Genomic DNA, 57,078 nt, shown 5'->3' on the forward strand with positions numbered 1-57,078 from the left:
TAGCTCTAGTTAGGAAGAAATTTCACCATCCTATAGGCGGACCATGTAGCTATGCGACCATGCGCTCACACACAGAGAGTTGTCTGTTTGGAACACGCACTCAAACTCACCTGATAGGCTAATTGTCTATGATGCCGTACGCAGATAGTCGGGCAAAGAACTCCCTCCAAATTAGGGCAGTGTACCCATGTATAATTGGAAGTCAACTTTGAGAGTACTACTGTTAGCAAAAATAATACATACAATTAGTAAGTAATCACATGAAGCTAATTAATAAGAAAACAAATGTATGTTAAAGTGTCGCATTATTTTATGTTGAGATCACGCGGTTTGTGGGACAATGGAATCGAAAAGCATACCAAAAACCGCGTAGTGCTGGAAGATGTAATTTGGAAGATTTTACCAAAGACTTTGATAAGACGACAAAGTCAGTTCTTCTCCTTGCTCTTTGCCTCCTCGTCTTCTTTCTTCTTCTTCTTCTCCTTCTTCTTCCTTATCATTTTCTTCTCCTTAGTAGCTGAAAAAAAAAAAAAAAAAAAAACAGAAAAAATGGCGGTAACCACTATACTTTTATTAGCAGTCTTATTCATAGCTGGCCTTGTCAATATTTTCTTTCGTTTTCCCACCACCAAGCTCCTTGCTTGGTTTCAATCTTTGTCCAATCCCTACTCCACTCCTACTACCACTCCAAGCAAGGACAAAGATAATCTTGTTGTGAATAGTATTAATCCGCAACCAAAAGTAGCAGATCAGGCGGCGGAGCTGAAGCAAATGTTTGCCACATTCGACAAGAACAGTGACGGGTTCATCACAAAGCAGGAGCTCAAGGAGTCACTGAAGAATATCAGGATTTTTATGAGTGATGCGGAGGTGGAAGAAATGGTGAAGAAGGTGGATGCTAATGGAGATGGGTTGATTGACTTTGATGAGTTTTGCATGCTGTGCGGGTCCATGCGCCGTCGGGATGATGGGGGAGTGGAGGGCGGGGATGGGGGAGGAGCGGAGGAGGAGCAGGAGTTGAAGGAGGCGTTTGGTGTGTTTGATAAGGATAAAGATGGGTTGATTTCGGTGGAGGAGTTGGCGATGGTGTTGTGTTCTTTGGGATTGAGAGAGGGGAATAAGGTGGAGGATTGTAAGGAGATGGTGAAAAAAGTTGATAGGGATGGAGATGGTATGGTTAATTTTGATGAGTTCAAGAGGATGATGAAAGGTGGAGGACTTCTATTAGCCCACTAATTAGGTATTGATCTCTAATTAAGCTCCTACTTCCAAAGCTAGTAAGATTTAATTACCATCATCAACTTCTTGCATTAAATGGTATGCATAATTGGCTTGAGACATCGTTTCTCAAGTTTAGGTACTCTTACCTCCAAAGATCCAATAAGTTTCATCACCCTTCATCAACTTGTTACCGAAACAACTTCATACTATCTGATTGGATTGAGATGCCGTTTCTCAGGTTTAGGTAGGTATTCCTCGTGTCCAAACACATGCACCAAGTTGTATGGGAAACAAGAAAAACCAGACATTGATTAATTTGCAGCTTCATCTTCAACTCACAACCACCCTGTGTCATGGCATAGGATGCCATTCCTCCCTAACCAACCTTCTTTGCTGTCTCTCTCTAAAGTAGTAGCCTTCATTGCTGTCTCTCTCTAAATTAGTTTATTTTAACTTTTCATTGGCAGACAGACCATCATGGTCAATGCCCTTATGGGTTTTCAATAGACATTTACCTTTTACCCCCTCTTGCTGTGTGATATTATTATCTGTAATATTTCTCCAACCTTGATGAGTTCAACAGCATATGATGTATTGCAATTCTTTTCTATACAAGCAATATCGGGAAGAATGAAATTGAACTCGAAATCAAAATCTTGAGACAAAAGGTGAATATTCTTAACCAACTGAGCAACAAACCGCTTGTTGAATGCTCTTAACTAATTGAGTTATTAGCCGCTTACCATGTTTTGTTTTCTGTGTTATAGTTTCACACAACTGTTGTCAGCTTGAGGCCAAAAAGAAAAACAGATGTTGTCAGCAATTTAAATATTTTTTAAGCCTGTGAAGTTTCCAAAAACTCATCACTAGGCCATGTTTGTAGTTTTCTGTCTAGACATGTGCCCAATTGAAAATTTCATGGCTGGCTGAAAGCATATTGTGAATAAATCAATACAGCCTAGGATCTTCGTTGGCATTTGCATTAAAAAAGGAACAAAAGCAAAAGCCAAAAGAAAAAGTTGAAAGGGATCATTATATATATTTCTAAACGATTAAGATTGTATATAAAATATTTGAATAATTGTAAAAATAAAATTTCTCAGCTAAAACAATTGTGGCATTGAAGCGACATCCGTATTTCTGCTGCTATATCAAAATTTTCTGCAACATAGAATAGTGCCGTCTTCATGAAGCAATTTCCCTGTCCATCGAGTAATCAAAGTGATTCAGAGAAAGTCAAATTTATGGTGCTAAAGAGATCCCTTGCATGTACGAAACGGCAAATTCATATGGAGGAGGATTATCTACCTTTCTATTCTCATCCCCTTCCATCTCCTTATCTCATACATTATTTTTTGTCTTATTATCTATATAAAAAAAATTAATATAAGATGTTAACGTGACTTAACCGTGACCGTTCAAATAGAAGATCATGAAAGGGTAGGGAGATAAAAGGGTAGATAATCCTCCTCCAATTCATATTCCTACTTACTTATTTTTGGTAATCAATTCCCACTTACTTTTTATATACAGAAATTCAAACGATTTTGAGAAAATAAATTTCGGGAACAAGACCTCAAGTTGAGTGCAGCGATAAACACTCTTAATTACTTAAGTTACAAGTCTCTTACAAACCACACAACTTGTTCACATCCACCTGCGAACAACCCGGGATAGATAGAGGTAGAATACCAGAGAGATCGTACCTTTCAAAGTTTATCTTTCATCTTTCAATACCTCACGAAACCCCGGCAAAAACCACACATGCGAGTTTCACTGCCCATCGAAATGGCATTTGGAAGTGTTGCTGGCTTAACGCTTGGGTTTCTGCATAGAGCAAAAATCGGGGAAAAGACAAAGGAATGAGCGATGCCCACGGAAGCAAAGATGCCATTCACAGATGATAACTGACATCAAATTTTGGATCTGTACGGTCACTTGGTGGACACAAAAAATTGTAGAGGATGCATGGAATGTACAAGAATTCAGCCGACGAATTCGATTGAATAAAAGGGTTTAAAGCATAAACCATCTTTAATTTAAGTATAAAGATACAATTAAATCACTAAATGTTTCTTCCTATAAAACCTACATAACATCATTGTGCCTCCAAATAATTCCGAATTACAGACATCGGCCAAATGGCAACCAGAACATATCCCTGACTTCGTGTTTCAACGAAACTGAGTTGTGATTTCCCAATCAACACAAATACAGTTTGAAGTCCCTTCATGTCATTAAAACTTACACACGAAAGCACGTGATCCATCCACAAAGCCGAAGAAACGTTTATCTGTATACAAATTCTTTAGAAAACATCCGGATGAAAATGCCCTGGGATGGAGCTGCTTTGTTGTGCCTGCTTTAGGTGCATTGTAAGTGCATAGTTGTTCACCTGAAAAGGTATAAAAGAAGTAATCAAACGATAGTGATCAGCAACGAAGAATTTAGAAAACTTAAGCAAGCAATGACCAGGATGAAGAACAACTTAAAAAGGAACGGTAACAGGCTAGCAAGGAGATCATGTAATGAGCTGTTTGTATAAAGCAAACAAGACCATGTTCTGCTCCCAAACTTCCATCGAAATATAAGGTTGTATAGTGATTAGGTTCCTGAGCTCAACCTCGAGGGTTCTCAATTGTTCCTGGTACTGGGCCACCAGTTGCTTCAGATGCTGCAATTCCTGGCCTCTATCTTCAAACTCCTTCTGCCGTTCATGCTGAGTGGATACAGCCCGCTTTAAAATTGTATTTTCCTGAATAATAGCTTCCAATTGTTCCTTCAGCATCATATTTTCCTACAACAAGGAAAAACATAAGTACAGCTAAGCCATTATGAAAAGAAAAACATTCCCCCGGTTTTCAACTAACTGCCAAGGGAAGAAAAAAACAAGAAGTAACTAGACAAAGAGACATATATTGGACATGCAATATATGTAATTAAGAGGTCGTACCTGGCGAAAGCTTTGGGCTACCTCTGTGGTTGCACGAGCACTAATAGACTTCTCCAAAGCCTCAAGCACTCTTGAAGCACGAGCTTTAGCATCATCCATGTTAGAGGCACTCATCATCTCTCTGACAACGAGCTCCACCCACTCCGCTCCATCCTTGGGAAGGTTATTTTGCACTGATGGATCATCGGTAATTGCAACCTCTCCATTTGTTGCTACCGCACCTGAAACAAAATATTGATCCACCCCACTTAATGTCTACACTACTAGCAAGATTACCAAAAAACTTATAGATTCACTTCTTGAAAGACTATCACAGTGTTAAGCCCTGTGGAAGGTGAGACAACGATATAACTTTCTAGGTAAAGCAAGAAAGTATCTGCTCATACTTTGTGATTGGAGTTGCACATTTGCTTCTGACGCTATATCAGATTTTCCTGCTGCACAACCTAAACGTAGCTCATTCAAACTTTTGATAGCCGAATCCAAATCACCACCACATTCTTCAAGTGCTCCCTCCAGAAGCTAGGATAATAATTTCAAAATGCTTAGTAACTTGTCATCTTAATTAACTAGATATGATGCACGTCCTCCAAAGTTGAAGGATATTAAGAACCTATGACAAGAAAAAAAATAGTGCGCATACACATGTGGAGTTTCAATTACGGGAGGTCACCAATCACGTTGGGTTGTTGATCGAGTTGCACAACGAAGTCAATGCAACCAACCACATTATAGGGGCAGCGTGCATCCGTGTCACACATGTTTAACTCCCTTGTATAGTGTGTGTGTGTACACACGCACGCACACATACGTATATGTATGTAAACATACACTTCTTGGCAGTCGGATAATCAGAAATGCAACAAAGCAAATATGCCAGAGAACGAAGATTTAATATAAAAAAATGATAGAGAAACATGTAATATGCCACGAAATGATCAACTAGACTCAAACCAATTATCATAAAAACACCCCGAACACACGAAAATGCAAGAGGAATTCCATTTGTAGTTTCACAATTGAACTAAACAATTCACGATAATCATGGCATACGAAATTCGGGTACGCCGAAAACTAAGAAGATGCATTCCCTTTAATACTGGGCATTTAAATTAGGCTCGCTAACCCAATCCAGTCCTATCCTATCCAATCCAATCCAAGCAATCAAATTCATCCCTTCGAATGATGCATATAACAATAAAAATGAACAATTCCAACATAATTACACAGAATTGATTAAATAATGAAAAAAAAAGGAGAAAAATGAATGAAATGTGAACCTGGTTGTCCATGTCCGGGAAAACGGCCCTGAGGTGTTCGATCAAATGCGAGGCAGCAAACGACGTCGTGGAGGGATGAGAGAAGCGAACAGGGGAGGAAGAAGAAGAGCAGCGGATTCTCTTGGAAGCGGAGGAGACGGGAGGGGAAGTCGACGGCAGCGAGTTGTCTTCGAAAATCGATGATCTCTTCCCGCACACTACGGCAGACATGTTTTGCCTTCTCTCACTCTTTCTCTTCTTCCTCCTGCCTCTCCCCCGCCGTCGGCTTCCTTATCATGCAGCGCACCGTTTCGATCTCAGTTTTCCCCCAATTTCCAACCCTAATTTCCGATCCAGATCGCAACCCCCTCCAATTCCAACCCCTAATGTCCCCAAATTTGGCAACAATTACAATTTCAAGGTTTTATGGGCAGAGAAATATAATATCGGGAAAGAATTTAATCGGACATTGAGTCTTTGGTGCTTCTGTGTTGCTTTCTCCCATGGTGCTTTTGGCTTTTGGAGTTTCCCTCCAGAGCGGATCACCGGTAAGGAGATTGGTGATAGAATAACGCCTGGTTCACGAGGGCCACGAATCAGATGACGACACGTCAGAGAAGAATGGATGTTAAGTTTGTTGGTGGGGTACGTGGATGGTCTCTATTGGGCAGTACTTGAGAGTGTATGGGAAGTTGGAGGTCTCGTGTGTGACGTTATCATGTCGTGAGGTTTCTTATTATCTTTTGCTTTGTTTGACGTTGCTCGGTCGTTTGGTTCAAGGAGCCGGCGCCGCCCTGGATTGCAAGTCAATTAAATCCTCTCTCTCTCTCTACGTTTTCCATTTTTTAATGATTTTTTATGGGCTGGGTAAGAGGCCCAACCCAAAGTCAAGCCTACGTATACTTGCAATTGCACATTATTTTACAGTTTTATTGATAGTGATATTTATCAGACGGTCGATCTGATTGTATTTTTTTATAACATCGATATTTTGCATTAAAGAGATGGAAGTTCGGCTAAATCACATAATGGACAGCTTACTTTGATATCGAATTCGTCATCCACAAGATTTGAGCCTAAAACCTCTCACTTCCAAGTGAAGAGGAATACCATCAAACCGTAGTACTGAGTGGCAAGCACAACTGTATTTGAATGTGTTATTTAAAATGCTATATTCTATGGGTAGAAGAGATTTTTCAATGTGCTTGAAACACATGGTACATTATATGTTATTATACAAATAGAATGAAGTTTTTTTCTTTCAAATGTTCATCCACTTGTATAATGACATATGACGTATTTTCCCGTATTCGGGCAGACTAAAAATTATCTCCTATGGTGGAAGTGTGATTTTAAATTGACTCACCCCCTTCACAATCCGACTGTTCTGAATCCTTCAAATATTTAGGGTTTCCATTCCATGTTTTTTCCCTGAGTTCCGGAGGCAAGATTAGCATCATTGGAAGTTGGAACCAAAAAAGTGCTCCAGCAATAAAAATTGGATGTAAATTAATAGACTGGAGAGTGTGACCCAAAGAATGACAACGACCAACCTCCACTGAGTTGAAGGTGATGATGGAATGGGGCTTCGTGTTCTGATGCACAACCTTGGCTTTTCAGATGGTGGAGTGAAAACTAGTAAAAAGAAGCATATAAACCCTAGCATCAAATCACATACTCTTTAGGATTATTATCCCCAAACCCCAGCATGATACCATATTTGATGCATGAAATTCTCCGAATTTGGTGGCGTTGGTTCTGACCATTCATGCTTGTATGACTCACAAAGTCAGAATAGTTAAAATCTTAATTGAAACGCATGTACGACTAATCTTAACACTTTTGTAAAAGCTTTACTCGTATTAAATATGATAGAGCTTGATAATATGTATGATTTGAGTTGGATGTTGTTCATCCAGATAATTCATGCTTACAAGACGCACAAGCAGAAAACGACCATAATCAGCCCGGTGCTATCACGATTGATCCCATCACTGGGCTTCATCATACGCATGATCTAATTCGGGGTCCTACATGTTGGCCAATATATGGCTCCTTGTTACCAAGTAAGTCCCAACTTGAAAAGGGTTTTGGTATATTTGCTATGCAGGGCATATGTGGTTTTCACAATTCAATTCATTACACATCCTCCATCTTTCGCCTCCTATTGTCCTACAATGCAAAGCTTTCAGATTTTGGTTTGGCGAAATCCCGGTTGAGGGAGACAATACGCATGTTTCTACTAGGGTTGTTGGAACATAAGGCTGTGCTACTCCAGAGTATGTTAAGGAAGATCATAACAGATGGTTCAAATTTTTCGAGACATTCGAAATTGATACAGTACAATCCTTATGTAATACTTAGAAGTTTAAGAAGACTGATAGCTATCATGTATGTTTTACGGACAAGGATTGTCTGCCCTTCCGTGCCGTCCTGTTTTGTGTGGTCACAGTTAAGCCACGTCAACATTTTATATTATTTTTTTTTATAGAGATAATAAGATAAAAATGAATAGTAATATAAAATGTTAACGTGATTTAACCGTGACCATACAAACAGGAGGGCACAGGAGGGCACCAGAAGTGGGAGGGCATCCAATCATTGTCCATGTTTTATATGTATTACATTCAAAGAAAAGAGAGTCAAACCTTAAGAGCAAAGCACTCGAGAAATATGAATGTCCAAATGAGCTTAGCTATGTGAACTTATTTTTTAATCCTATTGGTTCAGAACATAATTAACTCAAAGATCTCTGTATGAGTTTCTTGTTTCATAAGAAATTGGAGGTCTAACCGGTACAATTTGTGTTCCCTTCGTTTTCGCAGGACACTTGACATCTAAAACTGATGTGCATACTCAGGAGAAAATAAAGCCTTGGTGTAGTTTTAGTTAAGATTTTAACAGGAAGAAGATCCAAGGACAAGAAATGCCCAACCTTGGGGCATGGGCTCGGCCACATTTAGCTGACAAGCGAAAGCTTTCCTTTCTAGTGGATCCACGCTTGGAATTGAACTACTCCATTAAAGGGGTCCTGAAGGTCTCACAATTGGCTTACAGCTGCCTTAGTAGGGACCAAAATCCCACCCTACAATGGATAAAGTCGAGAGGGTTCTTACTCCGTTGCAGGATGTCAATGACCTCGCCATTTTATCTCATAATTCTCGTTTATCTCAACAAGGAAGGCGAATGAAGAAACCTGACGGAACTCAACAGCTCACCTACAGCCAGTCTAAGAGCATCAGAGACTCTCCGTTAAATACTGGCAAGCAGCAACGCAGATGATTGTTGCGCTTAGTCAATCCCTTTCCTGGACTGCAGACTTGACACACGATTGAATGAAACAAAGGTCGCCTTTTGTTAACGGTTGTATATGAAATCTTCGAGCCAAAGTGACAAGTGGAAGAGGCTAGGAGAGCTCACATCTGATATTTTGGAATCATCATTCATCACGCCTACGTCTCATTTGAGATATATATTTGCAGCTAATTAATGTCAGCCACTTTGATCGAAATTTTGCAGTGTTATAAAACATATAGGCGAACGATCAACGTGATTTATATGAGTGATGGAAGTAAGGTATAATATTAAGGGTGGTGCTATATATCCACACACCCTTTTTTACCTTCCACATACATCTCTCAATTTTCGGCCATCAAATCAAATGATTTGAAGAGAATCAAAGAACATAAATTAAGATGAGTGTATATGACGTAAAAGAGACGTACATGAATAACATCACCCTATTAAGAAATAGATTTATGTTTTGTACCATGAACAGATTTGTAATACCACATGGCATTACAATAAAAAACTTCTGGAAATTTCAACTTTTTTATTCTCTCTTACATTAAAATTTATTGAAACTTGCTGTAAACATACAGATGAAGACAGATATAATCCTCTTATGATCTACCATTTCGATACATAAAGCCCTGGCCTTCATCTGCATCCTCTCCTCTCTTAGTCATGCTGCACCTTCCTATAAGTGTGTATATATGCTCTCTGCAGAGTCGGATTTCAAACTGAAGCTGATCATCTGGAGATCTAGTAACCTCGATTTCAGTTTTCGTAATCGATCCATGAAATATTTCAACAATTTACCATTCTCTGCTGGCTGTTCATTGGACTGTACACATGATTTTAACTAACAAGTTCCCTGTGATTCTTGCTATATACAACTATAAAAAACGTACATGCCTTAAGAAAAAAAATGAAAGAATCGGATTTCTCAAGTGGAAGCATTCGTCTACAAACCCTAATATTGCATGCATGCATGCATACAAATTATTCATGTGTGATTGTCATTCATCATCATCACAACTTTACCAGCTGTTCATAAGTAGAGATGTCACATATCCTTTTCCTCCACAACCCTATCCGCCGCTTTTCTCGCTCATACTTAATTATTGAAGCATGTCGAACAAAAAATATCTGCACATTTTAAACCAAAATTACAATATATCATTAAATCTTGGAAGTCAAGAAAAATTAGATGAAAATTCAAGGAAATTTAGTAAAATAATCAAAAATGAAATCTCAATTGTTGAATTGATCAAAATCAAATATTGAAGACAATACTGATCAAATATTGATAACATAACAATAGAATATTTGATGATATATTGAAAACTGATCATTTCAGCAATTGAGATTTAAAAATTAAATCATTTGTTCTAAATTCTCAAAATTCAAAGCAGAAGTTTAAAGGTGACAATAATATATAGCTAGACAACCTTATCGCCATCTTTGATTCCAAAAGGTCGGATTAATGCTTTGTAATCGAGTAGCTTCTGACCTTCATAGCATAAGCAAAAATTACCCCACACATGTGACCTATTCGGAAATTTCAATAGTTACTTGAATCACTTTTTTCTTGTATAAATATATTAAAGAAATTGTACAAAATATATACCTTCTAGTTACTTTAAAACAAACCAAATCCATGCCGAGATTGTATTCATACGTACCATGAAATCATTTCATCTATCGACGACTGACTAAAAACATCTTTCACTGCCTCGTTCAGTTCGGCCACGGTCGCCGTCTTCGAAACTTGAATCTCTGCCTCCATTGAGAAGAAGAAAATCAATTAATCACAACACACACGATGCATGTACGTACGTAAAAAGCATGATCAGCGCATGATATTAAATTTATGTACCAAAGCTAGAACCATCCAATTTGATGACGAAGAGCGTAAGCGGCTCCTGGGGCAGCTTTTGGTAAGCATGGTTCTTCCGACCGCTGCTGCTGAGCAGTCTCCGCGGAGATAGAGATGCCGGAAACAGGCTGCAAGCGGCGGCATTCGTGGCCAACTCTTGTTCACAAATATCCACCTCCATTTTCATGCACAAAAACCAACTCAAGAAACTAAATTTCCTCAGCCTCAACGAGACGTGCCCTAAAATTTAATTACAAAATAAAAGTTTGTTGGGAGTGTTTGATGGAGTTAATTACCTAATGGAAATATATCAGAAACAGGACGTGTTTTCAACGCGTCAACTTAACTGCTCTGAGGGGAAACTCAAGATTTTAGGTCCATGACTATGTCATAACCATGAATTAAGCAAATAGGTGGTACATCCATCAATTTCTAAACCCTACATGCTCGGCTGTATTTTTGGGCCGGGGCAGAATTTAGATTAATGGTCAGAATTTAGTCTAAAAACTAAAAATATGGGTGGCGGTGGTTGCATATGTGCCTCTAACTCAAATGGTTGACCTAATTAAAGAACGAAAAGAGATATTCTACGGAGATTATCTTAAAATAAAAAAAATTTATGGACCTTTTGACACTTCACAAGTTAATGTGAATTTTCGTGCTAATATTTTAAAATATTGGACAAAAAAATATGAGGTGGTAGAGAATTTATAAAGAGTCTCAAGTCTCCATTTCACAACAAAATAAAAAAAATACAGAAAGAAAACGTTAGGTTAGTGTGAACGTGTATAACTAACCAGGGTCAAGAAGAACAAGTATCGTGAGGGTACAAAGAGAACTTAATTTGAAAGGAAAATTAGTTATATTGACATACAATGCTCAAGCAATATATATAATTTGAAAAACAAAAGTTCATCATGCTATTTTAACATTAAATTTGATGATTCCATTACTTTCCTATATTGGCCTATACGGTTATTTTTCTAGAGAAAGAATGAGAATAATAATATGTTTCTCCAAATTTAGGAAGGTAATTAGCTCTTCTGTCTTAAAAAAAAAAAAGTAGGGAAATGCTAGGAAGATTACGTTTTAAAATCATATTTTGTAAATCATGTGATGCGGTAGTTGATGGTTAGATTATTTCTTTGATGATTCAGAGAAGAAATTCAATCATCAGTCGCCACATAATATGGTTCAAGTAGATGATCTTTTAGCATCACCCAAAACAGTATTGTTCTACATATGACATTAGTTACCATGGGAATTTTTCACTTTAATGAACTCTAAAAAAAATTACTTCTATGACTATAGTTAATTTTTGTTCAAAGAATGTAAGTTACAAAAATGTGCATGAAAGGACTATGATAGTATAAACTCTCATTAAGTATAGATGATAAGGGAATACTACATTTGAAGTTGAACGTACGTTACTATGTGCAGAAAGTTGAGGTTCCATCATAAAACTAATTGACAATATGGAGAGTAGCTTAACTTACTTACTAGCTCATACAATGTCCCTCCTCCCATCGATATGAGATTCATTTTCAACACACCCCCTCAAATGTGACAAATTTTCAAGTCTAACACCTGAACAACCCAAATGGGGTGACGTGGAGCACGTGTGGCCATTTGCCTTCACACATGGAACAACCTGCTATGATACCATGAAGAAAGTTGAGTTCCACCATAAAATCAATTGCCAATAATATGGGGGGAGTAACTCAACTTACTTATAAACCCGTGCAAAGTCCCTTCTCCAAGTGAGATTCATTCTCAATACTATGTTAATCAATCAAAAGTAAAACCAGATATTCGAACCATAAACCAACAATCACAAGAGAGAGGGAGGAAGATTGCATATCTGTGATCGATCTCTCTAGATCGAAGACTGCTTGGAATCAGAATTATGAACTAGTAGATGACCCATCGATTAGCTCTCCTGCTTCAAGTTCGAATTTCCACTCTTATTTTGTTGATAAAGAAAGACTAATAACTAACAAATAGAAGTATAAATTCGGTCAGGAATAACATTAAACCATGCGATATCTTGCAACAAGTCACATAAATTAGTCCAGCTAGTCCAGAAACCCTAAATCAGTTAATAAAAACCTGATGAAGTTAGAGAGGAAAAGCAATTGATTTAGTTATGAATAAGCAACAAATAATTAAGAAAGTGATATTGGCGCGGCTCAATCTGAGATCAATTTACGCCAGCGGGGATGTGTAAATCTGTCTTCGGATTGAACCTCACCAACATCGCTTTCTCTCTGCTGCTTCTCAAACATGCATATCCATGCCATAAAAATGAAGATAAAACAAGCTACCATAAAAGAGCAGATGTTCTTTCACCATGAACCCGAAAGCACGTCAAGTCGTTGAAGGAATGTGGACAAATCTAAAGAGTTTGTAGCGGTCTTTTTGCCTTTTGAGCAGGGCTAGCTGCCTACCCTTGACCTAATAAAAGGGGCAAAAGACTTGAATTAAAGAATACCAAATATGGTCCCATGTCGGCTCCATCAAACCAAATTTATTTTCTTTTACAAAGCGATTTTTAATTCATTCTAAACTACGAGATGAGAGATTCGATCTTAAATGTAAAAGAAGGAGTACATATTGCTCTAACCAACATAACTACACATTTACGACCAAATTATAGAACAACGGTTAGAGACTAATTAAACTAATTAAGGTGGCTGCTAGCTTAGTGGGGTGGAAGGGTCAAAGGTATATAGTGGATTGTAGGGTGTCGAATTGGGGCCAGTATTTGTTGAAGTGGGTTTGTGGGATCCATAAAATATTAATAACTTGCATCTAATTAGCACCATCGAGTCAAATGCTTTGGGCAATAACATTTTATATTCCACACCATAAAAAATAATGCAGACACAAAAATATCGATAGCTATTGAAGTGGGATTTTAAAATCATGCATGATACAAACATTACATGCAGCAATAAGAAACATATACAAGAGAACAAAAATCTGAATACAATTATAGCACAGATGGGATATCTTCTAGAAACAGCCGTACATGGTATCTTAGCTATATAGATATATTTACATATAGACTTATATATGTAGATATCTATATACACACACTATGGTTATGGATTTAGGTTAACAGTTGCCAAAACAAACAAATGCAGAGTTTTTGAGCTAGTTAACAAGTGTGCCATATATATAACAAAAGAAACAGCTATCTGCAGGATGAGAGAGAGAGAGAGAGAGAGAGAGAGAGAGAGAGAGAGATGAGGGAGAGGTGAAGAGGGAAGGGATGGAGAGGGATGAGAATGTATACTGGTAGGTTTTACCTCGGGATGAGAGGATATGGGAAGGGGGAGAAGAAGAAGAAGGTGAGTGGAATGATGTGAATGGGGAGCAACACTACTTTAGGGTTTGTCATGCTTAGTTTGTACTCAAATAAATCAACCAACTTCCCCTGCGCATGCACCTGAAATATTCTCCCACCAAAAAACCAAAACAACTCCTTTAATGCACCTCTCTTTCTACAATATTTTATCAATATTTCAGACCCCCACCCTTTTCAATTTAATTAGTATGTCATGCTTTTCTTCGATGATTAATTATTTAATCTAAGAATAAGATGCTTGGCTTATCTGTAATACATACACAACTGTATTGCATTTAGTCATTTTTTAAAGTTGTTTGATCAATTTTGATAGAACACTCATACCAAATTTAATCTAAACTACATGAAATTTTAAAATTCTTCATCCAAACATGGCATAACGGATAATTTGCAACTTTGCATGATACACAATTGGTATATCATTATCATATACTGAAACAGTAACAGAAAGTGAGATGAAAATATAGCTCGCAGCATATTTAGGCCTTCTACTATTATGCAAACTGTAAGTAAGACCTAAGTGGCACTTGGTACGTGGTGCCCAAATAAGTATAAAGAATGTACAGGTATAGAAACTAAAATGATGGGTCAAAAGAGAAGATGCATGCAGTCTCATGTGTGTGCAGTAGTACTCTTGAGAGAGAGAGATTGGGAACAGGAGTGCAGAATGTCAGCGAAGTGATTTAGTCTAAAAAGAATAAAGACTTTCGGAATGGAAGGAGAAGGAGTAGTACGTACAAAGTTGCTATCTTTCACACACACACAAACTGAGAGAGAGAGAGAGAGAGAGAGAGAGAGAGAGAGAGAAGGAGACTCACGTAAACAAAAACAAAGACAGACACACAAGTTTCAGTTAATCTGTTTAATTAATTAATTAGCATGCAAATGCAACAATACACTTGCACACACTCAGAGTGATGAGTGATGAATTTAATTCAGCAATTAGGAGGAATATGCAGCAAACCAGAGCGGGGACACCGGCGCTAAAGAAGCCCTGCCTTGGGCCTCCACTGCCCGACACTTTCCTTGGTTTTGTCTTCCCTTTTCCCTTCACCATCCACATTTTCCCTTTATTTTAAGGGCCACCTGCCTTCCCCCTCCCTCTTCTTCTCTTTGAAGCTTTTGGGAAGTGCAAAAGATCCCCCACCCCTCCTCACTCTTTTATTTAACAAATATATATTTGTTAAAAATTCTCTCTCAAAATTATAAATTAGCTTACTAGAAAGTCGTTCTCTCTCTCACACTCTCATTATTTGGGGCGATAAGTTCGCGTGCCACTAACCAAGCAGATTCCCCCACGCCTTAAACCATTCCAATCCCCTTTCTCATCTTACTACATACACCAGATCCTAGGTCTTTCTTTTTGTTAGACGACTAAGACTGAGAGGAGGTCAAAAGCAATGGATTTTTACGCCTGCTCTCCCTCCAAACACCACATGTATTAACAACGTACGATCACGTATTAAGTATGTATAAATACGTATTAAGTACGAACAGATAGTGTAAGATATCCAAGAAATGGTGCCAAACACAAGGGGGTGCGACCAAAATACAGTAGAATATGCAGACCATAGGGTGTTTTGTGTGTAGTTGGACGGTCAAGTAGTCTAGTCGTCCACACTTAAGAATTTCTATATATCACTCAATAACTCATGATAGTGTTGGTATCTCCAAGTGTGTATATGAAATACGTGTTCCAAATGTATCCAGAGTATGTACTTACAAAATTTTGGTATGACCATGTAATGCATAGTTGAAACAGTATTAATGAACAATAAACAGTTTACAAGGAATAAACTCCAGCAGTGTCAGAAGTCAGCTGAATATTTCTGGTCTAAAAATGGTCATCATCCTTTCGCTGTTGAGAGCCTTTGATTAAAGAGGTAGACAAAGAGACACCTATGGTCGACTCATAAGTGAGATTTATTTCAGGCTAAGCAGAGGGGGCCGATACCATGTTGGCGTTTTTATATTCATCAAGAAAGCAAACATACTTTCTTCAAACAGTAGTTTTTTCTTCTTCCTTCTTTTCCTTCAAACACAGAATATTTGAACCTACTTTTCTTTTCTTTTCTTTTTTTATAATTTCTTGCCTCCCACACGTCACTACAACTTTCTTTTCTTTTTGCTTTAATCTAGTTGTTTCAGCAGCAGCTGTTTGCCTTCTGGTCTATCGATCGATGCGCCACATAAGCAGCATGGATTTTGAGATAATTTGGAGTTTTGAAGGGAGAGCTCGGATCCGAAGTTGGTGAGGAGAAGGTGCAAGTTCTGTCTCATAGTCAGGCCAATTTGCATGAAATGAGGGATATTGATCATGGCTCATGGGGTGTTTTTCAATCATGCATGTCATTTAGGGCAAAGTCGCTTGTCACCTTGCCAAACAAGAGACTCCTCTCCTCTACGCACGAGAATGACTCGCAAAAAACAGATTTACTATAATCGTAATTTTATTCTATTCTATTCCAATAAAACGTCACTTGCAAATTATTCACATGACATTATATCGAATCAAAACCTCATGTGGCAATGAATCCATTTCACGTATATTGTCCTCCCTCTACACAGGCACACGAGAAAATTTTGGATAAGGGTGCTTGACTACATCATCTATAAGGTATTTTCTTTCGAAAGTATGGGATCCTTGTACATCAAGTTTTAATTACTAGTTTTTATTTTATTCTGGGGTTGGTCCGTGAGGAATGGGGACAACTACAAAAGTGATCATCCTCTGAGCCGTCCGTCCTTACCAGGTGTGAGAGTTGCCCTAGCTTAGGCAGCCCTACAAAATATCGTCTCAAAGCGATGGTAATCTGTAGGCTCTGCGCAATTTCAGAACTCCGCAACTTGAAGAACAAGAGCTTTGTCATTGTTTCAAAGTAAAAACTACAAGTTCTCCCAGGCAAGAACAAAACTCCCGTCTAAATTACACATCACTACGTCAAATCTACTAATTAGCAAATTACTACTTGCTAACTAGATAGCTTGCGGGAAATCGGAACTCAGTACAAATATAAGCTACATGTTTGATAAACTTTAATCTTTTGAGACTACGCTAGAAAGATTATTTATTTCTCGTCAAGAACCTGAGGATACAAATCAAAATTTGGCAGCTGATGCAGGCAGCCATTCCCCAGTCATCGGACCACTACTTCGCCTGAAGGAAGACTTTATGTAGCCACTTGCCTCTCATTTCCCTCGGAGTTTACAGTACGCATATAAACAGGACCCAAAAAAACCAAGAGATTGACCAGCAACATTTAACTTGAAGTAAAGCAGGGCAGTAGTTCACATGAAACGTAAGCAAAATATTGACTGTCAGTAGTGACTAAATGAGCATTGCTGGAATAACAGGCAGATGGGAGTTTACGCTTACCAAATCAAATGGAAGCCCGCCGAACAGTAACCAGCCAAGTCCGATAGTAAAAAGATCCTAAAATAGCACGGATAGGATCAGCTGTGATTGTTGAAGACAATGGCATGCAGAAAAGAATATACCAACTAATGCAGGGCGTGGCTGTCCCAGCCTCTATCATTTGGGACATCGACTCTAATGCGTTATTTCTAAAGATCAAGTACAAGTGGAGTCCTACTTGAACATATATATGATGTGGAATAACATGTTGGAATACTATGACAACCATATGGAAGCCAACTGCCTTGACAGTATAAAATCAACAACAATGAGCCAACTTCAAGAAAACCTAATTATATGATCATAATAAAATGACTAACACCGGAAATGTTTGTATGGTCAGCATAACACAAGGTCCGGAATGAGCATCATATACCTTCAAATTACCACAAATTGTCTGTGTGAGAGCAGAATTCAGAGTGGTATTCCAAAAAACGCAATAATTTAGGGAAAAAGCCATGACACAGGAAAGCAGCATCACAGCCTGCAAAATATTCAAATTTAGCAAGTTTCAAAAATTCTTTGATGGAGAGAGAGAGAGAGAGAGACTTCTCATGAAAGTGAAGCACCTGAAACCCAGGGGAGAATAGATGCGGGAAGTTTATCATCCCTTCTAGGTCACCGTTAATTGATGTCCAAAACAGCAAGATTGGTCCACATATTATTCCTATGATACAGAAAATAGATTTCGGTAGAATATTAGTTAAGCCAGAGTACATTTTCACGCAAAATGAACCTGAAGGCAATACATGAAACTTTGTTTTTAAGTCTTTTTCTCACCATTGCACCACATTAGGCCAAAGGTACTAAGACCACTGGATTTACCTGCAAAATTGAAGCATATTTTGTATTAATAACGATACCTAGTACTCGAGTGTCACATGAATAAATGAGGCATAAGACAACAGAAGAACAATGATACTACCAATATGAGCTATAGAAGCAAGATATATCGCCGTGCATATGTTTGCAACAAAGACAACACCATAGCTATAGGCGTCAAATGACAAATCCCGAGCTCCGGCAACAATTGCACCAAGGATAATTATCCCCACACTGATGAAGTCCTTGGATGCATTCCATTAAGAAAGGTGTCAAAAACATAAAGACTTAATTGCAAAACAATACGCCCATGTGCATGACTGAATTTCATATAACCCATCATTTTATTCCTTCCAATAAAACCAATGCCACAATTATGGAAAAGTAAATGTATTGTGTACCTGCCCATAACAGGATATGAATGTTTCTGCCGTGTCAAAATATGCTCAACAATCATTGTAAAAGCTACTGTAGTCCGTCTGAGGGTGGTGTACATAGGAACATTTATACCACGAACTGATTCCATTGTAATCAACTTTCACCATAAGGATTACGGATATGCATCGTTAGAATGGATATCAAAATGTCTAGCCAAAGGATGAGCAAGATTCCCCACTAGTCATATACCTACCATGTAAAGCAAATAGGACATTGCAAGAGGAAGAGTGCGAATCAACGTCTTAAATGGTACGAGAACTGCTGGATTGTTCGGAGTACTCTCTGGTTCGGTTGTGAAAGAAACGATCTTCCTGCATTTCATTGCATACAGAAATGTACACGACGATACCATCTAAAAAGACATTCAGAAGCCACTCTAAGAAAAATATCATTCAATTAGCCTACAAGTTGTCAGCCAAGACGTTGGTACCAGTAAGAGTATTTAAATTTCTATTAACATGCATCTGACCATGCAGATTTGAGTAAAGATTAGCATCAGTCGGGGACACAGTAAGACGTCATTGCTTATTATTTTCTTTTTTGATAAAGGAAAATTATCCTCAAGGAAGACATGATGATATTATGCATTTATACATACATAAATCTGAACTATCCCAATGCTGTATAGAATCAATCTAATGTACAATTTTCGGCGAACGAGTCACGGAAAAATAATACAAAACATCTGGGAATCACAGTGCATGGCTAAAGAGTCAATCTTTGCTTAAACTTAAATCGGTAACTGAAAACAAAGAAGATATGCTAATTAAGCACTAAGCGATTGTCATAAAGTATTGCGAAAGCAAGATATACTTTATAGTTTGTAAGTCGAGGACTACAATAATACTACATAAAGCAGACTTAGGCGGTATGATACCTGGAAAAGTGTGATGACATTTGCAGACGGGAAATTGTAAGAAGAGAGGGCTGCTTTGTTGAACATTATCAAGAGAACTGCAGAATGAAGGGCAAAGCATGATCATACATGTTACAAGGGAAACTAGACACATACATCAAGAGAACTGCAGAATGAAGGGCTGCTTCCTCATGAAAAATTATTGACCAATGTATTGAAAGGTATACAGCAGAAACTAGACACATACACAATGAACCATTTCTTTGACCCGAAATACATACATGTATACAATGAACCATTTCTTTGACCAAAAAAACAAAATAAAAATACTGTTTAGTTTTTATAAGGAATTTTTATTGGCGCTTCAAAATTCTCATCGACTGAGTGCACAATAAAATTTTTGGATTGTCAGTCAAAATCAGGACATCATATACCCTCTGGCCAATGCACCACGTCGGCAGCTCCAATTGTTACGTTAAAAAGGCGAGCACAAATCAAGAAGGCTCTGCTTTGCGAGTCTTACTTTACTTTACAAAGAAATTGCGAGTTTTACTTTACTATACAAAGAAGTTATTTCCATGATTCCATGATAAAAGGAGAATCAGAAAAAAATATACGATCTTTTTTTTTTATAAATTCCAAAATCCTTTTCTTTTCCTGCGTTTAGTGATCAACCAAACAGAGCATAGACAAATTCATAGCTTCAAAGGATCATATTACACGAAATTACGAAAGCAAGAAAGCCGATACAGGCAATAGGAAAAAGAAAAGGAATTACCGGCGGAAGCCATGTAAGAAACGGCAGCAAAAGCTCCTTTCTTGGTCATCGCCGGGGAATTCTTGGTCCGCGGAGAGTTGGAGGAGGAGACTGGCAACTTCATCTGGGTTCTTTCCGTCTCCATCGTCAAACATGCCCTTTCTTCCCCACTCTCTCTCTCCCTCCCTCCTTCTGAGTCGCAGAGACTGACGCTCTGGAAAGTCGAAGCTTTTGGGCAACTTTTAAGAAGGGGGAGTGGGAAAGTGGCAGTGGGAGTCAGGGCGGGCGGGACGGAATATTTTAGGAAGTAATGATGATTCTGGTCGGGTGTAAAATAATAAAATAATAAAAATAATTAATTAGATTACCAAAAGCAGAATGTAAGCGTACGATTTGTGTCCTTTTTTGCGAATATTCATCCCAACCATCCAAATTCCACAATTTATTGCCATTTGGCTTTTTTGTCTCCTCCTAATCTTGGAATATATTCATGAAAAAAATCTTGGAAATATTAGTAGTGAAATTATCCTATAAATGCATTCTATCTTCTTCAAACCAACGTGTCCCGTGTTCAATCTCTTTATCTCATTTTTATCGATTTAAATTAAAAATCTTTAATTAAAAGAGATTTGGTCAACTTTTTTAATCAAAAGCACTGAGAAACTTTTATATAATAATACGGACACAATGACACACTTTTCAACTTTTATTAACAATACAATCAAAAATATTTTAAAAATTGACACGCGAGTCCTTGCCAGTTGACATGTGAGTCTCTGGCAGGTCTCCGCCTCTATCTCTCACCTGTCCACCTGCAAATATGTTTTTTTTTTTTAAGGAAACTAATAAAAATAATTTAAAATTTTTGAGTTTTAACTAAAATAATAAAAAGGCATTGCAAGTGAAATGTTCTTAACGTTAAAAGTAAATAGTACTGAAAATGTTTCGTCAAGACTCTCTTTATTTTTATAAAATTTAAAATGAGTGCTGATAAGGCCACCACATGTCCTATTTTCCGAGTTCGGATACTCTTTGTGAGGATCTCAGAGATCCGTGAATCGTGTCTATTCATCGTATATCGTGCGATCAAAAATCATTTTAAATATGTTTATTTAAAAATAAACATAAACAGTACTTGATAAAAACTGACCGCACGATGTACGATAAACAAGCACGATTCATTGATCTCCACAATCCTCATCAAAAGCATCCGAAGAGAATCCTATTGGCTATTTTCCCACCCATCTGTTAATAAAACCAGGGCAGCATATAAAAGAAAAAGAGCTACCGTCAGCAGTGGTTGTGCCTGATTTATTATTGATGGTTGGGTGGGTGATGATGTGGCTGATGGTTTCTATTTTGAGTTTTCCAGTCTTTGTTTTTACCTTTTAGGAATAGTTAGGAAAAAATGGTGGGTGTGAAGACAGTTCTAGATTTTTGGTAAATTTTATGACGGGTGAAATTATAATGTGGGTGAAAATATAAGACAATAAAATTGGTATGGTAGCACTTTTTAAAAATTAATGCACCAACCAAATAGATTCAACCTACAACATTCAAACTTCACTGAATATTAATTGAGAATCCATCACTATTTCAAAATGTTAATAGAGAAACAATCGATGTTTTTAAAAAATTATTGTCATTACCACCACCACTAATATTACTAAATATACTCTCAAATCGAAACTTTTATATTCAAGTTTACCAAATACTTTTAAATTATTTTTCATACTCTTAAACTTTTAAAAATATAATTTATAAAACGCTTAACTGTTTTTTTTTCTTTTTTTTTTTTAAATCAGAACAATACTAAGGCTCTAAGCCAAGCTATCCAACACGAGGAAAGAAGGAAGTCCATTACGCGCAATGTGGCACCCCTCGCCTTAAGAATTCTCCACGGCGACCCCACTGCCTTGCCCACTAAGGATTCTCTCTCTCTTTCTCTCTCTCTCTCTCTCTCTCCTCGCTTTCTTTCTATCCATCTGCAAATCGTCGGCGATGCAAGAACCAGAGCTCCACGATCTGTCCGACGACGCCGATTACGCCGCGTCGCTGCGACACGTAAGCGTTTCTCCGGCGACGCAAACTTTAATTCATCGTTTCTGAGTGTTTTAGGGTTGATTAATTTGGGGATTTTGTTCGCTTTGATTTGGATTAGGGCTCGGCAAGCATGATGCGGAGCGATAGCGGGAAGCACAGCTCGTCGAGCGAGCATGACGGTGCCGAGGTGGTTTTCTTGAAAGACAATGTCACCATCCACCCCACTCAGTTCACCTCCGAGAGGATTAGTGGAAGATTGAGGCTAATTAAGCACGGCTCTTCTCTTTTCATGGTATTATTGATTAATTAACGATTGATTAATTAAAGATTATCTCTTGATTACTGGTATATCTGTTAATTATTGTTGTGTTGGGTTCGGTTTAATTTTTAGACATGGATTCCGTACAACGGCCAAAACTCGAACGCTAGGGTGTCTGAGAAAGGTTCTGTAGCTTTAGAATTTGAATTTTAGTAGTTAATTTTGTTAAATTTGTTGAATTTATTTATATGTTCAATTTTTGTGGTTTGTGCTTGTGGTGGTGTAGATAGAAATCTTTATACCATAAGGTCTGTGCCATTAACGGAGGTGCGGTCAATTCGTCGCCACACTCCAGCGCTTGGATGGCAGTACATTATCGTCGTTTTGGCGACAGGTAAAGCCACTTGATCATGATTTGTAAGGCCAAATTATATATGGTGTTGGTTACAGTTTGTTTGGCAGCTTTACTAGACTATTGTTGTCCGCTATTTGTTCGCGTAATAAGTAATTGGAATAATTTCCTTAGGAGCTTGTGTACTTGATACTACTTACTATTTAAGGGCCAACCCTTGGTGATTGCCTTGTTAGTCATCCCAATGCAGCGTAATCCCAATTCGAACAACCAATTTGGAAGTATATCTAGTAGGTAGAAGAAAGCAAATCATGTTAAAGTGCAAGACTTTAAGTACATATTCTATAATTTCACAATTTTTCGTAGTCCATCTCTTATCCCTAGATATTATTATCCAAAAGTAAACGGTAATAAAGGCCAGATATCGTACCGTGTAAGAACCATTTGTGCATACAGTTCAAGAAATTAACTAGATTTGCTAAAAAATCTTGTAATTGTCTAAGGTTAGAAGAAAAGAACAGGTGGTAATTATCAAATCGGGTTTACTGTTTCTGCAGCCTTCGTTTTGCTCCTTGATTTACTTAGGCTTGTATCTAAAGCCGTATACCCTTGTATGATGTTTTGTTTGTATTTGTATTATATGGTTTGAAAGTAAGTTTTTGCAGGACTTGCATTTCCTCCTCTGTACTTCTACAATGGGGGAGTCAAAGAGTTCCTTGCTGCAATAAAGCAACATGTTTTCCTTGTGAGGTTGGTTATTATTGTTAATTGATATAAATACCTTCCGAAACTTAAGGTCCAAAGATGAAAGATTCCTTTTGCTACATGTTCTAAATCCTTAATTTCCAATTAAAAATAGATAATCCAGAATTTCATTCTGTTAAATGTTTTCAGGTCAGCTGAAGATGCAAATGTATTTCTGGTGAATGATTTTCAAAATCCTCTCCAGGTATGCATTATTTATCTTGTAAACTTTGGTCTTCTTGATGATACTATCAAGCTGGAAACTGCAATGTTTTCTCATGATTTATTTGTTTCTTCAGAGAACTCTATCGTCTTTGGAGTTGCCTAGGGCTCTTTCTGTTGCAAGTGGGCAATCTACATTAGTCTCAGTTGGCGAGAACTCTTCAGATGAAAACCAGGAGAGAACAAGTGGGTATGTTCAAGATGGAAGTTTAAGCATTTCTCAATACAATGAGAGGCAAAGGCAAAGGGTTCATGATCCTGCACGAGATCTCTCAATTCAAGTGTTGGAAAAGTTCTCTCTCGTGACCAAATTTGCTCGAGAAACAACTTCTCAACTTTTCCGTGATAATCATAGTAACGGATATGGTGCTATAGAAAGGAGAAGTAATAACCAGTCTCCCATTGATTACCCTCAGAAGGCGTCCCATGATTCAAACAGAGCCCCTGAGAAAAGTCCTGTCCCCCCAGATTCCCTGGAGGTAAATTTTCCGTTTTATTTTGGGACAAACTGTTGCCATCAGTGCTGTTAATTTATAAATGAACTCAAGGAAGTTTTCTGGCTTGGTGCCAATAGAAATGCGTAGTTAAAAGGTTTTAAGATGTAATTTAAGCTTAGTCAAACATACAATTTCCTTCGGATTATCATGTCCATTGTATTCATAATCGTTGTTCAAATTGGCAGTTTGATAAAGAATCAATGGTATGGGGAAAACCACGACAGCCACCTTTGGGCTCTGATGAGGTGATTTTTTTTCACTTTTGAAAATGAAGAGTAGACTGTAGAACTGGAGCTGCTAGAAATGTGTTGGTATTGTCATATAGCTTTGTGTAAGTTGCGCTTATTTTTGCAGTGGGAAGCTTTCTTTGATTCTGAAGGAAGGATCATCTACTCAGAAGCTTTCAGAAAGAGAATATTTTATGGGGGAGTTGAGCACAAACTACGGAAAGAGGTTTTTATACTGTTGTATGTTGGAAACTATGACCAAGTGCCTTGTTTGAATATGCATTATGTCATCAGTATTCTTAATTTCGATTGTAGGTGTGGCCCTTCTTGTTGGGATACCATGCATTTGATTCAACAGATGCTGAGAGGGAATACCTTAGGGCCGTTAAAAAGTCAGAATTTGAAACCATAAAGAAGCAATGGCAGGTTGGTAGTAATATTATTGTATATTTCTAATTTTCCACTAAGATACACACACTCTACCCCCCTCTCTCTCTCTCTCTCTCTCTCTCTCTCTCTCTCTCTCACTAACATGCACAAAAATGCAGCTGTCCTGAGTAGCTTGATTAGGTGGCTTATGATATATATTTGTATTTTCCTCTGCAGAGTATCTCCCCGGAACAGGCCAAAAGATTTACAAAATTCAGGGAGAGAAAAGGCCTCATTGAGAAAGATGTGGTATCATGAAACCTGCTGGATTTATTCTGATCTTTCAACTTCAGTTATGAATTATTGCTGTTTTAAAGTCTAAAAATGTTAACTGTGTTCTAACTTTTCTTTAGGTAAGGACTGACAGATCTCTCTCCTACTACGATGGGGATGATAATCCAAATGTGAATCTGTTACGTGATATACTCTTAACGTACTCATTTTACAACTTCGATCTTGGTTACTGTCAGGTGATTACTTCTCCTGCTTAGTAGATTCTTGCTGCAGTTGGCTGCATAAATTGATTTTACGTTTCTGCAAAACACATGAAGCTTAAGTAAGATACCATTTTACCATGGCAGCGTAAAAGTTTGGTTTGTGATTATCTCACGATATATAATCATATTAGCTGTGTGGTTTATGCACATTTGTCATCTATGTAGTTAAATATTTCATTTGGGATATAGCTTTCATCTTCCCGTCTCTTGTGGTCATGTTTGTAAAGTGAGAACATTATCTTCAAATATTGAAATCTGAATGTAAGTTGTTTCAGTATGTAACTCCTCAGTTCAGTTGTGGAAGCTGTGTTCCATTGCTTTATGAGATATCTTTCTTTTGTCTTGCAGGGTATGAGTGATCTCCTGTCCCCAATATTGTATGTAATGGAGGATGAGTCCGAATCGTTTTGGTGTTTTGTTTCACTGATGGAGCGCCTTGGGCCCAATTTCAACCGTGACCAAAGTGGCATGCACTCTCAACTTTTTGCAGTAACTAAGGTCTCCCTCTCTTATCTACCTTCACATTGCTTTGCCAGGCAGAAACTGTGTTCTTAATTCTTTCTGAATCATTGTTGTTGTAGTTGGTGGAGTTGTTAGACGTTCCGTTGCACAATCACTTTACTCAGAAGGACTGCTTGAATTACTTCTTTTGTTTCCGCTGGGTTCTAATACAATTTAAAAGGTCAGGTTCTACACTCCATTAGTTCGTAATATTGATTCATTTATGTTATGCATGTATGGATGTATGGTTGTACGTTTGTGAGAGTTACTGTATAGTTGATTATTACAGTGTTACTGTATATTTCTTTCACTCCGCTTTTCCTGATAGAGTTTCATCGCGTATCTATCTTTAGGGAATTTGAATTCGACAAAACAATGCGCTTGTGGGAGATATTGTGGACGCATTATCCGTCTGAGCACCTGCACCTGTACGTCTGTGTGGCGATATTGAAGCGACACCGTAGTAAGATAATTGGGGAGCAAATGGACTTTGACACTCTATTGAAGTTCATCAATGAACTGAGCGGTCATATAGATCTTGATGCCGTGGTCAGGGATGCAGAGGCTCTGTGCATATGTGCCGGCGAGAATGGTGCTGCTTCCATTCCACCGGGAACTCCGCCGTCATTGCCTGTTGATGATGTGTTATTGTACCCTCAACAAGAACTAGACGACATATTGTAAATGTATTCCCATTCGAGGGAGGATTCATCGACCTTGAACCTCCGACATTTTGGAGATATAATAATTGCTTTTCAAAGACAATTAGCTTGTTTTTCGTATGTTGATCTGCAAGGCTGCAACCGTGGTTTGTATGATTTATCGTGTCTTAAGAAATTACATCTTGGCATCATGCGTGTCCAATACGAGAAATTGACATGCGATGTGAATCTGCAATTATGACAGTATTTCAAGTTGATCAGCCATTGCCGTGCGTTTTAATTTTCTCATTGATGCATGATTGATATTGATTTGCGATATTGACATATTGACATGTTCGTTGCAAAAAAGCTCTTTATTGTTCAAAACAGGAGAGAGAGAGGTGTCATCAAGCGAGGTCACTCACTGCCAAAGAAAACCTGATAATGGTCCCTGGTATGAGTTGTACAAAATGAGGGTGTGTAAAAGGTACATTTGTGACACTTTTTTGCATAACTAATGTCGGTGACTACGGGTGGTGCTATCGACACATCCAATTTTATCTATCACACATCCTTCTAAATTTTTGGCCGTCTAACCCAGAATTAAAGAAGATTAATAAGCAAAAATAACAAAATTAATAAGGGTGCGTAAGAGGTAAAAAATGATGTGAAAATAACACTACCTTCGTCAGTTTTTCAACTGCAGAGAAAAACAAGCACTAGCTACTAGAGGAGGCTAGCTAGCTCATATAACAGCTGCTGCACTAAAGTATACAAGTGCTTGTTTAATCAAATAAAAGAAAAGAGTCCATATATCCAATGAAAGGCTCGTCATCAAACGCAAACGCTGCGTTGAAGTTTGAACTGAAGCTAGGCAGGTAATACTGGTAGTACTGCAGCTCCCTTGGAGATTCTAAGTCCATGTCGTCGTAAAACCAGCTCTCTTCTGTAATAGTAGAAGTAAACATTGATTCAATATTCGGCTCCTTGTGATGCTGATGCTGATGATCAGAACTGGTGTCTTTTGGAATTCGATCAGTACTACTGGTGATCATCGGATCATCAGTAGTAGTAGTGGCAGTGCTCGAAGTCTTACCCGTGCCGATTTTGTTCTTTTTCTTAGTGATATTGATGCCATCGTTTGAGTAGTCAGTGATGGTGGTACTTTTCCTTTTGCTTCCAGCTGCCGGGCAGCAGCTGATATTCTTGTTCAAATGGGTATTCCAGTAGTTCTTCACTTCATTATCCGTTCGGCCAGGAAGTCGGCCCGCAATCAGTGACCATCTATGTAGATATTTATTTTGTAGCAAAGCAACCAAAGTAATTAGTGAAGGTTAAGTGATGAATTCATTGAAGTGCTGATGATGATTAGTTGATCATTAATTACTAACCGATTGCCAAGAAGTTTGTGCATGCGGATGATGAGGTCTTGCTCTTCTTGGGACATGTCTCCACGTTTGATGTTAGGTCTCAAGTAATTCTTCCATCTTAGCCTACAGCTCTTTCCTCCCCTCTTCAGACCTGCATATACATGCATGCATGTTTTATGTTTAGGGTTTGTGTGTGTCTGCGTGTGTGTGTGTGTGTGTGTGTGTGTGAGAGAGAGAGAGAGAGTATGCTGAATAACTAACTAACTAATGAACCTGATCGCTTGGAAACATTTGCCCAGTTGCCTTCACCATGAGTTTCCACATATTGTCTGAGAATCAAGTCCTCCTCTGGCTTCCACAAGTTCTTCTTCGGCTGTGCATTTCCTGCTTTCACAACTGATGATGATCTTTTGTTTCCGGTCATCTCCATGACGAGAACAGAGACAATAGTACTAGCTAGGTAACTGGTCTTGATCGATATTTTTGTTTTCTGTGAGTCGACCTGCTAGCTAGCTATATATGTGTGTGTCTGCAATTGTAGATTACAGAACGTGAAATCTACGTACGTACGTGAATAATGTGTTAACGGGGGGCCTATTTAATTTGGTTCAACTCAATACCTCCTACTTTGGCTTTTTCTCGACTCTTGAGTCCTTGGCAACCCCACGTCTCCTCCTGTAAAAGCAAACGTTGCTTCCCACTATGGCTACTTCAAATTTAGCAAAGATTCCGGAGAGAAAAAGTGAAAGATGGAAAGACAGAGTGATCAGCAGATAGAACAGTACGTAGGTACTAGAAGTACTAGGCAATTCAGTGTACATATTCACGTATCACCAGTTTTAATGCGTATTCACTGTTTTACTACAAAAAGTGCAGTAAATTTATGGTTAGGGCAACTACAATTCTACATGTGATATCCTTCATAGACATGCACGGGTGGTTACCAGATCGTCTTTTAAAGCTTTGCCCACGTGGGTTGAATGGCTTACCCTTTTTTCCCCTTTTGCTAATCATCTCATATCTTTTTGGGATACTTTAAGCAATTACGTTTTGCAGTTTTAACTTATATATATAATAAAGATTCAAGTATCAAACATAGGTGATTTAAGTCAAAAGTAGGGCAGGTTGAATGGCTTACTCTTTTTTGCCCTTTGCTAATCATCTCATATCTTTTTGGGATACTTTAAGCAATTGCGTTTTGCGTTTTGCAGTTTTAACTTCAAACATTGGTGATTTAAGTCAAAAGTAGGGCATTTTAATCGAGTCATTAAAGATGTCTGAATTTCAATTACGATCATTCAGTTTATTTCATAATAAAATGCAGAAACGTGTTTTTATACAATATGAAGCATCTTAAAGATTTAATGGCCTAAATATTGTAGGTGAAATTTTTTACTTTTTTATTTTTTTGTGAAGTTCACACACTTCACACTATCCTTTAATGTTATCAATTTACTCATGTTATTCTTAATAAATCCTAAACTAATAACATCACTTGAATAACAATGTCACAAAAATTAAGCTACCGTAATGAAACTAACAAACCAAATAAATATCAAACTCATTGTAAATATATATTATCCTCGCCATAATGAAGCCCCCTTTAACCAAGTAGGGACAAATACTACAATACAAACAAAAAGTTGTTCAAATTTGAAGGGTTTGGAATGAAGATTAGTATGAAGTGATAAGAAAGGAAAGACCCCACTATCCACAAAGGAGGCATCTTTAAACGAGGAGTGCCAACTTTTAATTGAAAACTGTACATGGTGCGTGTGAGTTCTCTTATTTTCTTGCTAATTCTGCAACTGCAAGGGCCAGCAAATAGGAGACGCGTTATATGCAATATGTTAGGGGGAGTGGCATACTGACATGACCATTCGTCTCTCAGAAGCATGCACATGCCCTCAACTCATACTCTTCCCCTGACCTTAGCTAGTTGCAAATCAAATCAGCTTGTACATTATTTTGCTTTCAAGGCAGATGTGATAATTATTTCTCCTTTTTCAATTCCTTGCATTCAGCAATTTATTGTAGTTTCTGGTTTTTGGACAGCCAAAAACAATCATGCTCCTCATCATTTCATTTTTCTCTGGGGTTGTTGCAAGGTTTCTGGCTTCAGATAGATTTTCCAAAAGCTATCTAGTTATAATTGCAGCTGATAAACCACACAAATGCTTTTCGACCTTACTAGTTTATTCATACATTGCAAATAATATAATTCGGAGACATACAAAGTTACATAATGATAACATGAATATTTACAAGCTTGATCTGGAAAGTTTGCCAGCCAAATATAACTACTAAAGCTAACTAGCTTGACGGGAGTTTGATCGTAACATTCTGATATGAAAGGACCGCTAACAGCTAGATATATAGTACTGCATTATATTCTCTGATAGTCGTTATCACCTTGTAAAGTTCTCCACCATCTCTTGTTCTTTTGTTGTGCTCTCCGTACAATAATATAAAGAAATTAAGACCCATGAGGGATAGAAAATGACAAGTTTTGTGTGCACTACAATCCATAGTTTGGGTTAAATCTTCAAAAAAATATACATGGTGGATTTCCTTTATGGAGGGCCAAACCCTAGCTATCAAATCTTTTATTTGGTTTTAGAAATTTAACTGACAATTTATATAACATTGATATTTATAGCATTTCCCATACACATTAATAGCTAGGCTAATTAACTAATTTATAACAATGATTATTCTTTATAATTTCTGCAACCTTTTTAAAATCATATAACATCACTTATTTAGGGTTTTGATTTCGATTCGTGGTGGCGGTCAAAAGTATAGGGTTATGGGTTAACAATTTGGGGTTTTGATTATTTTAAATTGTATGGACTTATCTTTGAGTCATGCTAAATTTGATGATCTGAGTTGTTTGAAATTTGCAGTTTTGTTGGGCATTAGTTTTTTTGTTATTAGATTATTATTTTTATTGTTGTATCTTTGATGTCTTACGGACCACTTTAATGTACAGTTAAAATTTGTCTGATGAATATCGTTTAGTTTTAGATGTATAAAATCATGCAACCTTTTCTTCCTTTTTTTTTTCATATAAAGATATGTAAAACTCCTAAGATGCATACAAGCTAGAGTTGCATGATCTTAAAACTTTATGACATTGTGCATGCATGCCGAACCACGCACAGATTTCGATATCTTATGCATGTACGCACTTGGAGAACATGAAGTCACTTTTAAGCTGGCATGCTGGGGAATTTTAGCTAGATTACGAATCCTTCACCATCACCATATCCCATCCCATGCATTATTTGCACAATAATATTTCACCTTTTTCGCTTTTTAATATGTTTCCTGTAGAAACAGAAATCACAAGTAAATCTTGACCCTGCAAAGCGAAAGCACAACCCTCCAATTATTCTCTATATCTACCATTTATCAAAGAATATCAAACCCCACCAACCTCTTGCCTGCAAATCAAATGAGCTTTTTTGCCCAAACCAACAGGTAAAGTTTCCGCTTAACATTACATATTCAAATTCAAAGTGCAACTTTTTGGTTACAAACATATTGCAATGGAGTATCTTTCTTGGATTCATTCTTTTCAGAATCGTGCTTAACTTAAATATTCTTAATTAATTCCCAACCAATGAAACATATATACATGTAGGGTGGATCCATGACGCCATTTATATTTTACACAACTTTTGACACATATTTTAAGGGGCTCATTCTATATTTTAACAATTCGAACCATCTATATTTTAACAATTCGAACCATCTATCTTTTTTAACATCATTCATAGATTATCCTTGCAAAAGATTAGATAAATCCAAAACTATTAAGGCATTCATTTCGTACCAAAGAAAATGGATGAATATCGTTCTTCTTTAGAAACTATAAACATTTAACACAACGGTCATATGGTTTCAGAGATATATATATATATATATATATATGGCAATTGGCATTAAATTCTTAAGTCCTAATAATTCATGGTAAAATATTGGTCCCTACCTAGCATTGTTCTTAAATTTTTCCAGTTAAATGCAGTAATTAATTAATGGCTAAATAGCCAAAATGGTCCCTAAGATTTGCATAACACATTACTTTGGTCCCTAAGATTGAAAATCAATAGAAATGGTCCCTGAGATTGTCCACCATCCATCATTTTGGTCCTTCTTTTAAAAACTCCATTAAGTGTCCCGGAGCTCTTGGCTGGAAGTTTGGGCAATTTTCAAAGCTTCTTAACTCAATCATTTCTTAACCAAATTCGACCCATAATATATCAAAATGAAGATAGTAAAGTGTCGAATAAGATTATACCTATTTGGAAGCCCAATGGTTGCCAAAGATGGCCGGAAAATAGCCTCAAAATTGACTAGTCCGCGGGAAAACTGGAAAACTCGCCGGAAACTAGGTAAACTTTAAACGTTCATAACTTATTCCATACTCAACGAAATCGAGTGATTCAAAAAACGAAAATCATAATTCTCAATGAGAGGAAGAGAATGGTACCTTTCTTGACAGCTAACTCGTCATGGTTTTGCCGGAAAAAGGCTCGAGAAGTATGATTTTTGTTTTTGAATCACTTGATTTCGTTGAGTATTGAAGAAGTTATGCACATTTAAAGTTTACCCAGTTTCCGGCGAGTTTTCCAGTTTTCCCACGGACCAGTCAACTTTGAGGCTATTTTCCGGCCATCTCCAGAAACCACTGGGCTTCCAAATGGTATAATCTTGTTCTACACTTTTCTATCTTCATTTTGATATATTATGGGTCAAATTTGGTTAAGAAATAATTGAGTTACGAAGCTTTGAAAATTGCCCAAACTTCTGGCCAAGAGCTCCGGGACACTTAACAGATTTTTTAACGAAATGACCAAAATGATGGATGGTGGACAATCTCAATGACCATTTCTATTGATTTTCAATCTCAGGGACCAAAGTGATATGTTATGCAAATCTCAGAAACTATTTTGGCTAATTAGCCTTAATTAATTGAACAAAAATGCAGCTGTAAAAACAGTAACCTAGAAATAATTGATTAATTAAGCTAAGGGATCCCAAACGTGACAGAAAACATATACAGATGAATATTCTACTTCAATCTGAATGAAAAAGTAACAATCGTAACCCACTGCATGTTTTCTGTAGATGAATGTTATACTTCAATCAGTCAAGCGAATGAAACAGTAACAATCGTAACCCACTGCACTAATTAAAAAGTGTTATGATTGTTTCCTTAAGGAACCATCCAACGGGGATTAGGTGATTTGCAGCCATCATTCTGCCATTGTTTATTCCGATCAAGCCTCTCGTCCTTATCGAATTATATGTCGGACCTTTCACGAGGCTATTCTTTGGTTTCGGAACTGTATGCGTAGAGTGCATTTTTGCTCACCCTCTTAAAATGAGAGTGGTGCTCACCTTCCAATTGTTTCTAAATTAGTTTAAATTTTAAGAATTATATCTTAAATCAATTAAAACAAATTAATTTGACGGCAATGAATGGAGAGCGAGCTTGGCCCAGCAAAGTTGCACTCATCTTCTGTAATGTCGGAACCTATAAGCGGAACCGATTCTGAATTTGCGGAACTTGACGTGCGGAACCTATCTTGTATAAGCAGAACTGTATATGGCTTGAGCTTTTGAGGCCCAATGTATGGCTTAATGTTTGAGCTAAACTAAAAGGTTCCCAACTTTGTTCCATTAAACAAATTAATTGGGCCACCAATCAATGACCCCTGATCATGCCCGTGCCACTCATCAAATGCCTGCATGACTAAAGAAACTTTCTGACCATCAATGCATCTCCTTAGTGCGGTACTCGTTCAAAAGACGTGTCTTGTGTTCAAGAAAATAAACTAATTATCCAATAAAAGAGCGTCACATGTTCAAATGGTTACAAGAGACTTTTTCTCCTGGAAGACCACGATAACTTGCATGCATGTTCATATTCAGATCTCCTTGTCCTTCCCATACGCCCATTATCACATGCATACCCGTTATCTCATGCAAGATAATATTTGATAACAAATAAGACATGATGTACAATCAGGTATAGTTAAGAGATTTGTCTATACAAAATGTACAACTCTTTCAAACTAAAGACACATTATCATATGAGAAAGTTAAATCACATAATATTATATTATTAATTTAAAATACCGCCAAACTTGCATACCTAATAAATGGAGTGGACATGGTGCCCCTTCTTTTACTCTGTTCCCTCGGCTCAAAAAGGGCTTCAGTTTCAAATTTCTATGGTCTGCAAAAACTCCTTGTTTCAACGAAATAAATCGTACTGACAGAAAATGTTTGCATGGAGATGGTCCAACCCACAATTTTTGGTTTGAATTCCCCCCGACAAGCACATGACATGTTACTAATTATATGATCCAAAACGAAGAAAAAGGAAAGTCTTCCAGGGAGAGAGTCCCTCCTCCGCGTGGGTTGCAACCTACCTTAAGAGATTTCCCGACTACCCTTCTATCGTTCACTCATAACTCACCCAACTACCTGTTCACCTTAATACCTTGTCAATTACCTGCCAATCGCAGAAATGAATTCCTCCCAAACCTACCCAGCTGAGTCATAATTCCTGATCCCTTATCCTTCTCTCCTATTTAATCCTAGCAACGCTAATTGTACTTTATCCATTTCCCCTGTCAGATTATTCCCGTTGCGGGTCAGAACTGGGGGCTGCGGTGCCGTTTTCAGGGATGACAGGAAGGAGAAGGACCGGGAGTCCACCCACTAGACATAAATGCAAGAAGAAATCTAAGGAGGGGGAAAGATGAGAATTGCAGAGCAGTGGTCCCAGTCATAAATTCAACCAACCAAGCCCAGGTGAGAACTTGAAACCAAAATACCTTCAGCAGTTTTCTATTTCAGCAGAAAAGGCCCACTACTCAACAAAAATTAATTCGGGTATTAATGAAAGGGCATGTTTCAATGGAGGGTTACACACCCCTTTAAGTTTGCTTGTGGTCCTGTGGTACCTTTACTTAGACTCAAAAAGCTCTGAGGGCCGGGAGAGCGTTGAGAAAAAACCAAGGGGGAAGTTGGGTAGACCATCAACAGTCTATCTAGTGTATACTTTGATCCAAACAGTCTGTGAATCCATTCTGTCTCTCAGACAAATGGCAGAAACGGATGTTGAGGATCTTGCGGTCCATCTGGAACGAAATATGGATCTATCCACTATGGAACAAGGAATCAAGTTAGTGGGCATTGCATTGGCTAACAAAACCCTCAACAAATGGGTGTTCGTAACATACTCAGATCCTCCTGGAAATAGTTGGGGGAGATAGAAATCAAGTGGGTCAAAGTTAACACTTTCATTATCAATGTCCAAGATGAAAGTACTGCAGCAAAGATACCTTGAAACCCCTAACAACGGGATGTTGGCTACCGAGGGACAACAACAACGAAACATGGATAGAGTTTCGGTACGAAAGGCTGCAGGACTTCTGTTATCGATGTGGAAGGATCGGCCACACAAACATTGAGTGTTCGTTTGCTGCGGTGAAGGGAGGAATGGTTGGATACGGAGAATGGACAAGAGCAGCGCCAGTGCGGGACTTCATTGAATCCCCAAGACCTCTGGTCATTACTTCGGGGGAACGGAGGTACGTTGGGGCAATAAGAGTGCGATCAAGGAGCTCGAATCAATACCGAAGGGCGGATTGTATTAGGGAAGCCAGTGAAAGAAGCATAAATGAGACTATGGACCCCAACCAAGCTGCACCACAAAAGGAAAAGGGCAAAGGAACGAAAAGATGGCATAGAATACAACGAAGGAGTGGGGCGCAGAACCCAAACCCGGGCCAGTGGATAATGCAAGGATGTAGGCCGATGGGGTACTGTAGATTGGTTATGGGTTTTGAGCCAATGGAGGTACGACGTGAGTATGGCAGCAACCCATTGGTGTTGATAGAGGAAATTCCAGAAGTGCATTCTACACAAAGTGAAGGTGGAACAGTGGTGCCACTCCCTCAACCACAAACAGCACAAACTACACAAAGGACTGATTCAAGTATGGAGCGGTCGGAAAGTGAGAGTGAATCAGCTCATCATGTGGAGGGATTCCGAAGAAAAAAATAAGCGGGAGTTGGAAGGACAGAGCAAGGAGGCGGGACATTCATCTCAGGAAAAAAAAAAAAAAAACAAAACAAAACAAAAACTGACGAGGAGAATAGAAGGGTAAAAGAAAGAAAAGAAAGGGCAGCAGAGAGATTCAGGACAATGACCATTAGAGAAAGATGTTTGAAGATGGAAATGGCAATATATGCGGAGGAGGAGTTACAGGAAGTCCCGATAGAGTACCAAGACATGTGGGACTACATGGAAGAGATCTCTGCGGGTGAGAAGAACGCCTTGATGGCAAAGAAAGTGGGATCTTCATCCCGAGGTGGTGGTAGCTGGCCTTCAATAGCCACAAGATCGCCATGATACACCTCTTTTGGAACTGCTGTGGTCTAAGGTCGGACACAGTAGTTTGTGCCCTACATGGGCAAATAAGGAAACATAGACCCTCTATTATCTTTCTATCGGAAACAAAAATGAAAGATCATAGATTAGTATGGGTGAGAAGACGGATGGGGTATCCTAACGGGTTCAATGTTGCACCAATTAGTAAAGTGAGACATCTTAGCCTATGGTGGGATGATTCGGTCCTGGTGGAAGTGATGGACTCCTCAAAGAATTTCATTGATGCTAGATGTGGGTTGGTTGACTCTCAGGTGGTGTTCCGATTTACTGGAGTATATGGCATATCTTACTGGGCGAAGAATGAGGAATTCTGGAAGGGCATGATCCGCAGATTCGGTCCGGACTGTGTCCCATAGATATGTGGCGGCGATTTCAATGAATACTTGTAAGATCACAAGAAATTGGGGGCTGCAGAAGTGAGATATAACCGGCCGAGATTCTTGGAGGATTTCATGTGCAAGGTGAAGGTTATGGATTTAGGATTCAATGGCCCCAAGTTTACTTGGAAAGGGACAAGAAATGGGTAGCTTGTGAAGGCTCGGCTGGATAGGGGGATAATGAATGCAAGTTGGCAGTCACTTTGGCCAAACACTGCAGTCATAAATGAGATGTCTTTAGGGTCGGACCACAGTCCAGTTTTGGTGCATTGTGAGCCGAAGGTTGTAAAAAGGAAAAAGATGTTTCGTTGTGAGGCCTTTTGGGCAAAAGATGGGGATTGCAAAGAAATTGTGAGAATAGCTTAGGAAAATAACAGGGAAGGGAACCCGTTATAAAGATGGAACTTCAAGATTAATGTTTGCCAAGCTAATTTAACCATATGGAGTAGAGAGAAGTTTAAACAGCGTGGGAGGCAAATACAGGAGATGATGAGTCAATTAGGTAATCTTCAACGGGACTGGAGTGGGAATTTCTAGGAAATTAAAGCTCTATCTAAAAAAGTGGATCAATTGTGGAGTCAGGAGGAGAAATACTAGCAGCAAAGATCGATAGTTCAATGGTTAAACAAAAGGGATGCCAATACGAAATTCTTCCACCAAACAACCTTGCAAAGAAGAAAGAGGAACGATGTGATCTCGTTAAAAAATAGTAATGAGGAATAGGTTGAGAATCCTAGACAGGTTCGGCTGTTGTTTGACGAGCATAGACATGTTCACTTTATCAGGGCAGCGGGAATGGAGGGATATATTAGATTGTATCACCCCAAAAGTCACAGAAGCAATGAATGCATCTCTTTCAGGTTCAATCTCGATTGATGAGGTCAAGAATGCTGCCCTGTAGATGGAAGGTCTTAAAGCTCCCAGACCTGATGGCTTTTCTGGGCTTTTCTACTAGGTTCATTGGGACATTATTGCTGCAGATGTGAATGAAATAATTGGAGATATGATGAACGGGTCTCAAAATCCTATACGGATCAATGCTACTCACTTGGCATTGATTCCGAAAGTTCAAAAACCTGAATCCGTATCTCAGTTTCATCCCATCAATTTATGTAACTACTTTTATAAGGTGCTCTCCAATGTCTTGGCTAACCGTCTCAAGCTGATTCTCCCGGATTTGATTTCTACAACCCAGAATGCGTTTATGGCGAGTAGGCAAATTCAAGATAATATTGGCATTGCGCATGAGCTTTTTCACTTCTTCAAAACGAGAAGTGTAAAACGCAAGTTTGAGTTGGGAATCAAATTGGATATGTATAAGGCCTACAATAGGGTGGAATGAGACTTCTTATTGGCGGTGATGGAGAAGATGGGCTTCGTTACTAAATGGAGACGTGTAATATTGGGCTTCATTTCTTCGGTAAATTTTGCCATCCTTCTGAATGGACAACCAGGACCCAAATTTGTGCCATCATGAGGGCTGCGGCAAGGTGACCTTTATCCCCTTACCTATTCCTAATGGTCAGTAAAGTACTTTCACTTCGAATCCAACAGGCTAGTGCTGTGAATAGATTAAAGGAGTTCAGAACCCAATGGGTCTATCTATATCGCACACCTTATTTGCATATGATTCACTCATTTTTCTTAAGGCGGAGGAGGAGAATTGCTGACATTTGATTCAATTGATCCATGATTATTGCTCGGCTTCTGGACAACAAGTCAATAAATCGAAGTCGAGTGTTTTCTTTGGATCTAATGTGCTTGAATCATTATCACAACTGCAGGCGGACACTCTCGGTATGGTGAGGGTCGGGGACCCGGGTGTATATTTGGGTGTACCGCTATCTGGGGACACTCGAAGAAAAGTGGGCTTGTATATGTCAAAGGAAGGTTATTGGGTAAGCTTCAAGAGTGGAAGAAATCTTCTCTTTCACAAGCGGGGCGCGAGGTCCTCATTCAGGTGGTGGCGCAAGCAATTTCGGCATACCTAATGAACCTATTCAAGTTTCCCACGACGTTCTGTAATGAATTGGATGCCTTGATTTTGAAATTTTGGTAAGGGCAAAAAGATGGGGAAAATCATATTCATTGGGTTTCAAGAGAGAAGATGGGTCGCTCAAAAAAGGAGGGAAGGTTAGGCTTAAAAAGCTTTGAAAAGCTTAACGATGCCCTTCTGGCGAAATAGTGTTGGCGATTGATTATGGAGCCTAATTCCTTGTGGGCGTCAGTGCTTAAAGCCCGATATTTCCCTAATTGTTTTTTACTTGATGCGAAACAGGGTAGGAGAACCTCATGGGCTTGGTTAAGCCTGTTAGTTGGAAGAGACATGTTGCGGGAATGCGCACACTGGCAGGTAATGAGTGGTACTGATGTTAGAGTCTAGGTTGGCAGATAGACCCCTTCCATTCCTTCGGGTATTCCTTCTCCCTTAGGCACACTGCAGGTCTCACGAAATTTAATGGTTAATTCGCTTATTTACCCAGTTAATAGAGCTTGGGACATTGAATTCCTGAAACCATTCGTGGCGAAAGCGGAGTATGATGCTATCCTGGAGACTCACATTGGTGACCCGGAGTTGAGGGACATACTGGTGTGGCCTTTTGTGAATAAGGGGTGTTATTCGGTTAAATGCATATATTACTAGGCACTGGCTCGAAACCAGCTATCTCGACGCCTTAATAATCACACGGTGGCCTCCATTCCTCGAGACTTGTGGAAGTGTGTGTGGAGTCTGCAAGTACCATCGAAGATTTGGTGCTTTATGTGGTAGACCCTTTATGAGGCTATCGCAACAATGGCCAATATATACAGAAGACGATCTACTCCATCACCCACATGCCCTCTTTGTAATCTTCATGAGGAATCAATCGAACACCTTTTTCTATAATGCCCGTGGGTGAAAGTGATTTGGTTTAGGGGAAATTTGAACATAAGGATAAACAGGATGAACATTACCACGTGGGCAAACTGGTTAATGGAAATCTTTACTTCTACCAATGGTTCGAAGGATGAGAAATGTATTATATTATCATTTATTGCCTTTACATGCTGTCATATATGGATAGCAAGGTGCAACTTCCTGTTCAACCAATAACAAATCTACCCAAGATAGGTAATTGTTGCTATCTCCCTCTCGGTTAATGCTTTCAAGGAGGCTACTTCACTCCAAGGCTCAAGGCCAGTACCCACCACTCAGAACTCGAAGAATTTTATTCGTTGGACTCTTCCATGCCAGGGCTTTGTGAAAATTAATGTGGATGCAAGTTGGGAGGCAAGTAGGGGACTGGGTTTTGAGGGAGTGGTGGTGAGGGATGGCGAATGGAGGTTCTTGGCGACTTGCAGATATGGAGTGAAGGCGACAAGTGTAGCAATGGCGAAGGCTATGTCTATCATGCATAGATGTAACCTGGGGGTCAGTAGGGGCTGGAATTCTGTAGTCATCGAGTCCGACTCCTCAAAATCCATTTCTTACCTTAGGGACATGGCAAATATAGGCAGTTGGGAATCTTTTCCCATTCTTGTGAAATGCTACAGGATGGGGGTGGCTTTTCAAAACTGTCGCTGGTCTTGGGATCCAAGACTAGCTAACTCGGCTGCGAACCTTTTGGCGTCATAGCGTTGTAGAGGGGTATGTGATGTTATTTGGGTTGATAGACCGCCATCTTCCTTTGTGCATGTTTTGTGTAATGACGGCCTTCCCTGCCCCCCCTCCCCCCCCCCCCCCCCCCCCCCCCAAAAAAAAAAGAATATGGTAGTCTAAGGAGGGACACTTTTAGCATTAGATGCGGCGTCGTGGTTTCCTGTACCTCCTTGCACCACTCTTTCCTAGTAGATTGTGTTGCCTGTTTGCCTCAGGGTAGGCCTTCTATAAACCTTTGGCATCTTTGCCCGGTTAATGTTATGTCCCGTTCACTAAAAAAAAAAAAAACAAAGGAAAAGGATTTGGCGATGATCATTTTCCTGGGAATCCCGTGATCGTGACCATTCATCATATATCATGCAGTCAGTTTTCGTTAGGTACTATTTATATTTAATTTTAAATTTTGAATTTTAAATAATTTATGATCGCACGATATATGATGAATGATCACAATCCCCAGAATCTCCAGAAAAAGGATTCGGCGAGAATCCTTTTCCCAAAACAAAAGCAAGCAAACTAAATTAAGGAAGACTATAGCTGCCAAGTCTCCCTAAATCAATATTAATTTTCCTTAATTTGATCAAAGTGATTAATTAAAGCGAAGGGAAGCGTGACCGACAATCAGAACTCAAAGTCGAACCACCCAATTCCAACCAGGCAAAATCTTTTTGAGCCAGACCAGACCAAACCAGAATCACCAGACCAGCAGAGAGCAGGCATCAAAAGTAATTAAGGTTGTCTCCGTCCTAATTAACAAATTAAACTGAACCAGACCGGACAATTGACCTCTTTAGTCCGTTGGATCCTTTTATCGGCAATCTACTTTATTTGGTCTATTTTTTCTTCAGAAGTAATCATGTCAATTTCTGCTTTTGCCATCATTCGATCATAGCAATTTTAATTTGATACGAAATGTAATTAAACAGTGAAAAGTGTTTTTGTCCGCGAGGAATATTTGTTTTGAGTTTTTAGAGGCAAAAGCAAGTACTTTTCGCATTATTTGACCAAATAATTATAGACCATTAAACCAAATTGTAATCTATTTCATTAAGAGAATCCTTCTTGTCAAATATTTACCATTTTTTTTAATTTTACTCTCACTTTTGATACACAATACTATAAGGAAGGCAAAATAGTAATTTTGTATCTTTTGAGAAAATGACAATCACATTCCAATTTTTCCCATTTTACCCTCACTTTTGATACACAATATTTACATAAAGAGGGCAAAATGGTAATCATGTAATGAGAACCCTCATTGTCAACTTTTTGCCACTTTTTTCTAATTTTGCCCTCATTTTTTATACATAATACTGTCACATCCCAGCCCGGGGCGGATCACTTCCCTGGCCCGCTCCACCACCGTAGCACGATATTGTCCGCTTTGGGCCCCGACCACGCCCTCACGGTTTTGTTTTTGGGAACTCACACGAGAACTTCCCGATGGGTCACCCATCCTGGGAATGCTCTCGCGCGCTACTCGCTTAACTTCGGAGTTCCTACGGAACCCGAAGCCAGTGAGCTCCCAAAATGCCTCGTTCTAGGTAGGGATGAGAATATACATATAAGGATCACTCCCTTGGGTGATGTGGGATGTCACAATCCACCCACCTTAGGGGCCCGACGTCCTCGTCGGCACACCATGGCCAGGGTTAGGCTCTGATACCAAATTGTCACATCTCGACCGGGGGCGGATCACTTCCCTGGCCCGCTCCACCACCGTAGTACGATATTGTCCGCTTTGGGCCTCGATCACGCCCTCACGGTTTTGTTTTTGGGAACTCACACGAGAACTTCCCGATGGGTCACCCATCCTGGGAATGCTCTCGCGCGCTACTCGCTTAACTTTGGAGTTCTTACAGAACTCGAAGCCAGTGAGCTCCCAAAATGCCTCGTGCTAGGTAGGGATGGGAATATACATATAAGGATCACTCCCCTGGGTGATGTGGGATGTCACAATACTTACATAAGGAGAGCAAAATAGTAATTTTGTATATTTTGAGAAAATGACAATCATATCCCCATTTTTCCTATTTTACCCTCACTTTTGATACACAATATTTACATAAAGAGGGCAAAATGGTAATTATGTAATATTAAGAAAAATATGCCCTTATTAAGAGATCACATCATCATTGTCTCACACTCTTTTTAAAAATTTTAAAAACTAATTACACTCTTTAATCAAAAGCAAAAAAGAAAATGAAATTGTTCACATACAAAGTGCGTGCTCATCTTCTAGTTACTTATAACAAAATCTTCCAACGTTAGTAAATTACCATGATATTATTAGATCCTCTATTTAATTATGCGTATTATATTAAATATACACAAAACTAGTTCTTGGTGTGTAAGTAGAAAACCATCCGTAAATGTTATTAATTCAAGTGTTATAATATTGTTGAGTGATAGAGTTTATATCTTAAGCTCTAATTTTGTAAATCTACAAGTATTGTTCATTAGTAGATTGATTTCACTCAATGCCAGTGGGACAAGCCCACTGAAAAGTTACACCTGACTCAAATGAAGAGAAAAACTTATATAAAACGAGTACACTGTCATTTTATCGTTCCAAACCTATCATTCATCGTCATTTTGCAAATTAAAACGTGTAGCAATATGTGACAAGTTCAAACATTAAAAAAAAATTAATATGCACACATTTCATGCAAGTCTCTCTCCCAAATTAAAATAACAGCACCCCCATTTGAATCACCAAATTCCCACGTGAAATGCAATCAAAATCTGTACAATAAAAAAACTAGGTATTTGGAGGACTTATGGGCATAAAGGAGGAGAATATATTGGGAGGGAATTGACTACTGAGTGCCAATCCACATACTGTCACACGCTTGCTTATCTTGGATGTAGAAACTTTTGATTACAAAATACCACAAGTCAAAGTCATCATGAGAGAAGCAAGATCCGAATACAAGAAAATATACTCTTTGTCCGTTTGTCCCCGTGCCACACTCAAATATATACATTATATAGAAATGATAAAGATATTTTCTGAAAGTAAAACTCCTTCTGAATTATCTGTCATTGTGTAGCTTTAACGTTAATTCATATACCAATATTATAAAATATTATGTAAAAAAATGAGAAACAGAGTTCATGTAGAGTCTCATTTTAAAGAATCTCCTTGATATTTCTCATACTATGTACATGCAACAAGCTTCTTATATTATTATATGTTTTCCAAATTTTAATTATGTAAGTCACTATCATCCTTGATTAGCATTTTGATTAATTGAGGAAAATTTAATTTCAGTCATAATTATGTTTTCTTAATTATACATATAATTATATATATTAAATTTATCTAAACTATGGATAAGGAGAGTCGACTTTAGTTGTTGAGAAAAAAAAAATAGCATACTACTTTAACCAACTAGATTATAATTAATACAACAATTTATATAAATAGAAATTGTAATTAACAACGGTTACACCCTTAACTAATAATTTCTTGCTATTTAATTAACGAATTCCACGTTTAAAAGATTAAAGATTTAAGTAGTGTATTTCTTCAAATTCTTTACGGAGACATTGAATTTGTGGGACGATATAGATCATGATATGGTAGCACATCCACGTCCACCTCATGGGCGTGAAATTTGTTGCAGGAGATGGGATTACTTGCAGAAGAGGGGACCTCTTTCGGGGACAAATTCTGATATACTTTCTTTCACTAGGGAGTAGGGATCCTCTCCCTACGTACTTAGCTAGACTCATTGACCTCGTTGAAAACAATATCACCATTGCCACTTGATTGAGTGGAGGACATTGATCTGTTCCATATTCTTCACCTTGGAGCAATATTTGACATACAACTCAATCGACTCAATGGCTAGTCACACTCTTATGATAGATTGTTGGACCATCGAACACGTGGGCTTGAACCGGTAAGAGAAATTATCTCAAGGGTGGGATTTTTATGGATTTTTCGTTACATCATGTTTTTAGCACAATTTTTATAACATAGATACAAAAATTGACGTTCAATTATGAAGTGACATAGGATCCTAGAGAATTCCACTTCGAGAGAGTTCCCTTAGCATTTCACAAACTAGCAATGCATGCTGTATAACCTAAAGATGTCCTCATTAAAAAAAAAAAAAAAAAAAAAAAGAATATCCTATTTCAGTTAGTTGTGGTTTAAGGAAGAGGATCCTCTCCTGAGCTCAAGATGGGGATCCTCCTGACCAGCCCATCTGAGTCGTTCAAATTTAATCAAACGGCTCCAAATAGGGGAACCCTTTAAAAATTATAATAATTGCAACTGTTGGATTAAATTTGAATGGTCCATATGAACTGGTCAGGAGGATTCCCATCTGGAACTTAGGAGAGGATCCTCTTCCGTGGTTTAACAATTCAATTCTATAGATTTTTTTTTTTCAAGATTATTCATTATGATAAAAACGGTTAAATCTATATACCTGTTTCACCATTTGATTACCTACATTTTTGTTTCAGCTTTATACCGAAATATTATGATAGTCTTAAACAATTACGAGCCCAAAATGTGTGAGAAATTTTTTGATTTTTGTTTTTGAAATAGAAGGAGAGAGGAAGAGAGGGATGGAGAATGTGAGAGTGAGAAGTTTTTTTTTTTTTTTTTTAATTAGATATATGTTATGATTACATGTAGGTGAAACTTTGAAAGAAAAAAAAACAGCAAAATTTGGTTGTGTGAAATTACATTTCTACCTCATATTTCTTATTCATGTTCTATTTTAATTAAAGGGTTAAACTGGTAATTTCATAAGATTTTAATTGATAATAAGTGTTTCATTAATTATAAACAATTATAAATATTTACGACCTTAACTATATATACGGTTACAATCGTTAAATTGCATTATAAGCTATAATGCTATGATCAATGAGCGCAATTTTTATAAAATAAGGACATCCGTACCCTAGAAAACAGGTGGTTAGGTACATAATTTGGGTGCATGCATGTATGCATTCATGGGACTACTAATTAATCTGCAGGTGAAGCATTAACCGACAATGAAGTGTTGCTTTTGCTGGAAAGTGGGTGGCACCACCGCCAACCACCACCATAGGTGGTAATGTCTCAATAGCCTCGTGCGAGTGGTTCGGTCCAGGGTCACGTGGGTTTGCCGGCAGCCACGTGAAACCCCCCGCCACGACTGTGGTCTTCCTTCAATGTTTCTTGCGCCATGACAGAGACTGAGACAGTGACTCGACTTCACGAGGCAATTTTTCTACGCTGGTTTGTTGGAACTTTGTTTGCCATATATTTGCCCACAAAAAGGACCATTCATGAATAATATTAAATTTTATTCTACTCTTAACGTATATTTATCCCCCGCCTATGCCAGGCAAAATCATGCACGACCTGGTAATCCAACACAAATGATACGAAAATTTAGATTTCGATTTAATTTATTCATGAGTCGAGTCGTTATCGGATCATTTGTTAAAAATTTATTAAAGAGTTAGGTTGTTATTAGATCATTTGTTAAGAACTCGATTAGATATTGTTTGTCAAATAGAAACATTAGGCATGACAATTTCTAACGTGACCCATTAACACAACATGAAAGGACACGACTTCTTAATGAGTCGGATCGTTATCAGGTCTTGTTAAGAACTCGTTAAGATAACAAGTTTGACACGATAATACCTGTTAAAATAACATATATGACATAAAAACAACACGAATATAACAAACACTACCCGTTTAACATGTCTGCCTCAAACATAAACAAAACAAAGCACATCGGGAACATATGTTTTGTCAATTTTATTTACCAACATTTATATTATTTTATTGTTTGGTTTTGCATGGCAAATGGCACACTCCTCATCACTCGTTATAAATTACAATATATTGACCAAAAAATTGAGTGATTACGTTGAAGTTTACCCAAAGACACGTCTCCTTTATGCAATTAATTCCAGGAAGAAGCTGTCCGAATGCAATTGCATAACATGATCTTGTGGCTTCAACTCATTCAGCAATCATCATACTTAACATATACTTGACGTTATCTGTTCCACGAAAGTCACAAATATCTTATAAACATAAGGTAGAATATAATACATTGTGATTATAACATTTGAAAGGTATATTTTACTGATCTTCTCTGGGACTTTCTCGATCTACTATTTTTGACTCTTCTCATCATAAAATAACCACCAACTTTGGAGTTCATCTTTTAAATGTTTAATTACGCAAAAAATCAATTGAATTATAATCGATTTACTGTTTGTTGTTGTTAATATTTTAGTTTAACTGAATAATATGATGTGTCTATTTTTTAAAACCGTCGATGGGAAACAATTTTGGACTTTGTTTATTTTTTACGGAGTTGATCATATAATAAAAAGAGTATTTTTTCTTTTGATAAAGAAAGAGTCGTAAAAGTGCAAGTGAGAAAGTTGTATGTGCGTGAACACTAAAACCCTATCACTGAACCCACCTAGCGCATTAGGTTCGAGTCGTTCAATTATAGAGTAATGCTAGGTCAAATTTAGAAACTCTATGATGTGCTATCAATAAAATATAAACACATTAATCATTATTTAAATATTAATTCAATCCCTAACAAACAGTCATATGATTATAAAATTTGATCTTGCCTGAATGGGAAGTAGAGATCTCCGATCTGCTTTATGGGGACCGGCACAGAAAGGCGTACAGATAGTTACTCGACAGTAATTTCAGCAACACTGATCAGAACATCGTTATCCAAAAGTTTTCCAACTTCACGGGCGCGACTGATCGTTTTTCGTTTGAACTCTGTATTTGTTGACGTGTGTAAAAGACGTGGTCTTGATGCGCGTGAGGAAGTGTATTGAATAGGTGTTGGGGTTCAGAAAGCAATGAGAGGCAAGTGGGTCGGCTAAAAGGGCAGCATGGATTCGGACAATCTTACCCAATGTTCCCAGCACTCCTTATCCCATCCCCTCTCTTCACCGCCTTCTTGTCCCCCCCTCCCTCCTTAATCCCTCACTCCCTCCATATATTAAAGCAAGAAGCCCAGATCCCTTAAATCCCAAACTCTCTCTCTCTCTCTCTCTCGCTCATAATTTATTGTGTAATCTTTTGTTTGTTCTCGTTGGATTGGATTACCTGATATGGAGCTTCAACTAGGTCTCGCTCTTTCAAGCACTCCTCCTGCTCCTCCGCCAATCAAGGGCTTCGATTTGAACAACTTTGTTGACGAAGCTAGGGTTGGTAGTAGTATTAACGACAAGTACAAGAAACGTAGCGTTGCCCAAGCTTTTGATGATGATGGCGAGCACGACAAAATTGGTTCTACTACGAGTGCAACAGCCGTGCCTCGAACGCTGCCTTTGTTGCTTTGGAACAGTGAACCGAACGGCAGCGACGACGAGGAGGACGACAACAACAACCCTAATAAACGCCAGCACACAAACTCCAGCTTTACCGTTGTTATCAAGTACTAATCTCTCTCTCTCTTCTATGCTACCTTCTCTCTCTAATCCAAAGTTTTGTTGTTTACAAATATTACTATAATTTACATGTGTATTGTCTTAATCAACTGTCTTTGACGCTCATTTGTCTCTTTAGTCCAAGGTTTTGATTTAAAAAAAAAAAAAAAAAAAAATCATAACCATAAATTAATAATTTGGTCGATGTTATTTGGTTTGGTATAGGAACGATGGAGATGTATTGGTGGGGTGGCCGCCCATTAACTCATGGAGAAAGGAGATTTGCTTCCACCACCACCATAACAACCGCTGTGGTAGTAATCGAACGGCGGAGAATATCAACGGCTGTGGTGGTGGTGGTAGATCAGGGTCATCGTCAAACTCAAACCAATATTACTACAACTCTACATTCGTGAAGGTGAAGATGGAGGGAGTGGGAATAGCAAGAAAGATTGACTTGAGCCTCCACCAATCTTTCCAAACACTAACAGACACCTTGATGGACATGTTTGACAAATGTACGTACATGAGAGTGCCACGTGTCCATTTGCATGTCCCCCTTTGAATAAGTATCCTCTCCAGATCCTCTTTGTGAGAATCTTAGAAATTTGTGTATCGTGTTCTTTCATTATACATAGTGCAATCATAAATTATTTTAAATTTTATTATTTAAAATTGAAAACAAATAGTATTTGACGAAAATTAATCGCACGATGTACGATAAACGGATACAATCATAGATCTTCGGATCCTCACAAAGAGGATCCGGATTCCCCTGTTATTGGTTTGAAGTTTTAAAAACTGACACGTGTGGAATTCTGTGTGAAACAGGTCAGATGGATTCGAACAACTACAAACTCACTTACCAAGACAGAGGGGGCGACTGGCTATTAGCTCAAGATGTTCCTTGGAGGTATAATTATGATTAATCAACTAATTAAACAATATTTATTTAATTATTATACACTGATGAGATTAGTTAACATAAAGGGTTTTGTGACTTCTGTTCAATTAGCCTATGATTAAGAAACTAATCAAGTTTTTAATTTTGATTCTGCAGGAGCTTCATCCGGTCAGTGCAACGCCTCAAATTGGTTAAGAGAAGCGATTAATTAATTTGACTATTTAATTAGTTTGCTCCAGCCAATATTTTAATAGACCCATGCGGCTTTTTGCAGATGACTTTTTGAGTGACTGATATGTAAAATAATATAGAATTGTAAAATATTCAATCTCTTATAAATAAATGTTTGTATAACTTCTTTTTTTCTTTCTTATACGAGCAATATGAGAGAGAGAGAAATAGAGAATTGAATACAGAAAAAAAATGTTCTTAACCACTTAAATTACATGAATCATCTAATATCGAACCGTGTCTTCCAGCGAAGTATAAATTGGACAACCGTGTGAAATCCAATATTAAAATCTAGAGGGCTTGAGTGTGCCAACCTGTTGTTGGGCTTAATTGTAAGGCTTTTCCCCATTCGACCACCAAAAAATGTTGGGCTCAAGTCTTCACCCAATGTGATTTTGGCAATGCCCTTTCTTCTTTTGCACTTTTTTTTTATTTTTTTCATAATAAACGATAATATTTACATTAAAGAGTGAGGGAATGGCCTAACTATCATAATGAGCTAGTAATAATGTGGTTTAAATTCGTCTTTGATGAGATTTGAGCTCAAAACTTTTAACTTACAAGTGAAGAGGACCATCACTAAATCGTATAACTGACGTACTTTTAGTAGTTTGTTTGGATAAGTTAAAGGGAGAACAATCAAGGAAGGGAAACAAACAGAGGCTGCTTAAGGTCACATCATTGAAAGGTTTAGCAGGTAATGCTAACTTTTAGCTATTTATTATTCTGATTTTAGCTTTCTATGTGCACCGGTAACTTGCTAGTAAAGACACACCATTGCAAAGCAATTATTCTGATTTTAAGATTTGCTTTTGTTTATGGCATTTACGTTTGGGTTACGAATGGTCGTTATTTGGTCATTCATTTTATTATTTAGGGGTGCTTTTTTTCGTTTTGGATAAAGCATCTTTTTTTCGCAAAAATGAAAAAGTAAATAAGACCTCAAATGAAACAGCAATTTATTTTAAACAATCCAGAATATTCAACAGTACATAGAATGAATGGTTAGAGTTGAATTAAGAAAATATTATTTTTACGTACTTGTCAATGTAATAAATATAAAGTTGGACAACTAAGTAGTCTAGACTGTTAAAGAACTGTAAAGGAAGCCCAACTTAGCAAAATTTGTTGTGAAAGCGAAACTATCACAGCACCCATCAAGATGCATGGGTGGCTAGATAGAAAAGAAAATTTCATTATCCTGGTCTCTGGTACTTAAACACAGATTCGAGCAATTTTCTCTTGGGGTGTAATATCCACATACTTCATTTTACTTCTCACACATTTTTTTAATTTTCGGGCGTCGGATCGGATGAATTGAAGAAAATCAACGGACATAAATTATCAAGGGTGTGTGACACACCCCTTTTCTCTTCTCATTCTAACACTGCGCGTTTTGCATACTGGGATTTATAACCTCTACATATCTCAATCTTAGTGTTTTCGAAGTTGAGTATAGAGCGAAACAACATAGTATACACACTTTCTATTGTTTCATCACATGACTAATCGTGTGATAATTTCGAATAAATTTTTATAAGTTATTTACTTCTTTTTTTTCTTTTTCATGTCCAGTAAAGCTATGCGTTCAGAGCCGACGTGATGAAAAAGATAAAAAAAATAATAAATTAACATCATCTTTCGGAAGAGGTGGCAATTTCAATGTGGTTTGTTTGTCAAATATTTTGACTACCTTTAGATTGTCCAATTCTCAAATTAGTGTATGTGACAAAAGAAAGTTCGTGGTCATGTGAGTTTCTTGGTGGAATAATTATAGCGATATAATCCAAACTTTGTGGTTTGCTTTTGTTTATGGAAAGGGATTCCGGATTCCTTTCCACCTAATCCACGTAGTTCGGAATCCGGGCCGTTAAAATTTAATTCAACAGCTACAAACAGGGGTCCTCTTTAAAGTGATAATAATTGTAGCCATTAGATCAAATTTCAACAGCCTGGATCCCAAACTAGGTGGAAAGGGATCCGAAGAGGTTGTTTACAAGGTCAAATAGGTCATCCCAAAACTCAAGCTTAGAAGTCTTAAGAGTGCCTTTTGGACCACCATTTGTATTCAATCATTAATTAAGGTTGGATAAATTAGTTTTTGACTTTTGTACAACCATATGGATTCATCTACTTGCAATCAATTTTTAATACAATTGGAATTTTGGGAAAAGTCACATTTTCTCCACAAGCATTTTTCAAATTGTCATGATATGCTTTATGCAAGAATCACTAGTTATGTGCTTCTTGTAGGAAGCACTTTAAGTATTTTTTTAGAATTCACTTACATTTTTACTAAGTATTGACTCCAAAAACACTTTGTCTTTTTAAAAGTGATTCAAAAAGAACCCTTGGTTGGTCTAACGATTTTCGGTCATTATAATATTTCACAGTTGATTTGCACAAATGTGAAAACCACATACACACACAGATATATATATATATATATATATATATATATATATATATATATATATATATATTCAGTTGCTTCATAAAGTATAAGCTATTATGATTTATTGTGAGTGGATTAAAAATTCGTCGTAAAAATATGTTTGCAAATATCTTGTCGTTTGTAACAAAAGATTAGTAATTGTGAATTTTGTAATTGGTGGTCTTAGTCTATGGTTGAATTAATTTATAATCTATGGGTCATGATCCAACATGTTTAAAGAAACACCAGAGGACACGTTTCGGTGGTTTTCCAAAAAAGGACACATTTCGGTGACTATGACAAATGCTCTAAAGTCTAAACACTATGCTTTTCAGATCATAACATCAATAGAAACAATCACGTATCCGAATGCGAGATTTCGTTTGGCCATGGTTAAATGGGAGAAATTAAAGAGAAATACAAATAAGAAAAGCCGTGGTATACGTTTGGATGAATTACTGGGACTGTCAATATGTCGTCTATGTATCGATTTTATTGTTATAAAAAATAAATCATACCGACTTTATTGATAATTATCAGCAATATGAATACAATAGCTCGTTGTTATAAAATTGTTAGGTTCTATTTAAGCACTAGGCAATTAATTACTATTCCAATTAATTCTAGAAATTTGACACCTAGACCTGCCTAAGCGTCTGTCTTGCACGCCTAGATTATGACTCTCATTTAGATATAAAATAGATAACTTTCATTTGCATTTATTTCAAAATTGTAAGAGACTTATTGAACACTTGGATGGGCACTCATTATATGCTTGTTCCCTTGTTTTCATATCCTAGTACTTTATAATCTATATGTCATTCTATTTTCCAATTTATGTATTCCGACACAATTATGTATTTTTAAGTATAAATAGACATTTATTCATATGTTATATAAATTTACTAAAATATAAAACCCCGCCTAGATGCCTAAGCACTAGGTCCCTACCCACCGTCTGACTAGTGCCTAGTGTCTTTTAGAACCTTATAGTACAATGATGCTATCCACACACCCCTTTTTATCTTTCACACAACTCCCTCAGTTTTTGGCCACAGATTGAATAAATTGAAGATGATCAAGCAACATAAATTAATAGATGTGTAGAAGGTAAAATTAAATGTGTAGATAACACGATTTATACAATATTAGTGTCACGTTTTCTACAAAGAACTTCTTTATAGAAAACGAGCGTCCGTGCATAGAATTTTTTTTTCATACAAAAAACACGCATTTGCATTGATCACACACTTTATCTGGAGGTTTCTTGGTTTGAAATGATTTGAAAGAGTTACCAAATTCTCACCCACTATTTAGCAACCAAGCAAACAAAACTTGTAAAAGCACAAAAGCAAACTTCATTGTCTATTGCTTGAAGAAAAAAGAAAGAAAAAGAAAGGAAAAAATAAAGAAGTGAGCAAGCCAAGTACTGTGGCCTGCATATGGAGTGTAGGTACCAACAATGGACTGAAACATCCTCGAAAATTCCATGGAAAATGACATTTTCCAGGACAAATGCGACTCAACCTTTGCTACCATTTTCTTCGTTTGTACCAATTTTACGTACTTTGCTAATCATTTTTCTCATTTGTGATGAAAGATAAATAATCCGGCTTTGATGGTTCTTGTCAATCAACAGTAGGGGTAGGCATTCGGTGAGTTGGTCGGGTTGGCCTTCAATACGTTTGCCAACTTAATAGGCTCGGATAAGCATCATTGAAACCTATTTCCACCCAAGAAAATTAACAAACTAGCACATCCAAATCATTCTAAGGCGGGTTGGGTTAGGCGAGTTCCACATGTTGAGGTTATTTACTTATTTATCCTTGAAGTAAAGATGAGTGACGAATTATTCAAAATACATATCATATTATGATTAAAGCATGTGAATTTGGTGTTGTAGAATCACTATTTGTTACCAAATATATAAAGAGTAGTGTTATCTACATACTCATTTTTACTTCTCACGCATCATTCTCAATTTTCAGCTGTCTAATCGAATGAATTGAAAAAATCAATGTTAAAAAATTAACAAGAGCGTGTGAGAGGAAAAAATACATGTGTGAATAACACTTTTCTATTTAAATTTCATTATTGAAATAAAATATAGATAAAGAAGTGTGTTTAATAACTATTAGATTTCATGTATATTTATATGTAATATATATGTAGGTTTAAGAATTGTTGATATTCACATCGGTCAGTTTGTATGGCGTCAATAATACTTCAACCCACTTATTAAATGGGTGATCGAATTTTTACTCAAGAGTAAAATATTCAAGTTTACAACCTAGCCCAACTCAACAAATTACAGTTGGGTTGATAAGTTTGGTCGTGTACCCACTAAAGTGTTCATCCCTACTCGGTGGTAGGAATTTTATACAAAATTTAATCGTTGCAAAAAATTTATTAAACTTTTATTTGCAAAATCTAACAATTATTGTTTGATGTCTTATCAATAATATCATATCATAAAATGGTGAGATTCATGTGAAGCTTCACGTGTTATTAATTGAATTCACATTAGAAGTGTCACACGTTGTTGTTATTGGCAGGAGCACACCCAGCCACTTCCTGAATTTTTTTAACACTGATGACATGTTTACTTAGAATCGGAGAAGTTATGAATCTGTATAAGAAGGAACGGTGATGAAAATAAATGAGTATTCTCTTTATTATCTCATACATGATGTTTTTAGCCATGACATATACAAGACCTACCAGCTTTTGCATTCCTTAATTAATGTGTGATAAATATGACATAAATGAGCATGATACTAATTTCTTATAAATTTGTTATTTGTAATTAAACCATGCAGTGACAGAGCCAATATGGAGTCATTGGTTATCCATGATCTCAATAACTTCAAAAACCTCATGAGTCTATCTGCCTCTCTCACTTATGCTGCTAATAATATAATGTAGTGTTATTCTTCTCAACTTTTAAGTAGACGATTTTAGACTTAACTCAAATCCCGCACTTGTTACAAGTGGTATTTTACCACAATTATGAAAGTGAGTTGAACCGTGCATAAAATCCTGCACTCGTTAGTGTGAGATATTGTTGTGCTTAAATTTTTTTATTGCATTTATATTGTTTGACAACTATAAATTCAAAATTTACTTGGAAATCACTCTTCTCTTTTTCTTTTTAAAATGGCATAATATTATTGGTTGTGGCAAAGCGTTCCACTTTACACACAGTGGAGGAGCATGCATGTGATATGAGCCCCTTGCTCTAGATAAGTACAAAGCGATCTGATTAGAACCGTTTAAAATGTCTTCCGTCAGAACGAATTGACGTGTGGTTGGTTATAATCCCACGTGAAAATGGATTGAGATAATCACTCACTCTATATCGCATTTCTTAAATAATCGTCTCGTTTTGATACACGATAAATTGTGAGTATTTAAAGCACTTTTCATATTTAGCACTTTATTCTACTTTATTCTTTAACCACTATTTCAGTACAGGACGCATTCATATGTTTGGTGCAGTGCTATTCACACATTTTTATTTATTTTGTACATATTTTTGTTAATTTTTGTTCATTGATTTTATTCAATTTGTTTGATTCAGTGATTAAAAATTAAAAGAAGTATATGAAAAGTAAAATTGTGTATGTGGATAGCACCACTTGTGCTTTTTATTCTTTGTGAGCACGTGGTTTTATCTTCTCTTTTTTTTTTTTTTTTTTTTAATTATGAATCTCAATGGTATGGAAGAAATTTATATAAAACGGATTTACGGTCACGTAATGTTTTTTATTTAATAATGTAATGTCATGTGAAAATAAAAGAAATTTATATTTGACTTTGTTTTATTGAATCAGAACGGTGAAGAACCAATTTTATAACGCTTGGTAAAATACGAGTAGCTCTATTTTGGATTTTGACAAGCATCACTTAAGATGACTTCAAGCACTAGATAATGTAAAACAAGTTGAATTTTGAAAACTTTAAGTTTTAACGAAAAAGACAAAATAAAGAGTAAAGTGAATAGTACCAGGATTGACTTTTAAATGTAAAAATGTGATTTTTCGTTAATATGAACGGTACCGAAAGCTTTTCGTTAAAATTCCCTTATTTTTACTATAAATATGCATGCATCGATGGCCTAACTTATCATATAAAAAGAAAAATAATTTTTGCATATATATATTTTTTCTTGTTTTGGAAATGTTAGGTTACTTATATATGACAAAACAAGAACATACAGGATGTAAATTAGGGTATGCAACAATCACTTCTCTATAAACGATAACTTCACATCATCAAAATGATTCACCCCAAGTTCAGGCATCTTCAAATAGAAGTAACACATGTACATTTATATCTTAAAACAAAATGCATGCATAAATACTATTTTTTCCGTTAAAAAAAAAGATTTATACACGGTTACCATAAAAAAAATATATCAAAAGTATTATGACTTGTTTGAGTACTTTTAGAAATCAAAAACATTTTTTTTCAAAACCATTTTTTTGTCATTTTAAAAATATTTTTAAATGAGTCTTTACATAACAATCACTCATACATGATGAATAATAAATAAAACGTAGTAATTGGTATTTCCTTACATTATAATTAGTAACAGATAGGAAAATATTTGTCTGAAGTGTGAACCAATTCACACATCATCAATACAGGTCTATATTTCCATATAAAGAAGTAAGAAGAAATATTCTTTGCAACATATTCATATTTATTTATAATTTTTTTCTCGTGAAAATCGTATTGTTCTACTTCTTTAAAACGTGTTTTTTTTTTTTTTTTTTTTTGATAATTTCGTATTGCTACATGTGAAATTAACAAAGAAGATGATAAATGTTATATGCAGAAAGTAGATATTAGTTTGAAACTAGAAGAAAAATGCAGCTAGAATTTATATGGGTAGATGAGATGGCTACATCTGTCCTTTACTGTAATAAATGTATTTATATGGCTAGATCTTCCCCTTGACTTGCGCAATTCTTCTACATGTAACGAGAAATTTCTTCTTAGAGCATATTCAAAAGAGATGTCAAAAATCATAGGTGAATTATTTTGGCAATAAAAATGTGGTTTTCTGGTACCAAAGGAGATGCCAAAATCCTACATTCTTCACTTAGCTGCCAAGTTTGAAGGCAACGTCAAATATTTCTTTTTGTTTTTATTTGTGTTGGACCCACATATTTCTTTATTTTTATTCGCTTATTGATTATCAAATTCTGACCATCTTCATTTTATTAATAACCAAAAAACATTTTGTTTGACATCTCGGTTGGAATGAAGACTTTACAAAATCTTATTTTGCCACATCAGTTATAAAAAAAGAAATTCGACATCTCATTGGAGATGGTCTTACGTATATGACTACAACTTAACACATATACTAGAACGATATTGGAATGACTGTTTACATTAAAGAATCACATAACGGTGCTCTGCAAAGTGACACTTATATTTTCTTTTAAGACTTTTATCAAATTTGAATGTTTTTCTAATAAAATCTTAAAATAGGCAATCAAACAACATGTATAGATTTCATGGCGTATTTCGTATTTATTGCA

At 37.2% G+C, this 57,078-nt stretch overlaps 7 protein-coding genes across 7 annotated transcripts; 3 read left to right on the top strand and 4 right to left on the bottom strand.

Annotated features, from left to right (window-relative positions):
• The first annotated feature begins 301 nt into the window (after positions 1-301).
• On the top strand, positions 302-2,189 carry LOC137748230 (probable calcium-binding protein CML17). The gene has a single exon (XM_068488345.1). The coding sequence runs from the start codon at positions 313-315 to the stop codon at positions 1,234-1,236; it is 924 nt and encodes a 307-aa protein (XP_068344446.1). The 5' UTR covers positions 302-312; the 3' UTR covers positions 1,237-2,189.
• Positions 2,190-3,228: 1,039 nt separating this feature from the next.
• LOC137747414 (uncharacterized) lies at positions 3,229-6,021 on the bottom strand. The gene is made up of 5 exons (XM_068487519.1): positions 5,455-6,021; positions 4,561-4,696; positions 4,175-4,395; positions 3,845-4,018; positions 3,229-3,616 (listed from the first exon to the last, which is right to left on the bottom strand). The coding sequence occupies exons 1-5, from the start codon at positions 5,662-5,664 to the stop codon at positions 3,530-3,532; spliced, it is 828 nt and encodes a 275-aa protein (XP_068343620.1). The 5' UTR covers positions 5,665-6,021; the 3' UTR covers positions 3,229-3,529.
• A 3,214-nt stretch (positions 6,022-9,235) lies between these two features.
• LOC137746524 (uncharacterized) lies at positions 9,236-11,108 on the bottom strand. Its single transcript, XM_068486546.1, has 4 exons — positions 10,595-11,108; positions 10,401-10,494; positions 10,167-10,266; positions 9,236-9,864 (listed from the first exon to the last, which is right to left on the bottom strand). Exons 1-4 carry the CDS (start codon positions 10,779-10,781, stop codon positions 9,748-9,750), a joined length of 498 nt encoding a protein of 165 aa, XP_068342647.1. The 5' UTR covers positions 10,782-11,108; the 3' UTR covers positions 9,236-9,747.
• Positions 11,109-16,733: 5,625 nt separating this feature from the next.
• LOC137748465 (UDP-N-acetylglucosamine transporter UGNT1-like) lies at positions 16,734-20,526 on the bottom strand. The gene is made up of 10 exons (XM_068488618.1): positions 20,274-20,526; positions 19,517-19,593; positions 18,833-18,991; positions 18,603-18,736; positions 18,305-18,435; positions 18,160-18,204; positions 17,949-18,046; positions 17,756-17,863; positions 17,341-17,397; positions 16,734-17,228 (listed from the first exon to the last, which is right to left on the bottom strand). The coding sequence occupies exons 1-10, from the start codon at positions 20,395-20,397 to the stop codon at positions 17,154-17,156; spliced, it is 1,008 nt and encodes a 335-aa protein (XP_068344719.1). The 5' UTR covers positions 20,398-20,526; the 3' UTR covers positions 16,734-17,153.
• A 1,579-nt stretch (positions 20,527-22,105) lies between these two features.
• On the top strand, positions 22,106-26,965 carry LOC137747700 (uncharacterized). The gene is made up of 15 exons (XM_068487858.1): positions 22,106-22,316; positions 22,414-22,587; positions 22,687-22,738; positions 22,841-22,948; positions 23,572-23,656; positions 23,801-23,855; positions 23,950-24,351; positions 24,555-24,614; positions 24,724-24,822; positions 24,912-25,022; positions 25,203-25,274; positions 25,379-25,495; positions 25,871-26,020; positions 26,104-26,204; positions 26,377-26,965. Exons 1-15 carry the CDS (start codon positions 22,254-22,256, stop codon positions 26,705-26,707), a joined length of 1,980 nt encoding a protein of 659 aa, XP_068343959.1. The 5' UTR covers positions 22,106-22,253; the 3' UTR covers positions 26,708-26,965.
• Positions 26,966-27,318: 353 nt separating this feature from the next.
• On the bottom strand, positions 27,319-28,678 carry LOC137749001 (trichome differentiation protein GL1-like). Its single transcript, XM_068489182.1, has 3 exons — positions 28,308-28,678; positions 28,056-28,185; positions 27,319-27,948 (listed from the first exon to the last, which is right to left on the bottom strand). Exons 1-3 carry the CDS (start codon positions 28,462-28,464, stop codon positions 27,450-27,452), a joined length of 786 nt encoding a protein of 261 aa, XP_068345283.1. The 5' UTR covers positions 28,465-28,678; the 3' UTR covers positions 27,319-27,449.
• Positions 28,679-47,532: 18,854 nt separating this feature from the next.
• Positions 47,533-49,155, top strand: LOC137746516 (auxin-responsive protein IAA20-like). The gene is made up of 4 exons (XM_068486539.1): positions 47,533-47,965; positions 48,183-48,475; positions 48,789-48,870; positions 49,018-49,155. The coding sequence occupies exons 1-4, from the start codon at positions 47,640-47,642 to the stop codon at positions 49,067-49,069; spliced, it is 753 nt and encodes a 250-aa protein (XP_068342640.1). The 5' UTR covers positions 47,533-47,639; the 3' UTR covers positions 49,070-49,155.
• The last annotated feature ends 7,923 nt before the right edge of the window (positions 49,156-57,078 follow it).

Source organism: Pyrus communis, chromosome 10 (assembly GCF_963583255.1).
Source record: "Pyrus communis chromosome 10, drPyrComm1.1, whole genome shotgun sequence".
In the NCBI taxonomy this organism is placed as follows: domain Eukaryota; kingdom Viridiplantae; phylum Streptophyta; class Magnoliopsida; order Rosales; family Rosaceae; genus Pyrus; species Pyrus communis.

Excerpts from the sequence above, each read along its gene's own strand:
- LOC137748230 (XM_068488345.1), top strand. The coding sequence starts at position 313 with ATGTTGAGATCACGCGGTTTGTGGGACAATGGAATCGAAAAGCATACC.
- LOC137747414 (XM_068487519.1), bottom strand. The coding sequence starts at position 5,664 with ATGTCTGCCGTAGTGTGCGGGAAGAGATCATCGATTTTCGAAGACAAC. Across the intron at positions 4,697-5,454 it reads TCCCGGACATGGACAACCAG|CTTCTGGAGGGAGCACTTGA; the intron begins GTTCACATTTCA and ends TTATTATCCTAG. Across the intron at positions 4,396-4,560 it reads TGTGCAACTCCAATCACAAA|GTGCGGTAGCAACAAATGGA; the intron begins GTATGAGCAGAT and ends ATTTTGTTTCAG.
- LOC137746524 (XM_068486546.1), bottom strand. The coding sequence starts at position 10,781 with ATGAAAATGGAGGTGGATATTTGTGAACAAGAGTTGGCCACGAATGCC. Across the intron at positions 10,267-10,400 it reads ATAGATGAAATGATTTCATG|GTCACATGTGTGGGGTAATT; the intron begins GTACGTATGAAT and ends ATTTCCGAATAG. Across the intron at positions 9,865-10,166 it reads GAATCAAAGATGGCGATAAG|ATATTTTTTGTTCGACATGC; the intron begins GTTGTCTAGCTA and ends TAAAATGTGCAG.
- LOC137748465 (XM_068488618.1), bottom strand. The coding sequence starts at position 20,397 with ATGGAGACGGAAAGAACCCAGATGAAGTTGCCAGTCTCCTCCTCCAAC. Across the intron at positions 19,594-20,273 it reads TTCTTACATGGCTTCCGCCG|TTCTCTTGATAATGTTCAAC; the intron begins GTAATTCCTTTT and ends TTCATTCTGCAG. Across the intron at positions 17,229-17,340 it reads GCGGGCTTCCATTTGATTTG|TTAAATGTTGCTGGTCAATC; the intron begins GTAAGCGTAAAC and ends CTTTACTTCAAG.
- LOC137747700 (XM_068487858.1), top strand. The coding sequence starts at position 22,254 with ATGCAAGAACCAGAGCTCCACGATCTGTCCGACGACGCCGATTACGCC. Across the intron at positions 25,023-25,202 it reads CCATAAAGAAGCAATGGCAG|AGTATCTCCCCGGAACAGGC; the intron begins GTTGGTAGTAAT and ends TTTCCTCTGCAG. Across the intron at positions 26,205-26,376 it reads GTTCTAATACAATTTAAAAG|GGAATTTGAATTCGACAAAA; the intron begins GTCAGGTTCTAC and ends ATCTATCTTTAG.
- LOC137749001 (XM_068489182.1), bottom strand. The coding sequence starts at position 28,464 with ATGGAGATGACCGGAAACAAAAGATCATCATCAGTTGTGAAAGCAGGA. Across the intron at positions 28,186-28,307 it reads AAATGTTTCCAAGCGATCAG|GTCTGAAGAGGGGAGGAAAG; the intron begins GTTCATTAGTTA and ends ATGTATATGCAG. Across the intron at positions 27,949-28,055 it reads CACAAACTTCTTGGCAATCG|ATGGTCACTGATTGCGGGCC; the intron begins GTTAGTAATTAA and ends ATATCTACATAG.
- LOC137746516 (XM_068486539.1), top strand. The coding sequence starts at position 47,640 with ATGGAGCTTCAACTAGGTCTCGCTCTTTCAAGCACTCCTCCTGCTCCT. Across the intron at positions 48,476-48,788 it reads GATGGACATGTTTGACAAAT|GTCAGATGGATTCGAACAAC; the intron begins GTACGTACATGA and ends TGTGTGAAACAG. Across the intron at positions 48,871-49,017 it reads GCTCAAGATGTTCCTTGGAG|GAGCTTCATCCGGTCAGTGC; the intron begins GTATAATTATGA and ends TTGATTCTGCAG.